The 60,948-nt window shown below is 37.9% G+C and overlaps 2 protein-coding genes and 1 pseudogene across 3 annotated transcripts; 1 reads left to right on the top strand and 2 right to left on the bottom strand.

The window, feature by feature from the left end:
* Positions 1–223: 223 nt before the first annotated feature.
* LOC104417364 lies at positions 224–5,343 on the bottom strand (annotated as a pseudogene).
* Positions 5,344–12,290: 6,947 nt separating this feature from the next.
* Positions 12,291–19,303, bottom strand: LOC108954445 (TMV resistance protein N-like). Its single transcript, XM_039300722.1, has 5 exons — positions 18,520–19,303; positions 16,662–17,987; positions 15,196–16,291; positions 13,705–14,005; positions 12,291–13,619 (listed from the first exon to the last, which is right to left on the bottom strand). The coding sequence occupies exons 1-4, from the start codon at positions 19,134–19,136 to the stop codon at positions 13,877–13,879; spliced, it is 3,168 nt and encodes a 1,055-aa protein (XP_039156656.1). The 5' UTR covers positions 19,137–19,303; the 3' UTR covers positions 12,291–13,619; positions 13,705–13,876.
* Positions 19,304–30,389: 11,086 nt separating this feature from the next.
* On the top strand, positions 30,390–36,427 carry LOC104417361 (TMV resistance protein N-like). 2 transcript variants are annotated; one of them, XM_010028656.3, is made up of 6 exons: positions 30,390–31,077; positions 31,970–32,026; positions 32,805–32,861; positions 34,089–34,142; positions 34,666–35,764; positions 35,915–36,427. In XM_010028656.3, the coding sequence occupies exons 1-6, from the start codon at positions 30,584–30,586 to the stop codon at positions 36,185–36,187; spliced, it is 2,034 nt and encodes a 677-aa protein (XP_010026958.2). In that variant the 5' UTR covers positions 30,390–30,583; the 3' UTR covers positions 36,188–36,427. The 2 variants fall into 2 exon arrangements, with proteins under 2 accessions (XP_010026958.2, XP_018715621.2); XM_018860076.2 differs by lacking the exon at positions 32,805–32,861.
* The last annotated feature ends 24,521 nt before the right edge of the window (positions 36,428–60,948 follow it).

The raw sequence follows: 60,948 nt of genomic DNA, 5'->3' as shown, positions 1-60,948 counted from the left end.
TAACTTGAGGGGACACTGGGGAAAAGAAGAAGGAAATTTCATTGAATTGACTTTTTGAAGAACCTAACCCAACATACATTCACAGCAGAAAGAAGCAAAAGAAAGATTGACAAAAGCAGTTGCAAAAAGAAAAGCAAAAGAAAAGGCTCTCTTCCAATCCAATGCAATGGCAATTATTCCTCAACTCTCGAGAGAATTTGGAGCTGTCTCGCCTCTTGAGATATGCCCTTTGTTCACCTCTAACTCACTCAACGGCAAGGGGAACCGACTCGGCCTGTCAAGACAAAGGAGCAGTGTGTGAATATTCGAACAAGGAGTCAAAATATGCGTGCAGATTGTCGCGCTCATGATCTGATGAGAAGCCGAGTCTCTTACCAATTTCTGATACTTGAGGACATAGAACATTTCCAGGTAGCGGTGGCTCTTGAGATGGTCGAGATTCGAGACGTGCTTCCAGAAGCCGTACACCGCCACCAAGTTGAGCAGCCTCTTGAAGTAGCCTCTCGGAGTAAATTTGCCATGTATATCTGCCAGAAGCAAAGCAACACATGTTACCCACTTGTTTCTTGAACAAGTTGAAATGTGCTCTTTTTCCCTATCAAAGATTGAACCTAACAAGAATCCCGGTCCTTACTTCTCCTCGATTCTCTGCATCGCCCCCTGTGAGATCTTGTCTCAGCGGCTTGGGTCCACCTTGCACTTCTTGAAGAAGTCCGCCAGGATCTCCGCTGCCTGATCCCCGTGATAAGGATCAATGTGGAATACAGACTTGCCGTGCACAGTGATCTCAGCAGGACTGCCTTTGCAAGTTGCAAAGGTCGGCAATCCACATGTCATGGCCTCCACCACTGTCAGTCCAAAAGCCTCGTAGAGAGCAGGCTGCACAAAGGCTCCCCTCATGTCGCAGATGTACCGGTAAAGCTCTCCGTTTCTCACCCGGTTCATCTGGGAGGAGATCCACCTGAACTAGCCATTCAAATTGTACGTCTCAATCAGCCCGTACATCTTTTTCATCTCGGCTTGCTCTTCCAAGTCCTTAGATTCCTTCCTCTGGTCACCACCGACCACAACCAAGTTGACCAGCTCTCAGGCGGGTGTTCTTTCCGTACCACTCGACCAGCCCAGTCAAGTTCTTGACACGGTCCAGTCTTGCCATGGTGAACAAGATTGGTTTGTTCCGGTCCTTCAATACGCATCTGTTTTGACATTAACCAACACATCCATGTCAGCTTTTGTTTGAACTTGAACATTATCATTCAAAACACAGGATGCTAATGTAGGTCCAAGTCCAGTATGGGAGGGGAAAAAAACTCCAAAAACTCACAGGTGTTCCTTGTTCTCCACATCACTGAATAGTTCTTCGATCTCAGCATGGAAAGATTTCAACCTCCGCTTCTCCTCCGTGTAGGAGAAATAAATGCTCGTATCAGCTCCTGGTGACAGGATGCTAATGTAGGTCCAAGTCCAGTATGGGAGGGGAAAAAAACTCCAAAAACTCACAGGTGTTCCTTGTTCTCCACATCACTGAACAGTTCGTCAATCTCAGCATGGAAAGATTTCAACCTCCGCTTCTCCTCCGTGTAGGAGAAATAAACGCTCATATCAGCTCCTTGTGACACGATGTTGAATTTGGGATCGAAAACATCAATGCCATGGACACCTCGGTACAGTCAAGGAAGTGTAAAAGTGGTGTGACTCATGTTGCGCAACCATATCCTTGCTGAAAACATATAATTATATGAGCAGTTTAGCACATTGCGGTAGATGGAGGAGCATTTTAGCATGAATCCACATCTGAAAGAAAGATCAGTTACCTTCCGGCAATCTCCTGGAAGGTGCTGGTGATTATAAAGTCGGTGTGGTTCATGGCTATGAGATCTGCTGTAAACCGGCAAGAGAAATGATATTTTTCCTCGAACTTTTTCCGTAGATGTCGATTCCGGGTATTTGGTCTTCTCAAGGGCATAAGCTATCGTGCCACTGCATAATAAATCAGAAGAAACTAATATTTAGCATTTAGTCTTTGATTAATCATAGTGCCACTATAGAGAGTAAAACTAGGAAGGGACAAACCTACGTAACGCCCAATTTATGGGCCAGCAAAGAAGCAACAATGTTACCATCATCATTGTTATTGCCAACGATCGATCGGGCTTGCCTTGTAGTTCTCCAGCAATTTCATTGGCAAAATCCTGATGAGAGAAGATAAGGTTAGTCTTCATATTACGAAAGATTGGAATGTGTGAATAAGTGCGAAAATAAATTTTTATAAAAATAGTGTAAAACTTTACTTTTAACCTGATTCTGTTTAACAGTAAAAGTAAATGAGACTCTAACAATTCAATAAATTTACAAACAAAGTAAATGAGTTTAGGGAAGAGAATAAGAATACGAGGCTTATAGTGGTTCGGCACTTTCCAAAGGATTTCTTCCAATCTACCGTTGGATAGATCTAGGTTTCCATAAGTAAAACCTTCTAAGTATGCTTCGCTATTCAACGGATCCAAATTACCCGAATTAATCTCAAGACAAATAATAGATTCCGAGATGCTATCTCCAGCCGTGAGATCTTTTTTAGTTGATAGAATCAAATCCTTAAAGAGATACTCAATTCTGAATAAGTCCGTTTAGAAACTGTCAATGAGGGTAGACTTTAAATCTTGAGTCCGGCGGTCCGGCGGTCTTTAGACTTTGACGAAAGAGTCTGCAAGTCTTCAGACTAGACTAATGGAAACTTTTGTCAGCTTCAAAACAAATAAGAAAGTTTTTTCCAACAAACAAGAAATCCTCGCAAAGTATAATCTTATGAGCTAATATACCTCGGTGTATGTTTCCAAGTAAGGCCACACTTCAAATCATGAAATCCACGTTCGCACCGTCCCTTTCTCCGTTCTAAAGGGAACTCGAAGAATGTGGGAGTATTCTGTTCCAAAAACCTTCGCAAGACGCTGGTTGCACGTGGTTCCTACTGCATCAGGAAGAAGACGAGTGACGAGTGACCTGCAGCCAAAAGGGGTAGGACACAAAACAAACATAACGAGTTAGTTGGATTGGCCAGCAAAAAACTATTCAAATATTAGTAAAAAAGCAAGAACCTACGATGAGGATCCGAGGAGTAATATCCAGCCCTTGTTGTTTGATACGGTGAAGCATCTCACTCTCCAATGCTTGGTCCAAGATGTACACAACCTACAAAATGTGAACAACGCATGATGATGGAATTGCATGTAGAAATACTGGCAAGAGATGCTAAATCAAGATACCTGGCCACTGGTATCGGGATATCCGAGGACATCGTCTTGGGCAAAGTAACCGAGAGGCAACATGATAACAACATTAAAGACCATGGGGATTCTTCCCAAGAAATTCTCGATCATTTCAAGCACACGCTCGGCGGTGTCGCCCCAGCCCCTCTCTAGCCCAATTTCCTGAAACTTGTGCTCGAACTGAGAGTAAGGTGTCTCGGGTTTGAGGGCAGAGAGGTACTCCTCTGCCTTCCTCAGGACATGTTCGAGCGAGAAGACATTTTGAATTCTTGTGTTGACCATTATGTTCTGCATCACAGATCAGCATAAATGAGTCTCAAGTAATTGTTTGTGAAAAAAAAAGGGATTCAGTCCATGCATCTAAAATATGAGCAGCTCTGAACTGTCCTTTCAACAGTCATGAAGTTATGTGAATGTCGCAATGTTTCCTTTGAGTTGTCATTTACACAATATTGTTAATACAATTGAGTGATACACACGGTGCATAAGAAGTAGATCCGAGAGAGTGAGATGAGTGTTATCTGCCGATGGGCTTACCTTTTCTGTGTAGCAATGAACTTGAAGGAACTCAAGCAGAGGGTGCAACCTCTCCTTGTCATGGAAGAGCTTTGCCGAAAGGTGGCGGTTGAGGAACTCCACTCCATTTCCAATGGACTTCGAAAGAGTTGGGTGGGGAAATTGGGCGGTGAATGGCTCAAAGTCCAATTCGAGCACAAAGTTTCCATTCAAACTACAGCAGGTAAAAGGCATTCATTTGCATATTATAGATCTCATGATGTAATGCTGTGATTGCCAACAATCCACAAATTCGAGTAACCTACAGTCCTTCCAACAAAAGCAAAGTAAGCTAGCATCCATGTGGTGCTAAAAGCCAAAAATGAAAAAAGAAAGACTTACTTTCCTTCGACAAGTTCTTCCTTGAAATGAAGGAACTCGGTCACTTGCAACTCCTCAACAACAAGGGCATGGATATTTACCCTAATGTACTCCCACACACCGGGCCTGGGACGCACAGCAAGGGCAATCCATGGAGGCAAGAATATTGCTTCCTAAAGAACAAAAGCATATCGATAGAACAATAAGAGAGATCAAACTGAAAAAGATATTTTTCATACACAATAATGCATACTAAAAGAGTTAATACCTGACGCGTCTCAGTACACAGCCCGTGTATTGCCCATGGAGATCAAATGGAAAATATATTTTTCATACACATTAATTAATCGGAATCTTTTGAATTGTCATTTTGAAACTACTGCGTATCAGAGTAGGAGATTTCCATACACGGTCATTTCAAATGACTGTTTCGTAAATGAGCTCTCCATCTATTTCACCAGAAACCACTTCAATTTATCCTCAACTCACGCTTTCTGGAGCAACTAAGACAATGTTCACATTTACCGGAAAATCGACACGAGGCAACTATAATAGCAAATCGAAAAAAAAAAAAAAAAAAAAGAACTACGGCCTCTCTTACCGTACGAAGAGTAACAACAAATGAAATTCCAGAACCGACCTTGCCGCCGACCATGTCAATAGCGAAATTGCAAACGGCGTCAAGTGTGCTCTCAATCTGCGCCTTCAGGATTGGGTCAGCACAAGCTCCGACTTCCTCAACCACTGGTGCCCGACCATACAGCCCTCGTCTGGCTTCGCCATTGCACCCTTCTCCAGCTCCTCCATCGCCTTGAACGCGGCTTGGAATTAGGGCTCCATCTCCTCCATGAACTCGTCCATGAAGTCGATCCAGCTCACGTCCAAGAAAAGCCCTAGCTCCCGGTGTTGGTACAACCGATTCACATACCTCCTCCACAGCAAGCAGGAATCCTTCTCCAGCCCACGCCTCTCCTTCTTCTTCGTGCCATCGACCCCGCCCAAGTCCGCTGAGATCTCCCTTGCGACCGAGCGGCCCAATTAGTGGCGGGGAGCCTGGTGCCGCTTGGGAACGAGACCAGGGTCGCCTCCCTCCTGCTAGAGGCCGATGGCTTTGCAACAGAGGCCAGCGAGACAGGGAAGACGAGCAAATGCTAGAGACGGAAGATGCCAAAGGCAGATGACCGGTGAGGCTTCTGGGCATGCGTAGGCGGAGCCGAAGCCAAAGACGGAGGCGAAAGAGATGGGATGCACAAAGAAGGATTCAAAAAAATATTAAGTGGTTTCAAACTACCACACTCACCTACCTGGCGTGCGTGTTCCATTCAAATTGCACCACGTGCCCATTACATGGAATTAAAACATTTGAATCCTAGCACTTGTTTCTCTCTCCCCGGCGGACCGAGTAAAGGACTGCCACAAGTAAAAATTAATGCATTGCCTTCTCTCTCTCCACTTTGTAGAGATGAGGTTCTCCTTCACGACCTCTCTCTTCTACAACAAAGGCCTCCATCTCCATCCTCTCTTCCTCTCCCTTCCTCCTTCTTCTTCGCCTTTCCGCCTCCTCATTGTCTTTCCGGCTCTAGCTCCAAAAACCACCGACCAGCCTCTCGAATGCTCCTTCGTCTTCTACTCTTAGTTCAATCCTAATTTTCGGCTCAATACGTCGCCAATGATTTTGAAGCGGAACTAGGCTGTGAGGAGGAGGCTAGATATTTCAATAGTAGCACTAAGTTTTGAGGTTCCGACGACGGCCGCAACGGATATTGAGGCGGAGGGCTAGAGAGACTATGGACAACATATGCGGGCGTGAAGATATGTGATGTGCTTAAACTTCTTGTTTGTCTACTTCATCATCAGTTGGGTTTATGGCTCCGTTTGGGAACAGCTTTCCCAAGGGCCTTTGAAGGGCTAAAGGCCTTTGAGCCAAATGTTGAGTGTTTGGGAACTTTTTTTCACTTGCCTTTGCCAAATGCAAAGCCTTCCCAAGGCTGAAAGCCCAAGGCAGGTTGGGGGCTGCCTTGGGCATTCTCGAAATGCTGGCCTTAAAGATAATGAATATTTTTCTTCCGAAATTGTCCTTGTTAATTTTTTGTTTTTCCGGCTTTACCCCGACTACTGTTCATCGTCTTCATCCTTCCCTTCTCTCTACTGAGAACACGGCCAGCATCTACGCGCAGTCGCTGGTGAAGGACAGGTGGTTCGGCGAAGGGCAAGTGGTCCGACTAGGGTCCCACGACCCTTCGATGAGGGTCACCGCGCGGAGGACGCCGGCAACCCAAATTGTGCGCAGATCTAGTCGCGCAAATCTGGGTCGAGGCGACCAAATCGTGAGCGCCGGCGACCTCTATGGCATGGTGGGTCGCACGACGGGCTCGGCGAGGGTCGCGGTGACCAGGATCTCGCGATCCGGGTCGCGGCCCTTCGCCGAACAGCCTAACCTTCACCGCGCTGCCTCCCCCTCGCCGGACCGCCTACCCTTCGCCAGCGGTAACCGGCGAAGCCTTGGTCGGCCAACTCTCCTTTTTTCCCTTTTTTTTAATAACAAAAGTATTTTGCAAATTTAATTTATCCAAACATTATTTTACTCAAAGATACTTCACAATGGACTTTCACAAGTACCATTTACCAAACACAATTTGCATTTTGAAAAATTCCTTTGACTCAAGTATCTTTATATTTTCTCAAAGACTTTCCCCAAAAGTCTTCCCAAACGCACCCTGTATTTGCAAGCAGTGATGCAAAACATTTCTATCATTCTTTCTTGTTTTTTAGTCGGAGCCCTTCCTTTAATTTTTATTTTTTTCTCGTTTTATGTTTGCTTTTCCTTTTCTCAATGTGAGGATTCTGCAGAAAAAATCTTCCTTCCCTGCTTAATGTTAAGAAGTATTATTAAGCAGGTGGAACCACGAAGCTTGATTTTGGGACACATACACAAAAATGTTGAAAAGAATTCAGAATTCGTTTTCACTTAGTCTTAATTTTGAGCGGTAGTGATACTGCTGCAACAAGAGCCACCAAAGTGATGCTTAAAGGGGATGATCACTAGTTCAAGCTAATACTTTGGCCTTCCACAAAGCTATTCCGGATTAAAATTTCCCCAATGATACATGATTAAAAAGAATAATGGAGTCATAATATTTTAAAAATCAAAAGTCTACAGATTAGGCTAATCACCAATAGAAGTGATGGTGAAGGCACTGTAAAAAACAGGAAGAGCGCACATTTAAGCAATGCATCATTGGAGATACCACAAATATTTTTCTTGAGAATATAGGCCAAATTTGTGGGCACGTGATTTCCTATCGTCAAGGATTTGGCCATATCAATACGAACAAAACAGGGAAGCATATAGTGATGAATCTTCTTCAAGTGATCAAGCGTGCATGGAAAGAGTTCAGTATTAGATATGGCAAAAGCAAACTAACAAGGCACCGGTTTACTCAACCAAGGAAAAGAGAAGAATTCATTCCAACTTTTGAAAGACAATCTCAGCAATTAAGCACAAAATAACAAAAAATAAAGAGGAGACGTGGCCAATATTCTATGTTCACTTTGCCTAGCCTTTTTCACCATTAGGCCTTGATGGTCACTGCTCTGTGCCACCACAACGTCAACACTCCTCCCAACCAAGCCAAGTCCGCTTCATTCCATTCGATGCCATCGACGCGGCCACCATTGCAACAACGAGTCTAAGCCACGCTAAACATAAGTTTCCACCAAAACTAGAGAAATCAGCCAGTCCGGCCAAGGAAAGGAATAAGCCGGAACATAGTAGAAGGCTAATGGCTTTGGCATACTTCTCTCTCTCCTCCGCCAAAGAAGAAAACAGGAGAGAGAGAGAGAGAGACAGAGAGAGACAGAGACAGAGAGAGACAGAGAGAGGCTCCTCCGCCACAATATCCTTTGTAGCCGTTGCCGAAACTCCAAAACTCAACGTTGAAATGGTTAGTATTAACACCTAAAGGGGGTGAATAGGTGTTTGAAAGAAATTTTCGCAAGACTTAGTAAATTGCTATTGGAAGATAATAAAATAAGGATGTAATTAGCTTTAAACAGTTATATAAAGCTACAAATTAAAATAAGGAGTTGTAGGGAAAGAGAATAGAAACACAATGTTTATAGTGGTTTGGCTTAGATCAAGTCTACGTCCACTCTCCTGGGTTGATAGCCCATTGGCTGGATTTCACTATGAAACAAAAGAGATTTTACAGTCTCACGTCCTTGACTTTACAGTGTAGAACCTCTACTACACTCCACCAAAGTCTCACAAGTGTTCGCTCTCTTTTGAGTATAAGTTAAGCTTAGCGATTGAAATAGCAAAGAATTGGGAAGTTTCAAACTTTGAAATTTTTCTTTCACGCACACTCTTGAACAACTTGAGAGTCTTCCTTATATACTCCTCTATGCCTCTATAACCATTGGCACTTTCCAAATGAGTTATCTAATCTACCCATTGGACAGAATCAATTAAGGAGATCTCGAGTCGTTTAAGGAATGTAATGATAGACCATCAATCATGCTCGCCCATACAATCAGGATCTTAGTTTCCATAAGTAGAACCTTCCAAGTATACTTCGCCTTCCAAGAGATCTGATTATCTAAATTGATTTCAATAAGAATAATTGATTATAAAGTGCAATATCCAGCCGTAAGATCTTCCACAAATTATACAAACCAAATCCTCGAAGATAAACTCGTATCTGAAATCTGTCAATGAGAGCAGACTTTAAGATTAAAGTCTAACGATCTTCAAACTTTAACAGTAGAGTTTGGATTTCTTTAGACTATAACACTTGCGTCTGTAAGCCTTCATATTAGACTTTCGGAAAGGTTTTGTTAGATCAAAATAATAAGGGAAAATGTCACAAATGGTCCCTATACTTTTATTTAATGTGCAATCTCGTCCATAAACTTTTAATTTGCTCAATTTGATCCCTGAACTATTGATAAATGTCCGATCTAGTCCCTGAGCTTTCAATTTGCTCAATTTGGTCCCTACACTATTGATAAATGTCCGATTTAGTCATTGGGTTACTTTTTTTTCCTTTTTTTTCTTTTTTATTTTTCTTTTTCTTTTTCTTTTTTCTTTTTTTTTCTTCTTCTCTCTTCCCTCCCTTGCCATGGCGGAGCCGGTGAAGGGAAGCCAGCATCCGGCGAGGGTTGCCCTCGCTCGACGCAATCGAGGGCGGCCCTCGCCGGCGTTAGCGAGGAGCCCTTGCAAATCTAGCGAGGGAGCACCTCGCCCAACGCTAGTGAGGGCCGCCCTCGCCGCATCTGGGCGAGGGCAACCTCGGCGGAAATGGAGCTGGAGCTGAGGGAAGAGAGAAGAAGAAAAATAATAATAAATGAAAAGAAAAAAAAAAGTAACCGAATGACTAAATCGGATATTTATCAATAGTTTAGGGACCAAATTAAGCAAATCAAAAGCTCAGGGGACTAGATCGAACATTTATCAATAGTTTAGGAACCAAATTGAGCAAATTGAAAATGGACGAGATTACACATTAAGTAAAAGTATAAGGACCATTTGTGACATTTTTCCAAACAATAAAGGAGTTTTCTCTAACAAATGCCACAACTAAAATATCCAACCTCCTCCTTGCAACCTAGTTCCACTTCAAAATCGTTGGCGACATATCCGAGCTGGAAATGTGGATTGGACTACGAGTAGAAGATGAAGGAGAGTTCGAGAGGCCGATTGATTGTTTAGGGAGTCGAAGACGGAAAGACGACGAGGAGGCGGAAAGGTGAAGAAGGAGGAAGGGAGAGGAAGAGAGGATGGAGATGGAGGCCTTTATTGCAAAAGAGAGAGGTCGTGAAGGAGGACCTACAAAGAGGAGAGAGAGAAGGTAATGCATTAATTTTACTTGTGCCAGTCTTTTACTCAGTCTGTAGGAGAGAGAAACAAGCACTAGGATTCAAAGTTTTTAATTCCACGTAATGAGCACGTGACGCAATTTGAATGGAACACGCACGTTGGGTAGGCGAGTGACGTGGTGATTACAAACCATTGAATATTTTCTCGAAACAGAGGAAGTCTCAGTTGTTCTTTGTTCTTTTATGAGGAGAGAGAATTCAGAAAATTCAATTGAGGAGAGAGAAATATTTTGAGCGGGAGTATTGCGCATTTATTGACCCCCGACCCGTCTTTTCTTCTACAGCGAAGCCGAGCCGAGCTAGCCAACAAGCAGCCTTTCCATTTTCCAGCGGGTCTTGCTAATGGAACACATGTCAATATCTCATTGGTAGATGCGCACCACATGACCAGATGACATGACGCGCTCATGCCACCAAATATTTTCTCATTTTCCATGGACCGACCGATCTATACTGTACTAAGGCTTGACTAAGGAGCAGGAAGCAGGTGCTGGCCCATCACTGACGACCTCCGCACATGGGCAATTGAATTTACAGCGATCATCTTTTGCTTTGAAGCAGATAATCGGGTGCCAACTGCCTTGTACGAAGGGTGAAGATGCACAGTACATCACCTTCCTGGCCCACCAAGTCGCCGAGGTCTTGGTCTCGATCTACAAAAGGGTAGGTGAAATGCAAATGAAATGACATCCTATGAAATGAACTTCTACTTTGATTTTACCAACAAAAAAAAATAAAACAGAAAACGAAAAACAGAGCATCATTAGGTTGCGGAAGTCGCTTTCATGATGCCTGTCAATCCGAACGACTTTTAGATTACTTAACGCATATTTGATTAGATAGTAATTTTTGTATGCGTGATTAACTAGTTATTTGTTGACTGACAGCTATAAGCGCATGCTTGGCAGTCAGACCACCTCCCCCTCGAAATTCAAGTACTTGTAAGGCTAGAATTCTAAATTCTTATTCCAAAATATTACTCATATGACGAGGTTGTTTCCAATTTCGGGGCATTTCCAAACTTTTCATTATACCTGTTATAGCCTTCCCTTTTTTAAAAATAGATTACTTTGAGAGTGATCTTCGCTAATATGTACACTTCTTCTGGGTCAAATTAGAGCGACAGAATTGCTAGCAAAAATTTATTGACATATAAAAATCAAATGAAGTAAAATAAAATAAATTATAAAAAGATAAAAATGATAGACCGCATTCCAATATAACTCAGTTAGGTTCAGTTATATTAATCCTAATTCTCAATCTGTTTTGCCAATAGAAATACTAGATAAAAATCTAACTTCTTTATGATAAATAATAAATCATATGCTCTCGAGCATAGCTGACTAGAAAATGAAAAATAAATAAACTATGCAAATCCTATTTAGTTCATATTGCATTTACCATACTTAACCGATAGAGTAAATTCAACAATGAAATAATTCAATTAAACTTACATTGACTGGATCCAAATACTACAATAAAACTAACAATGAAGAGTTTATATTTCACATCTTAGACTCGCTTACCTAAATCATTAAATAAAATTGATGAAAAAAATATTGCATTGATATTATTTAATGATCTTCAATAAAAAGTATCAAAACGACTGCTTCTTCGTGAATTACACCATGAAGAAATTGCAAGTGTTTTGAAGTCCATAAATTTTGCGGTAAGATTTGTGATATCCTTTGTGAAATTGAGATATTAATTTCTAAAAAATTACGAAGGCTAAACATCATGTGAGTTTTTAAATGTAATTGTGAGTTAAGATACAATGAGAGTGCTTGAGTAACTCAAGTATGATTGAAATCTCCATTGTATCGTTCAATCTATAGAGGAATAATTTGTTACTCTCTTCGAAGAATAAGTCCCACCAACCAAACCATATAAATCTAGTACGTGATTTATTTCCTTTCTATTTATTCTATCTTCCAATTGCTTGTTTTCCACAACACGAGAAACCTCGACATCAAAACACCAGCTACTAGATATCCCTTATATTACATGAATAATGCAGGTCTCTTTCAAAAAAATAAAGTCAAGTCTTCCTTTTCATGTAAAATAATTTATAGCTCATTCTCATTTTTCGATTATTCAAATATTTTCACACTTCCCCTCACGCTTAATTTAATCTTTCTGCCTAGCAATAAGCGTGTAAATTTAATTGGGAAGACAAACGTGGCCTGAAAAAATTCGAACTCAAGACTTCCAGCTATTATATCATGTGAAATTTTGTAAGATCATTATCAACTGCTATAAAAACTTAAGCTATTAAATAAAAATATGATTTATTATTTAAATATTCTGACAAAAGTTATTCAATACTGCTACTTCTAACAATCTTCCAAGCATCGGCAGCAGATAGGGCGCCATTTAAGGAAGCTGGGCAGACAACACTACCATCAACATCACCAATACAATCCTAAACTTCACCATGAGCAGAGACCAGAAATGATATTGCATCTTCCACTTCATCATGAAAAAAACCTAAATCATAAATCACCCATTTGAATAAAAATACACAAGAATTCCAGATTATTGGGCATTAAATCAAAATGCACTAGACTTAAAAGAAGAAAGATTATGTATGATTGGTATTCCCCTCCCAAATTCGAGCACCATCATGCATATAACTCTCAGAGCTTTTTCAACCTTCCAATACCACCTGGCAGATTTTCTATGCTATTGTTACCGAGATCCAGAACTTTCATCAAGCAATTCTGTGATCCTTGTCCGTGATAAGTCTAGCTAAGTCAACAATTCCAACTTCCCAATTAAGTTGGGATCTCTCTCAACCCATCACAACATCCCAATGATAAGCAATTCACAAGAAACCCGATGCTATCAAGAAATCTGGAAACTCAACACAACTTGACAAGACAAGGGTCGACAAATTCACTAAACAGCTTAAAGAGTTAATTTGCGATTATTGGCACTCCGTGTCTCTAGCTTCTCTAGAGAACTGATGAAGGAAGGAATTTCTTGTATTGCAGTTTCATCTAGAAGAAGTTCCTTCAATTGTTTTAGTTCACCAATTTGAGGTGGTAGCTGCTGAATACGCGAACATCCACTCAAGTCCAATTGAGTCAACAATTTCAAATTGCCAATCCAGCTGGGAATCTCTCTCAATTGTTGGCAGCTTCTCAATGACAAGCACCGCAAATTCTCAAGGAACTGAATGCTATGTGGAAGTGTTGCAAGCTCAACACAACCTGATAAGACAAGGGTTGACAAAGTCACCAAACTGCTTACCGAGTCCGGAAATCCAATTAATGATTTGCAGTCCCTGGCACTAAGCATCTCTAGCTTCTTTAGAGAACCGATGAAGGAAGGTATTTCTTGTATCGCAGTTTCATCTAGAAGAAGTTCCTTCAATTGTTCTAGTTTAGCCATTTGAAGCGGGAGCTTCTTAAGACCAGAACATCCACTCAAGTCCAGGGAAATGAGATTCTCCATGTCTCCAATACAATTATCAATTTGCTCCAATTTGCTACAATCTCTAAGGATCAAAATCTCCAATCTTTTGAAAGCTGAGAGGTAAGGAGTCCTTTTTAAGGAATGGCAACTTGTGAGGTTGAGAACTTTCAGCTTTTCCGCCTTCTGCAAGAAAGAATATATCATGGGGGTCAGCAATGAGTTATTCCCACTCAAAAGAAAAGAAAAAGAATATATTTTTATATCATACCATCATTGAATGCCATCCCTGCAGACATCTGAAATCGAGCTTCCGACAAATCGAGTATGACTAATTCCGTTTTGCATGAAAGTTGTGTGCTTCAAAATTTGAGGCACACTTCCCCCATTTGAGCCATCTTAAGCGAGAAAATGAATCACTATAATCTCCGCGAAGATTCACATCACTCGTGAAGAAACCTCAAGTTCGATAAGTTTCTAAATTGTTCATCCGCAAATGTGCAGCTCCCTTGATCATATATATAATTAGAGTCGCCTTCCTCCAGACAAATGGCTTCAATCCTTCCACATCCCTACGAGTACAAGGATCACAAATGTTGCATCTTACCAACTCAGTGAAATAATATCAATTATTTCTACTTAATTATACATTAAACTCGATACCAATTTTCAGTTTCAAACTCATGCCTAAAATTTTGCATAAAAGTCCATGCAATTTATTAATGCCACTATTAAACAATAGATAGAACCCTAACTGAAAGTTATCGAGATAAGTATGAGGTGGTTCTTCAATTTCACCGACACTTTCTAAAATCAATTTAAAATTTTCAATCCCCGATAATTGAAAACGGTGATTCGAATATAAATCAAATCTTCAAACGTAATTTTTTTCTTTACTTATTTTCTTGATTATTTTTCTTTGCAAACAATCTGTGTGCTCTCTGACTAGTCGTGGCAAAAAAAAAAAAAAAAAAAAAGAGCGCGCACATCTATAATATCACATGAAGGAAGAGGAATTTTACGTTTTAGGGATTTTTTCCTTTTCTCTTCCCTGAATATTCCTATCAAAGTCCTTAAGATGATACGTGAATGAGCATAAACAAGTGACTTACGAATACAACAAAACAACCGAAGTATAACTCACTAAATGAATGAGCATGACTGATTATTCTAAATCAGTTGCATTAACTAAATTTCAAAATTAATTAGGATGATTATTTTGATTCAGTTGATAAGATCATAGATGTCAGCCGACAACCATAAAAGATAAGACGCGCATCAGTTAAATTAGGCTCTACTTTAAAGCATACTTTTTAATTATGGCTTACCTGGGTCAGTTATTTTGTTTCTCTCAATATACAAACTGGAAAAGTCTGCATTTGAGTATTCGCTGGTTAATTTTGTACATTATTTTTATGATTGGGTTCACCGTTGATATTTTTGACTTTCAAAACAACAAAAGTGAACTATTAGGATTTGCCCAAATGGCCACCCTTCTCATATGAGAAGGGAGAGGAAGTAGGACAAAAGTTTGAAAGTAAGAATGAGAGTGAGAGTGAGAGTGAAAATAGGAATAGAGTACAACTGATCAACAAAAAAAAAAACCACAAAAACAGAAATTTGAAGAGAAACTGCAGCACTCCCTAAGAAAGAGCAACCTCCTTTCCTAATCACGTCAATAAAATAATACCAGCACAATAACTGACATCATTTAAAACAAAAGAACATAGACTACGGGAGCAAAAGAAAAATATAAAGTTACCTTCTTGCTCTCTAGCACTGCCAAGGCTTCCTCATAATCCCACAATCTACTACGTTGGTGAGGGTTGTGGTAGTTCTCTGAACGCACAATTTCTCTACCTAGATCTCTCATTTGGTCATACATTCTAAACTCATGATTATCTCCAACACTTATGAACAATAAAGATCTCAGTACTTCAATTCCACCCCTCGCAAAAAAGCCACAAGCATCCCACATGTAGCATGCAATTCTTGCGTCACTCCCAATTAAAAAACAAGCAATATCCAAGAACATTTGTCTTTGATCCTCCTCCAATGCTTCATAACTTATCATCAACTTTTTTGACACTGCCCTCTGAGGCATATTTTGCATCTTACGTATCGTTTCTTTCCATAGCATTGATGGTTTTCCGCACAAAAATGAACCTACAACCTTGAGAGCTAAGGGAAGCCCTCCCGTTATAGATACCACAATGTCAGTGAGAGCTGAAAACTTACTGGGAGGAGAGTCACTTCGAAACGCATGTCTAGAAAATAGGATCAAAGATTGCTTCTCATCCATTTCCTTATGCTCATACTTGATGTCCACACTAGCCCTAACAAGAACACTCTTATCTCTAGTGGTAACAAAGATCCTACTTCCTGGTGCAAACCAATTAGGATTTCCAGCCAAAGCTGCTAACTGATCAGTGGTGTCTAAATCATCTAGAATAATGAGGACTTTCTTATCTTTAAGCTCGGATGAGATGATGCGGATTCCATGATCCTTGTTATGCAATCGAATATCTCTTTGCAATATATCATGGATTAATTGATTTTGCAAGTAACTAATACCATTGCGATTGCATGATTCCCTAATGTCTAAAATGAAGCTACAATGGTCAAATTGATTCAATAGCTTGTTGTAGATCACTTTAACAAGAGCTGTCTTACCAATGCCCCCCATTCCATAAATTCCCACAAATAGGGTAGCACCAGAACTCCTATTTATTAATTTCAAAACCTCCTCCACATGACTATCAATTCCGACCAAATTCTTAGAAACATCCAACTCCACCGTTTTCTTCAACTCATTCAAAACTTTTTGCACGATTGATTTTACCGATTCTCCTAGAGGCCTGTCAAACAAAATGAGTTCAATGATATGATCTTTTTTCTAACGATAGCACAAACAATGGAATTTGGGGATAAGTTGGAAAACCTATAAATCTTTTTCCCACCTCCTTTCATTATCTTATCTATATGATAAAAGTGGGTAAAGCAATCACGCGGTTGCTCCACATGATGCACCGATAACATCTTTCAAGGTTACTCTAAAAGTATTTAGTTAGAAAAAGATTTGAGGCTAATGAAGCTTTAAGTTTTGCACATGTAGTATAGTAAAGGAGTTTCATCATTAAAACGAATGAATCAAATCCGTAAAAAATTATGATTTGCTGGCGTTGACATCGTCAAAGTAAATAAAGTGCTGGTTAAAGAACGAAGTACCTGTTAGCAAATTGCCATCCTTGTAAGGAACTGACTTCTGTCAGCACTTGCTGCCATTCCTTTGTAAACTTTTGATCGAAACGCCTCCCGAAATAATGAAATGCGTCTCCAAATCGACCCTTTTGATCCCGCACATCTACAGGTTCCACTTTGTAGAATATAGGTAACACTATGTGCCCTAAGCGTCTCTTGCACTTCATCATTTGAACAAGTTCATCAAGGCACCATTTGCTAGAAGCATAATTCACAGAGATAATCGGAATCAAAATATTGCTGTTCCTAATGGCTTGCATAAGATCTTCGCTCAATCTCTCGCCCACGCGGAGCTCATCGTCATCCGTGAAGACACGGATTCCAACATCAACAAGGCTACGGTAGAGGTAGTCGGTGAAGTCTCTTCGAGTATCTACACCTCTAAAATTCAAGAACACTTCGTAATCGTTTTTGCTTGGCGAGATGGAAGGACTAGGCATGGCAGGATTCGCGGAAGACACATCTTCCATGTTTCTTTGACCCTCCCTCACTCCTTCATAAATTATCCTCAACCTTTCTTGCACTGCCATATGAGATATATTTTGCATCTTTTGTATTGTTTCTCTCCATATCCGTGATGGTTTTTCACACAAAAATGAACCTATATCCTTGACAGCCAAGGGAATCCCTTCTGTTGTAGATACAACAAGACGAGATAGAGCTAAAAATTCACTTGGAGGATAGTCTCTTCGAAATGCATGTCTAGAAAAAAGGATAAGAGATTGCTTTTCATGCAATTGCTTATGCTCATACTTGATGTCCACTCTGGCCTTATCAAGAACACTCTCATCTCTAGTGGTAACAAAGATCCTACTTCCTGAGCCAAACCAGTTAGGATTTCCAGCCAAAGCCTTTAACTGATCGGTGGTATCCACATCATCAAAAATAATGAGGACTTTCTCATCTTTAAACCTAGACAAGAAGCACTCAATTCCTTCGTCATAATTACAAAATTGATTTTTTTCTTTTTGCATATCAAAGATTAATTGATTTTGCAAGTAATTAATACCATCACATTCACACGATTCCCTGATATTTGCAATGAAGCTACGATGCACAAATAGATCAGACAACTTGTTGTATATGACTTTAGCAAGAGTAGTCTTACCAATGCCCTCAATTCCATAAATTCCCACACGCAAGGTAGCACTAGCATTCTTGTTTACCAATTGCATAACCTCCTCCACAGGATTGTCAATTCCGACCAAATAATCATCACCAACCAACTCCTTCACTTTCTTCAACTCTTTCAAAACTTTTTCTACAACCAATTTTACCAATTCTCCTTCTCTCCTGTCAAATGAAAATGAGTTCAATGACATAAGTATTATCTAACGATAGCACAAACAATAGAACTTGGGGATAATTTGGAAAACTTTTAATTTTTTTTCCCCACTTCCATCCTTATTTTATCTGCTAAGATGAAAGGGGGTAAAGCAATCCGTGATTGATCCACAAGATGCACCCATAACTTCTTTTCAAGATTACTCTAACTTATTTTATTAGAAAAAGATCGAGGCTAATGAAGCTTTACAAGCAGTCTCTTTTTCTCCTTCTTCTTTTATTCATTTATTTTTGGTTCTTTTAGAGGCAACAATTGTCGTAATTATCCAAATCTTATTCGTTAAAATAAACACAGTAATGCTGGCTTTATGTAGGTAGAAATAAGCAAAAATATAAGTTAGATATTCCTTGCACAAAGGAAGGCAAACTATTACAGCCATAAACTTTTGTCATTAAAACGAATGAATCGGATCTATAAAAAAAAATTATTGGTGTTGATATCATCAAAGTAAACAAGGTGTTGGTTAAAGAATGAAGTTACCCATCCGCAACTTTCTCTGATTCCCATCCCTTCAAGCAAGAGACTTCTGCAAGCGCTTTCTTCCATTTGGCCACAACCTTTGGGTCAAAACGCCTCCGCTCGTAATTACGAAATGCCTCTTCAAAACGACCTTGTTGATATCGCACCTCCGCGACTTTCGCTTTGTAGAATATGGGACACACTCTGTGTCCCCGTTGTTTTAGGCACTCCATCATGCAAACCAGTTCTTGAAGGCACCATTTGTCAGAAGCATAATTCTCAGAAATAATCGGGATCAAAATATTGCTGTTACTAATGGCTTGCATAAGCTCTTCGCTCAATCTCTCGCCCAAGCGGGGCTCATTGTCGTCCATGAAGACACGGATTCCAACATCGTTAAGGCTGCAGTAGAGGTAGTCGGTGAAGCCTCTTCGAGTGTCTACATCTCTAAAGCTCAAGAACACGTCGAAATCGTTCCCGCTGGGCTGGATCGGAGGACTAGGCGTACCAGGATGCTGATCATCCGCGTCTCTTTGCGCACTTGCTCTCCTCTTACTCAGAAGCTTGTGCGCCAGCACACCGAGAAGGATCGGTGCGACAACCGCCACGAAAGGGTTGCTAAGAACGAGACGATGCATCTCTTCTTCGCCCTGACTGACTCCGCCCGTATTTTTTCCTCGAAAGTCCGACTCTCAAGTGTGAAGGATATCGAAATGATTCGGGAAAATACGAAATGCCTTTTTCTTTGCCCGAGCAAAGGAGCTTGTCCTTCTCTTTTTTTTATGGGGCGGCAGTGGGTTTGGAATAAAGGTCCAAGCCGAGGAGAGAATATTAGGTGATCAGCTTTATACTAATCCATTTAACGGTTAACACGTGTCATTTTTGGCTCACCCGAGACCCTTTCATTCCTCCTCTCTCTTCAATTAATCGTCACTCTCTCTCCTCTCTCTTCTGCCAGACACTATGCATTCTCTCTTCGATTAATATTTTTACTCGTTTTTTTTCCTTCTTTTTCTTTTTTACTTTTTCTTTCTTCTTTTCTTCCTCCTCTCACTGCGCCGGAGACGACGACCTCAGCTCAGACTCTTGCAAGGGTCTCTGACGGGTGGACCCAAAAATGACACGTGTTAACCGTTAAATGGATTAATATGAAATTGATGTGTCGGCCACCTAATATTTTCTACGGAGGTTATGTATGCATACATTCGTGAGAGAAGCCTTTTGCTCGTGCGGGTAGAAACGGGCAAAAGCCCTCGCCGGAGCGGGAGCTATCCTTTCAGCACGCGACTGACATCGATGCATTGATTCAAAAGAGATTCGAAATAGCAACCAGCTGTACGGTCGAAATAGTACCCAGACAACCCCCCATGAGGTCTGATATATTATTCTCCGACACATCGACAGCAGTAAATGAGATTAGATCCAGGATTAATTCCAGGAAAAATACATTCCTAAAACCTATATATTTGGAAGAACACTTTTGATCCTTTTTCTTTATTTGATTATGATTCTAATCACACTATTCTTGCGTGATAATTTAAGTCTTTTTATCAAATTTCTATTTAAAATTTGTTGAAAATTGTTGAATTAGTATCAGCTATTGCCACGTGGCTCCTACATGTATAAGCCTCTTAGTATAAATCACCATTTTAGTCCTCGTACTTTTCGGATTACTCAAATTTAGTGTATGTTTAGCACATTTTCTTCACCTATGAAAATAGGCCCGGCAATTTTTACAATGTGGTTGACAAAGCACCTTACAAATTGCAACTTCTCCCCAATTATAATAGCTTTTGAAAGTTGTCCCACCCAACTTTTAGGTATTGTAATTTATAACAAATATAACCAAACACACAAGTCACAACACTCCATAGCGTGACCACGATTTAGTTCAAGTATATCAAATGGGCTCTTAGTCCATGTGCTTTGTTTTCGCAACAAATTTGTCCATGTACCATTCATGACGAGATCTTAAGTACGATTTTTCACTTTTCCAATTGAACTAAAATTTAAATGACACGGATTATCAACTTGATTCATCACAATATATTAATGTGTAAGTGTTTATAATTGTTATCGGTTATTTTATGACCTATAAGTGAAGGAACTTTTTCTCGAGGCATTTAATATTTAAGAGTTGATATTTGACACTCAATGCTAATAGCCTTCCCGCTATATCAATGACCCCTTACAATCAATGTGATGCGAACTTTTTAGGATTACTAGACTTGAAAGAATACTAGTGATCTTATCAAAATATTTTGCCTATTAAATAGTGATTTAAAGTTGCAGTTAGAAGATTTAAAAGTATCTCTGTTTTTCCACAAAAAAAAAAAAGGTCCTTAACATGTGTATACGATTTGAACTAGAAATGAAGATGCAATTGTTGCATACGGTGTAAAATTAATCTTAATAGGAATGCCAATCTGATTGGGTAAATTTCTAAATGTAGAAATCACCAATTAATAGTTAGTCTTGATTTGATATTTTCATATGATTTTCAATGAAAATAAGACAAAATTAATTGAGTTTTCATAAATAATAATAGTAATAATAAAAATAATTTAGGGACTAGATGTGATACTAAAACCACATAACAGAGCCCTCAAATGTATCATTTTTAAAAGTATCGCACTAAAAAGTATAATTCATTTTTAGCCATCAAAAGTTCAAATTTATCTGGAACAAATATAATTTTACATTAACTTATATATATCGAATAACTAATCAGAATAACTTTCTAACTACAAAAAACCGTCATGTGAGCTCATAGATGAGTGATAATAATCTATTTTCAATAATTAATATTATGCCATCGATTTTCTTGGACTCCAAGTTTGACGTGCATTTATCCTCAACCAATTTAGTTGTTTTGCTAATTGAAAATTTTCAAATAAAACTTCTCCTCTTTTATGATTTAACTAGTCAAGCTACTAAAGGTACCAATTAAATATAATATGAGGAAAATATATACTATAAAATTTCTTTAATTGGTGACGAATAAGTATTGTTAAGGCACTCATTAATAGAATTTGCTTTTTTATGGATATATTTATGTCTTTTTTTTTTTTTTGTAAAGGTAATAAATATATAAATAAAGCTAAGGCAATATACAAAAGATTGGCACCAAAAACCTACACTCATTCCTAAGAAGGAGACAAAGTGTGGGGGAGTCAATGTAAGAGGCCACATAGGCAAACAAGAAAGCCACAAGGGCACAGCAACAAACAAACAAGCGGGAAAGAGTTAACAACAAGGCTGACCAACCCTCAGCCCCCCAAGGAAGTGGTTAAGAACGGAGAGCCAAGATAGGAGCAACTTGCGCAAAGGAGCAACTAAGGAGCACTAGTCAGATGAGAGAACACTGCAAGGTCGAACCCCCAACAACGCTGAAGCCTCTTATTCCTCGGGGTAGGAGGAACATTTTTTAATATTATAACTTTATCCCTCATAACATTAATAAGGTGGTTTTTTAGAGTCGAGACCACTAAGGATTTGTCCCGAAATATAATCGCATTCATCTTTTTCAAATAATGTAACACATAGCTCCAAACGAGAATCGCACAATGCAATGGATACAAGTAAATGAATACAAGTAACGGATCAAGAGGAGTGGCTCCTCGAATCTTACCATGTGGTCCCAAAAAAGATAAAATAGAAAGAGAATCCTATGGACATAACGACATTCTTTTTTTTTGGTCGAAGACATAACGACATTCGATGCACCGGGGACGTGCAACATAAATTGTCTTTTCAGAGCCGACAGGTCTTCTTTCTACTTTATTCCTTTCCCAGGGGTTTGCATATTTATATTTGTTATATAAATATGTAATAATGTTTAACGAGGACGCAAGAAGCGCTTGCGGGCCCACCACAGGTGACCTTTGGGGATGGGTAAATGAATTTACTCTATCTCCATTTGCTTTTAAGGCATGTTTGTTAATTTTCTTTGTTTTTATTTATGAACAAAATTTATTTTTTTGTTAAAGAAAACAAAAAGAATAAAACATATTTGTTTGCGTTTTTATTCCAAATCTTTTTTTATTCTCGGGAACATATTTGCAACAAAAACAATATAAAAAAAATGTGTTTCTTATTTTGGAACAATTTTTAAGAATAAATTTTTCTCTCCTCTCTTTTTTTCTTCTTTTCTTTTTTTTTTTACTGGTCGTCGGCCTCGACCATGGCCGGTGACGCGTCAAGGCGGCGACCTCGCCGGAGCGTCGTCGGCCTCGGCGAGGCCGAGCGTTCCGGCCCTAGCAAGGCCAAGCCTTGCCGACATGGGGCCAGCCGGGCGAGCTTGGGCTCGCGGATCTGGCGCCCGAGCTCACCCGGCCAAGGCAAGGCCGTCGGCCCTCATCGGTCGCCGCCATGGCCAAGGTCGACCGACCAAAAGAAGAAAAAAATAAAATAAAAATTAAAAATATTAAAAAATTAAAAGAAACAAAAAAAAACCAAAATTTATCAAACGTGTTTCCGTTCATTTTTATTCTCAGAACAAGTTTACCAAACTCATTTTTTTATTCAAAAACTGTTCCCCTAACATAAACAATTTTTTCTATTTACGTTCCCCTTTGGAATAAATTTTAAATAGAAATATTACCAAACGCGTCATCTACCAACTTCCTTGCACTAAGGGTGAATACGGACGAATGCATCACCTAGTTGGTTTGTCCACCCGCTTGTCAAGCTTTGTTCTGGATGAAGGTGAGGGTGAGGTGAAATGCAAATGAAATGTACTCAAAACCCAATGAAACTCTACATTGACTTTACCAAAAGCAAAAAAAAAAATAGAGTGCAATTAAATTCTTTGTCTATTGCCGGGCAAAATTGCCCATCAATCCCAACTAGTTGGACTAATTACCAATCTTTTCATAACAGATGGGTCGGATCAAGTCGGATAATGTCCGATCCAAATATATATATATATTTATATTCGATGCAAACTTAGGACCTGTTTGTTAACTTGCAAAATAGTGAAAAATTTATATTCTTTTGTTTCCGGGAGTAGATTTTGAACATAAATGCGTTTGGTAAAAATTTTGTTCTCAAGAACAATTTTTTATTTTTTATTCCGGAAGTAGATTTGAAACAAAATCGAAGTAAAAAAAAAAATTGTTTCCGTAAACAATTCTAAAATCAAGCATCTATTTTCTCTCTTTTATTTTCTTTTTTCTTGTTCTTCTTTCCTCTTTCTTCTTCTTTAACTATTGTTGCCTCTGCCATTGTTGTCCACCGCCATCCGCCGATCGTTGGTGATCGGTCCGGCGAGGTCCAGCGAGCTCATTGGAGGCTTGCCCAGCCACCGACGAGGCTCGGCCTTGCTCTAGCCACCTGCGAGGCCTGCTTGGCCTCATTGGTGGCCAAGCGAGCCTCGCCGGAACCTCTCCCAGCCACCAACGAGGCTCGGCCCAATCATAGTTGAGCAAGGCTCGGTAGGTGATGCTCCGGTGAGGTCCCAGGCCTTTGTCTAGCCGATCGTTGGTCATCCCAAGGCCGGCAACGGCCGCCTTGAAGAAGAAAAATGGGAGAAAGAAAGGGAATAAAATAATAAAATAATAAAATTATTTTAAAAATTAAAAAAATAATTGGAACTATAAATTTTAAGGACGGTATCAAACACAATTCTATTTAAGGAATTGAAATTTTGGACAGAATACAAAACGACTTAAAATGTTTAGAAATTATTCATAGGAAGAATAAAAATGAATTATTTTTTATCAGAGATTATTCTCAGGAACAGAAGCGTTATCAACCACGCTCTTAATGATTTATACTCAAATTGCATCTCACCAAACTTTGCCCAAGCCAAAATCCATTCTTATTAACTTTTCTCCATAAATTGTTCCCTTTGAAAAATGAGCTGCTCCATGAGCCGACTCATTGAGTTTACTGAGGGAGTTCGGGGGTCAAGTTATGACACGGGCGTGAAGATGGTAGTGAAAATTTGGGTGTCCTCAAAAGTGCAATTGTCGCGAGCTAGAGATTGAGGAAAACCTAATGATGGCAGAAGTAGAGCAACCAAAGGGAGAAGGTCACGAGTCACGAAATCGAAGAGAAAGAAGAGATTGGCCAAGGACCAAAGCGTGCTTATTAAATGGGTTGAAAATGGTTCATAACGGACCCACTAAAACTCATGTTGGGCGAAATTTATAAAGTTTCTTTAATAAGTGTTGAATAAATATCCTTGAGGCGCTTTTTCATAAATTTATCTATACCTTGGCCCACCACAAATGACTTTTGCAGATGGGCAAGTGAATTTACACTGATCACCTTTTGCTTTTAAGCACAAAATCATCTACCGACATCCTTGCTTAGCGGCGAAGATGGACAATTCATCACGTGGCTGGTTCACCAACTCGCGTCCTTTCTGGATTTACGTGACAGTAGGTGAAGTGCAAATGAAATGTAATCAAATGAAATGAAATTCAGCGTCCTTTCTGGATTTACGTGACAGTAGGTGAAGTGCAAATGAAATGTAATCAAATGAAATGAAATTCAGCGTCCTTTCTGGATTTACGTGACAGTAGGTGAAGTGCAAATGAAATGTAATAAAATGAAATGAAATTCAACTTTGATTTTACCCAAAGGCTAAAGATGAAAAACAGAGCGCCCTTAGATTGCCAAAATCGCTTTTTATGTTGCCGGATGAAATCGCCTGTCGATCTGATTCACGTACCTTTTGATTAAATAGCATTCCGACGCTGGTGTTTATGGAGTGACAGCTGTAAATACATGCTGGGCATGTGGGCCCCTCGAAATTCAAATAATTGTGAAGCTAGAATTATAAATTCTTACTCCAAAAAACAAAATAATACTCCCTCAAGTGAATTGGGTCGGGTTGAAAAATGATTCAAATCCAAATAGAACTATTTAACACGTTTTGGCTCGTTTACATATAACACAAATCCAACTATCCATGCTCAATATGGCTCATATTTAATTCGATTCATATTATTATAACACTTCTATACTCGATCCAAAAAAAAAAAAATTATACCATATTGAAGTAAGAGTGCGGAATAAATGAATACAATGAGAGAGAATAAAGGAAAAGTCATAGAGATGGGTATAGTCTAAAAAAGTTGTAAACCCATTTATAACACGTTTAATATTCATATTGTGTTTAAATTTATGATATGTTTATTGAATATAACTAACTCATGTAATAACTCGGCTCATTATATATGAATTAAGAGATGAATTTATGATCCAATTTAATATGTCTATTTTGTGATATAGGGACCTACTGGCTCTAATAACATAAGGGATATACATATATAGAAACGTACGCACCGAGGGTGTTTCTAAGACAAGGGTATTTCCTAACTTTTCATAATGCCGATGATCTCTTTTTGCAAAATAGATTACTTTCGGCGATCTTCCTACATTTGCAAACTGCTTCCTGGTTCAAATTAGAAAGATAGGAGTGCTTAGAGAAATGAATTAAAATATCATAGGATGTGGTATAAACAAGAATTATCAACCTGTTGAAAATGAAAACACTAGATAAAAGTCTACCTTCTTTAAAAATAAAAAATAAATTATATGCTTCTTAGCATCATCAACTAGAAAAGGATAATGATAAATTATACAATTACTTTTCAGTTAATATCGTGTTTACTTTACTCAAATGCTAGAGTAATATGAACATTAAAATATCATATTAAACTCACATTCACTTAATCCAATTTTGTAAGGTATCGTGATTTTATAATAAATATTACCAAAAATACAAGTCATGGCACTTCCCAGCACAAGCACGGTACGGTCCAGCCCTGTTTTCTAAAAAGATGGGGAAGGTAGACTACATTTCCATTTTAATTAAAATTTAAATGACGTGGATTACCACATTTATATATGTGTGCAAGTGTTTATGATTGTTATTGGTTGTTTTATTAGCAATAATTGAAGGAACTTTTTCTAAAGGCACTTAGGCTTTGTTTAGTAATCGGCCAAACAAAGTGAAAATTTATATTATTTTATTCTCGAGTAAATTTGGAACATAAATTCATTTGGTAAAATTTATGTTTCCAATAACAAATTTTATTTTTTTTTTGTTACTGAAAGTAGATTTGGAATAAAATTGAAAAGTAGAAAAAATAATTGATTATTTATTTCTAAGAATAATTCTAGAATCAAACCAACCTACATTTTTTTCTCTTTTCTCTTATTTTTCTTGTTCTTCTTCCTCTCTATTCTTCTTCAACTACCTGCTACCCTACCATTGCCGCCGTGTCAGCCGCCCACCGCCGCGGGTGGTCGGCGAGCCTTGCTCGAGCCTCCTCCGGCCACCGGCGAGCCTCGCCTAGCTGAGTGAGGCTCGACCTCGCCCAATCAAGGTTCGGCTGACGAGGCATGGCCTCACTAAGGGCCGATGACACTCCGGCGAGGTTGCTAACCCTCGTTTGGCCGGTCGGCGATCATCCCAAGGCCGGCAACATCTTGAAGAAGAAGAAGAGAAAGAATAGAAAAGAAAAGAAAAATAAAATAAAATAATTAAAAAATTATAAAAAATGATTTGAATTAGAAATTTTCAGAATGGTATTAAACGTAATTCTATTTCGGGAATAAAAGTTTTGGATAGTTGCCAAACGCTTTAAAATGCTTAGAAATTATTTCTAAAAATATAATAAAAAAGAATAATTTCTGATTATAAATTGTTCCTAGGAACATAAGTGTTACTAAACACGCCCTTAATATTTTAGAGTTGGGTTTGACACTCGATATTAGTAGCCTTCCCACTATACCAACAACCCCTTACAATCAACGTGATGCAAACTTATTAAGACAGTTAGAATTGAAAGCATTCCGATTAAATTTTCGAAATATTTTGCTTGTTAAATGGTGAGTTAAAGCGGTAGTCAGAAGATTTAAAAGTATCATTGTTTTTCCAAAGAATAGTCCTGAATATGTGTATACGGATTTGACTTGAAAATGAAGATGCAATTGTTGCATACGATGTAAAATTATTCTAAATGGAAATGTCAATCTAATCAGGCAAATTTCTAAATGTAGAAATCACCGATTAATAATTAGCCTTAATTTGATATTTTCATATGATTTTCAATGAAAATAAGACAAAAGTAATTGAGTTTTCATTAAAAAAAAGTCGTGGCACTAAAACCATGTAACAAAGCCCTAAAATTTACCCTTCTTATTAGCATGGGATGAAAAAGTATAATTCATTTTAGAGGCTGGTATATTTAGCCATCACAACTATAGGGACCGAATATAGTTTTAGCTTAACTTTATATGTATCGAAGAATTGACTAGATTAACTTTCTAACTACAAGACAATATGACATGAGCTCAAAGATGAATGATAATCATCTATTTACTAAATAATTGATACAATAGTAATGTAAAATATCGGATCACCATTATATTATATGATAAATTTTTCTGGACTCCAAGTTTGACTTGAATTTATTCTCAACCATTTTCGTTCTTTTTTCTGATTAAAAATTTTCAAATGAAACTTTCTCTTGAATTCATGATTTCTTTGGTCGAGCTACAAAAATATTGATTAAATATAATATGAGAAGAAATATAATATAAAATTTCTTTAATTAGAGTCGAAGAAGTAGTGCTGAGGCACACGCTAATAATGTTTGCCTTTTTATGGATATATTTATGTCTTGGCCATGCTAGTAAATAAATAGGAACGGATCAAGCGCACTGGCTCTTCGAATCTTACTATATGGTCCCAAGAAAGAAAATAAGAAAAAGAATCCTATGGGCATGACGTTAGATGCATCAGGACATGCAACCTACATTAACTTTTCAGAGCCGAGACGAGCCGTCTTGTCTCCACTTTATTCCTTTCCCAGGGATTTGTATATTGGAAAATATATATAAAATTTGTACTGATTTTGACTAAGATGGAGGAAGCACATCCTGGCCCCACCAAATATGACCTTTGCAGATGGGCAAGTGGATTTACATAGATGACCTTTTGCTTAATTGCTTTGAAGCCGAACACCATCAGCCAACTTCCTTGCACAAAAGGGTGAATATGGACAAATGCATCACCTTCCTGGTCCACCACCCAGTCGCCAACATCTTTCATGGAATTAACTTCGTTACTTTTGGGCAAGATTTATGGATCTACTTGAGAGAGGGTGAAATGCAATCAAAACCAAATGAAATTCTACTTTGATTTTAACCAAAAAGAAGAGCGTCATCGGGTGGCGAAAAACGCTTTTATATTGCCGGGTATAAATTGCTGATCGATCTGAACAGCTTGGACTCCTTAATGTATCATTAATTAAATGATTCATATTACGAAAAATTTATACTTATGATAAATTTATTTTACCTCAAATTTTATATTTATGATAAATTTATTCGAAACTAATTTTTAACCACAAAAATTCTAAATTGGGTACGCTTGATAAATTTACCTTAAATTAAATTTTTGACCACCAAAACCCTAAAATGATATACTTATAATAAATTTACTCTCTATTAGATTCTATCAATTTTACCATTAAATCTGCTAAAGTGGATAACACATGGTAATGTGGTATAAAGTATAAATACTACGAAAAACTTTAAATTAACATACCTATGACAAATCTGATGGTACACACGTGACAAATTTTGGAATTGATTTCCATATGAACTTGCCATATCACTATGCCACGTCAATATGTGTCACCCACGTCATATGAACTTGCCATATCACTATGCCACGTCAACATGTGTCACCCACGTTAGCAAAATGAGCGATAAAATATGATGGAAGTTAATAAAAAGTAAATTTGTTACAAATACATCGGTTTGAATTTTTTGTTATCATGAATTTAGTTTAAAGTAAATTTGTCATGGGTCTATCAATTTAAAATTTTTTATATTAAAAAATTATTATGAATAAATTTGTTATAAGTGTACCAATCTAAAACTTTTCGTGATTTTAATCTTGATTAAAACAATATTGTGCGTTTATTGACTGACAACTGTAACCACTACCAATCCTTTTATAATACCGATTGTAACCCTCTTTTTTGTGAAAAGAAGCAACCTCAAGTGATCTTTTAAGTCCAAACTAGAAAGATTGAATTGCCTAAAAAAATGAACGAAAATACAAAAAGGATATATAATTGAGTCTTAAATTTTCACTTGCTTTAATCAAGTCACATGCCTTTATTGCAAAATGTAATTGTATCTTAAACATTTCAAAAAGTATAATTAAGTCCATTTAATAGCAATTCTTATAACTGCTCACATATTAGTGCGACATTGTTACATTGTAATTTTCACAAAATTTTTAAGATTTTATTACATCTTTCAATAAATATTTAGAACTTAATTGAACCATTGGAAGGTTTGAAATTTTATTTTATTTTATACATAAAATTTAGGATTTTTGATTTACTTTTCTTTATACCGAATAAGATTGTCGTAGACATGGAAAAAATATTACACGGATACTTTTCCAAGTCAGAGTAAATAGAATTTGAGCTCTCCTTTCAAAGGTAGAGTGCTACTGTGCTATATTGGTAATCTGCTTTTGCGTTGGTTTGATTATTCCCAATACGACGTTAATATGTAACGAGTTACCAGATCTCTGTTTCTTTTTCAAGTCCACGAGGGGTGAATTATAAGTAACATAAAATTTATATCCATCTTTTATGCCTTGGACAGATTTAGGGAGTAATCACTTAAACTTAAGAGTACGTCTTTAAGTTATGTCTTTAAAAATATTTAGAAGAACGCGCCTCTAAAATTATTAATTGAGGTGGACTAGTCAAGGTACATAAAAACTGATCTGACACATAAAGAACTTCTAGACACTAATTAGCTACTAAAAGAAAATTAATTCAATGTCTAGATGGCACATTATAATAATTTTTGGGAAGGGGGTGCCTCCCCTACTAGCCCTCCCCCTTAGTTGTCCCGGAATTAAATCTTTGTTCTTGTTCAAAAAAAAAAAGAAAAAGTGATTTCGTATCTTCTTACTGCAGAGATCGGGAGCCAGTAACCGATTTAGAATCCATCAACAAGATCAAATGGTGAACAGACCACCTCAAACACAGTCGAGAATTACTCATTCTTTTACCTCCTAGTTTTAGTGCTTCCAATGGCCTCTCCTTCACAACCCGATTGGATTTATGAGGTCTTTTTGAGTTTCAGAGGCCCAGAGTCTCGTCATGCGATCATCAGCCATATCTATAGAGATCTAGACAGGAGAGGAATATACACATTCAAGGACGACGAGAAACTCAAGCAAGGAGAGCCGGTATCGCAGGCGCTCATCGAGGCGATTGAGAAATCACGCATTGCGGTCATCATTTTCACCCCAGATTTCGCCTCTTCGGCGTGGTGTCTGAAAGAGGTAGCCGAGATCATGGAGTGCAAGAAAACAAAAAACCTCATTGTTCTACCAGTGTTTTACTGTGTGGATCCGAATGAAGTGAGAAACCCAAGAAACGAATACAAAGTAGCTTTCGATAAACACGATGAAAAGCCCATAAAGGATCCGGAGGATGCGAAGAAATGGAAGGAAGAGGTGGAGAAATGGAAGAAAGCTCTTGAAGACGCTGGAAGTTTGTATGGGAGCGAATTTAATGTCTGGTAAGCTGACTGCTGGGTACCCTTCAATTCATATAGTGTTTGCTGCCAAAGATCATCTCCATTCGTTTTGTTACTTAGGAAAAAGAGTTATGCTGTTTCAATCTTTTGAAGCTAAAAGGATGAAACATGGAGAATTTTTGGGTCGTCTTACTCCATCTGCAGAAGAATATTTAATTTTGAGAGCATAGCACATGATGCACTAAGCAGAGTTCACAACATAGGTGATTGATTGGTTACATCATATTACTGTTGTCAGGTGATGCTTCCCTCATGTAAAATACTTTCTCATGTGAAGAACAAGCAGATGAATGTCCTGGAGAGTGTAGATATCTTTTTTTTTTTTTTTTTTGGGCCCGGAATTTTCAAAACTTTGACCACATAAAACTTGGTCGAAAACGGGATTAAACGGTATAACTGGATAGTAATTGGCAGGCCGCTAGCGCACTTCATGGGCTCCCACGATATTGGTGCCGGGCCTGCTGGCCACGCATGCACCAACAATTAAGCCATGGGATGCACAGTGTCGTACCGGGCCAAGCACGCATTAGAGCTGAGTAGCTGGCATAGAGGCCTAGCTCTAGCCAGCGCGTGAAGGTCTGCACAGTGCAGCCTCTGCGTAGCCCTGCGCTCACTAGGATTGGATAATGGCGGGCCGGCATTGTGCAGCCCAATTTCGGTCCTTCCCAACCGCTTTTCTCCACGCATTTTTTCTGGTCCTTTTGCATACTCTTTCCAACACCTCTGCATGATGAGGGGCATAATTCCAATCGCTCTCCTTTCGATGCATCTATTCTCTTCACTCATTTTTATACAGTAGGTAGATTTCCCGCTCTTTTCATTTAGAATTTCTCTCGATAAGAATTGATACTAAGTCTTGGTATTATTTTTTCAGGGCCGTTGCGGAGTCCCCCCAGGAGACCCCCATCCATTCAAAAAGCGGGGAGTCCAGGTTTTAACAAAAGTTATCTTTTAGATAAATTAGCGTCATTATGCTGTTTAAGTAAAAATAGTATATTTTATGCATATGCGTAATACTCCTTTGATAAAACTAGGGATTTCTGTCAGAAGTATTGCTAAAATAACGACACCTTTATTTACCATCAATAACGGTAATGATGCCACAATGACCACAAATTCCCATGCGCGTGGATTTGGTAGCCCAAGCTGTGGAAATCAGAGATATTGAAAACCATAACTAAGAGATATTGAAAAGCAGATCCACGGTATATAAAATGCTTTATTACGGGATGAAAAACACCGTGGAATATTGAATTTGGGAAGTATTTTTAATAGTTCTTACAAATGGCACAAATTAAATATCTCCACTTATAAAATGATCCAAAGACACATGAACTTTTACTTTAGAGATATGTTAACTTTTGATATGTGCAAACTGATGAATTCACTCGAAATCATTGATTTATACCACTAATTTCTATTTTAGGCCAAAAAAAAAAAACTCGGTTCACTTAGCTCCACTCTTTCATTTTTGTTTACTCATTTTTCTCTCTCTCTCTCTCATTGGAGCAAACGATTTTTTCATTGAAAATTTTTAAGAAATCAATATCATTTTGCCTCCGTTATAAAGATTTCGTACCAACTTGTATGTATGAGAATTTTAATGTTGAGTCTTATTGTCCCTTCAAGTGTTTTTTTGTTTTTTTTGAGATCCTTTGAAAAGTTGCGATATCCACCTTCTAATTACTTGTGTCTTTTTATTTTTTCAGGGTCGGTGCGGAGTCCCTCCAAGAGACCCCCATCCATTTAGAAAGCAGGGAGTTCAGGTTTTTTTCAAAAGTTATCTTTTAGATAAATTAGCGTCATTATGCTGTTTAAGTAAAAATAGTATATTTTATGCATAGGCGTAATAATCCTTTGACAAAACTAGGGATTTCTGTAAGAAGTATTGCTAATATGATGACACCTTTATTTATCATCAATAACGGTAATGGTGCCACAATGACCACAAATTCCCATGCGTGTGGATTTGGTAGCCTAGGCTGTGGAAATAAAAGATATTAAAAACCATAACTAAAATTTATTGAAAAGCAAATCCACGGTATATAAAATACTTTATTATGGAATGATAAACATCGTGGAATATTGAATTTGGAAAGTATCTTTTATCGTTCTTAGAAGGGCACAAAAATGTTTTCACTTGTAGTACTTCCAGCCAAATCCAAAATAAATGTATATAATAAAATAAGCACAACATAAAAATATCTCCACTTCTAAAATGATCCAAAGACACATGAACTTTTACTTTAGAGATATGTTAACTTTTGGTATGTGCAAACTGGTGAATTCGCTCAAAATCATTGATTTGGACTACTAATTTTTATTTTAGGCCCAAAAATAACTCAATTCACTAAGCTCGACTCTTTCATTTTTGGTTACTCATTTTTTTCTCTCTCTCATTGGAACAAACGATTTTTTCATTGAAAATTTTAAGAAATCAATATCATTCTGCCTCCGTTATAACGTTTTCGTACCAGCTTGTATGTATGATAATTTTAATGTTGAGTCTTCTTGTCCCTTCAAGTAAAGTTTTTTTTTTTTTTGAGATCCTTGGGAAGTTAAGATATCCACCTTCTGATTACTTGTGTCTTTTTTTTTTCGTGCCTCTCACGATTCAGTCCTTTTTTGGGGGGCTAACCATGTTCTCCTTTGCATTTGATTTTTGCCTCTTTAAAAGTCCCATCATGTGAAAATGTTTAGCAACAACACAGAGCGTTAAATTTAAAATTCGCATTCCCTGCAAAACTGGATGCACCGGTTAACCTGTTTTGAGGGAAAAACTAAAGGTGGAGAGTGCCTCGACGCAATTGTTAGGGCGATGGAGCTGTTCTCTTCTCATTTCCCTTATTGTAATTATAGCTCTTATTTTGTTGGTTCAAAAAATATATATAATAGGGTGCCATTCTACTAATATATCTTGAAAATTACAAAAAAGGTAATTGTTCTACTCAAGTAAAATTTGGAAACTACTAACTACTGGTATTATTTTTCAGGGTCAAGAAGAATTTCAGGAAGGGGACCTCCATCCAGACAGGAGGCCAGTTCAAGTAGGTTTTCTAAAAGTCATCTTTTAGATAAATTATTGTCATTATGCTGTTTAAGTCAAACTATGATATTTCTCATAGTATTCCTCAAACAAAACTAGGGATTTCGGTAAACATAGCTATTACTTTGTTGGTTCAAAAAATAGAATAGTTTGTCATTATACTAATATATTAAAAGTACAAAAAAGGTCTTTATTCTACTCAATTCGAATCTAGGAAATATCATATTGTCTCAGTACTGTTATTTTGTTCTGTATATAAATACCCCTGCAAATATAAGCCAATCCCTAAGTCGCAATGTTGAGGGAATCAACGTAGGCGAATCAACGTTGAAGACCCGATAGCCGCTGAAGCCCATGCATGTCGTGTGAAGTTTCAGGATGAAGTTCCAAACTGAGAACTGAAAAGTTGAGAAAATTAATTAGGTTGTGAATTTAAAAAGAAAAAGAAAAAGAAAAAAAAGAACATACTTCAATTGTTAGGATTGCTATAATAAGCGTTTCAACTTCTTCTCCCTTTCTGTTAGAAATGAAGCAGAGCTCGTGGAAAGCATTGTAAGGGAGATCTGGATACAGCTAAACCCAACACCCTTGCATGTTGCTAAGTTTCCAGTTGGCTTAGTTTCCCAAGTGGACAAGCTGATATCAAAGTTGAAGAAGGAGTCTGAGGAAGAGGTTCTCATAATTGGTTTTTGCTCGATGGGTGGTATGGGCAAAACAACTTTAGCTAGAGCCTTTTATAACTCTATTTTTAAAGACTTCGAAGGGTCTGCTTATGTAGATGACATCAGAGGAACTCTGCCACAAACGGAAAAGATGGTTCTTTTGCAAAAAAACCTGCTATCCCAGATGTTAACGATGCGAAAGGAAGAAATATTATTGAACAGTGATGCTGAAGGAAGCCGTTTAATAAAAGATAGACTTTGTCGCAAAAGAGTTTTCCTTATTCTTGATGGTGTGGATGACATGGGCCAAATAAATAGTTTAGCTGACAGGCGCGATTGGTTTGGTAAGGGAAGTAGGATCATCATCACGACAACAGATGAAAATTTGCTCAACGCAATTGGAGCTGATATCCATAAAGTTAAGCGTCTAGGCGATCCTGAGGCTCGTGAATTATTTAGGAAGCATGCTTCTGGAAGTAGAAACAGAATAATAAAGGGAGATCTTGTAGATAGAGCTCTGCAACATACTCGATGCGTTCCTTTAGCTCTAGAGGTGTTGGGTCGTGCCTTCGCAAGTAGTGAAGAAAATGAATGGAAAAGTAAACTGGATGATTTCGCTGAAAGCTCTGACCAATCCATCAATAAAGTGCTCAGAATAAGCTATGATGCATTGGATTATAAGAAGCAGCAGATTTTTCTCCATATCGCTTGCTTCTTCAATGGGTGGAGTAGAAGATACGTTGAAGGTGTTCTTAAGAATTGTGAGCTTCTAGTAGAAACAGAAGTAAACGATCTCATTCGAAGATCCTTGATAATGGATGAGAATGGGACCCTAAGAGTGCATGACTTGATTGAGTTGATGGGTAAAAATATTGTTGTCGGTGAATGTCATGGTGATGTTGCCAAACGTAGCAGATTATGGCGCTTGATGGATATCCGCAACGTCCTATCAAGAGATGTGGTAAGAGTATATGATATGAACATCGAGATTTTTGTTTTTTGTTTTTTTTTTTTTTTTTCCTCCTCGCCCAATCCAAAAATTGAGCTTGGATTCGAGTGAGATCTCATTTACCAGTCATAAACAGTACCATTGTTTTTTGAATGTGTGCAGGGGACATATGCAGTAGAAGCCATTGTATTGGCACCACTAGAGCCGGAAAAGATAGAAATTTGTTCCGACGCTTTTCAAAAATTGGAAAATTTGAGATTCCTCATAATGATTAACGTCCAGACTGATTTTCGGGATCCCATCTATCTCCCTAGAGAGCTAAGATGGTTTGAATGGCCAGAGTGTCCCGCCTCCTGTCTAAAACTTACCTATCCGGACAACCTGGCAGTACTTGCTGTGCGCAGACGCCTTTTTAAAGAACCGAGGGAACCATGATTTAAAGTCCGCATGGTTTTTGGCTGCATTCCGAGGAACTTGGATTAGAAAAGAGAATCCCAATTCCTAAGGCCAAGAGTTAGAGATTTATATTTGAAATTTTGTGTATCTCATTTGGTTCGTATATCTTGTGAGAGTGCACCATTTTTCATTGATTATGCATGTCATCGATTTTCATTGTGTAAAGTCTCTAAATAAGCTCATATAACCTTTATTATTGAATAAATAGAAATTACACAATTTCACTTTTTTCTTTATATTTATCTCTATGAAGATGAAGCTCGTTCAATGGATTCCCTATGTGTCGTGATTTTGTCTAGGAGAAGAGAAGGGAATTTGAGCTTTGCTGTTTCTTCATGGAGCCGAATTGGATCAATGCTAGCCCTTATGGAGCAGTAATTTTTATATCGTATGGGGAGGATTTGAAGCAAGCCAGAGAGATTCTCTTAAGAAAACAGAATAGGCTCTAGTACAAGAAATGCGGGAAGAGAAAAATTAAATAATGTGAAGTATTAAGATTAGTGCATTAAAAGTTCTAAAACTTTCATAAAAGTGTAATCGAATATTAAAATTTTCAAAAAGTACATTTAAAACATATTATGAAAGTGCAATATGTTAGGGAAATCCTTTATGATGTTTTAAAGATAACAAAATAAATCAAAGGTTACTAACATGTTTAATGGTTAAGTAATAGACTATGTAGATGATAGAACATGTAAATGATATGGTCGAAGTCTATATTTGAAAGAACCATAAGACAGACTATATGCTGAAACTGAACTTATTCAGACTGTGTCAAGACCTTAAGGCTAAATATGTTCAGAAGTAGAATATGTTCAGACTTACGTCTAGTTTGTAAAGTCTATTTCAGACGGAAGACACTCAGACTCTACTTCAGATGGAACACACTTAGACTTTACTTCTGATAGAACACTTGCAGAATTTACATTCAGAACGAGACACAAGTCTAGAACGTGACAAGGTCTACAACGAGACACAAGTTCAGAACGTAGCATATTTAGAACGAAACAACTTGATAGAATGTAACACAAACCCCAAACATATAACAGCTAGTGATTTGGTTTAGATTCTACATCAAGATTGATTTGATTGACTCAATCTAATTGATTGACAATTGGATATTGAAGATAAGAATTTTCTATACGAAGAAGCTCTACTATGGAAACCAAGATTCTGTTTGTATGGGCGATCAGAATTAACTTGGGATTCTACTTTTATTACTCAACGGTTATCAAATCTTCTAGATATAGATCTGTCCAATGGGTAGATTGGAAAACGATCCTCTAGATATTGTCCAACGGTTAGTTTGGAAGTGGAGAATTATTTAAGGAGACCAAGGACCGATTAGCAAGTAAGAGACGAATTATAGAATTTATAATTTCAAAGTTCGAGCGACCTTCGATCATACACTTGTCTTTCGTGAGCTTAAACGTTTGTGATTGTATGAGAAATACCAAAAGAATGACTCAGTGTGATAGTGTGATCTACCACTAAGTGTTTGCACTTAAAGTTGTAATCTCTTGTTGATTGCATAGTGGAATCTAGCCAGAAGGCTTTTAGCGTGGGATAGTGGACGTAGGCTTGATCTAAGCCGAAATACTATAAATTTCGTGTGCAATATTCTCTTTCCTTAACTCTTCTTATTTAAGTTTGTTACATACTTCAAGGTTATTTTAGAAGTCTGTTCCATTGTGATCTTTATTCAGACTTTGCTTGCAACTTATCATATTTTGATCTTTATTCTGAACATTTACCAGAAGTCTAGTGGCTTATCAGATTTTGATCTTTATTCAGACTTTGCTTGCAACTTATTTTATTCCGCATTTATTTGTCAAGATTTTTTTAAACACCTATTCACCCCCTCTATGTGTTCGTACTAGCACTTTCAATTGGTATCAGAACCAAGTGCTTGTTTTATTAAAGTGTTTTTACTTTTGAGCTAAAGATCTTCTATGGCTAGTATCTTGACAACATGACTTATGGAAGGGCAAAGCAACACTAAGCCACCCTATTTTGATGGAAATGAATACAACGTTTGGAAAAACAAAATGAAGGCATTCCTAAGATCTAGAGATCTCTTACAATGGGATGTTGTGGAAAAAGGAATCAATCCCATTGCCGTGTCTACATTAAATAAGAATGGCAAAGACAAAGAAACCGAACCCCCCACTCTTATATCTCGGACAGAGATGTCCAAAAGTGAAGCTCTTGATGTAAAAGCCATTTATTCTTTATATTGCGTATTGTCTCCTGTTGAATATAATAAATTTTCTTCATGTGAAACAGTTAAGGAAGTCTAGAATAGACTTCAAGTCACTTATGAAGGGACTGATCGTGTAAAAACGATAAAAGTAAACTTGTTGCTCGACAAATATGAATCCTTCATGTGGCACCCCCAAAACGGTCCCTGATCCGTTAGGGTTGCCACAGTCCACTTATCTTTCCTTTTACCCTAATAACATGCCATTCTGATACCATAAAATTGTAACGGTTTTTATAAGTCCTAGGGGTTTATATCATTTAAATCAGTCCTAACGCAGTTCATATAGCGGAAACATAATCGATATCTCCCTACCCCATGCTCAACAGGATAATGCAATGCAATGCAGACAAACTACACATTTCATATATAAGTTAGAGTCGAACCACTTTTATTTACATAACTTTGATGGACATCACGAGTCGGTACATCAAAAGGCCAAGGCTTCACAAAGCTCGGCTATAACCAAAAGTACCCAACCCCATAGCAGTCATGTACATCGATCCATCATCTAGTGTTGGCTATCCAAAAAGAAACTTCATCCTCCCTCCATCGCACTCAGTCACACCCAACCTGGTTCGTCAGTCGGCGGCGGCGGCAGTATCCCCAGCATAACCCCGTCGCAGCGAACATGCATGGACAAGAACTCTTGAATGACAGGGCCGGTGGGTGATCCAACGTCGTACAAAACTAGAACCCGCACAAGAACAAAAGCTAACCCTCGCATCTCGGGGTGATGATGCTCCGAACACTCAACCTTGACGTCGGTCGGTATGCTATAGAAAGTACCGGGGGTGACTGGTGACAGAGACATAACTCCTAGTCTGAAATGTTAGTCCTCAAAAGAGGTGAGTACAACCATTCAGCAGTAAAAGATCCATCAAACTACACAATGCGACAAGCAGGACAACCGAGATTTCATGTGAAATGCACATATAATCCATGTAATCATGCATATATTTCCATGAGATCCATTAAATGCCTTAATAACCACATTATCAATGCCACATAGTGCCAACTCAAATTCATAGACAATTCATGCACCATGCCATATGCACACACATGTGCATGATTCATTCCCATTTTGATATTCAAAAGGATCTCATTTTTCTCCAGGGACCAATATTTGCATCCCTCTTGACTCTCACATCCAACCTGGCATCGCGAGACCTCCGGCACACACCTCCGGGCATCCCGCACCCCAACTGGCATCACGAGGCTTCCAGCACACACTTCCGGGCATCTCGAAACTCCCGAGGCATCGTCAACTCAAGGGTCCGATGGTATCATCAACATCACAATGTATATTCACATATATGTCTCACTTTCAAAATAGCATTTGATGCAATAATGTCAAAGGTTTCAATCAACTTTTGATGTCATACGATATGCTAAATGTCACCGCATATGCTGTATAATTAACAACCAAGATATCACCTCTCATAGAGCAATTCATTTGTTCTTGAAAATAAAAGAATTTTCGGATTAAATAGAATGCACTCCTTTAATTAAAATTCTGGAAAAATTAGTAAACAATATTAATAAATTTTGAAAATTTAACACGTTATAAAATAGATATAGAGAAGAAGGTTTCATGAAGAACACCATGTTAAAAGAACTTCGTACGAGTTGCTATGATCCATGCATCACAGCCTTAAAATTTCAAACATCACCATTGCACAGTTTTATTCACAATTTCGGTATAAACCTTAAATCAATTCAGAAAATTATGAAATTTTGATATGATATATACAAGACCTAGAGGAAATTTTTTTTTGTAGAACTCAAAGTCAGATTCATGATAGATCAAAAGTTATAATCACCATAACTCTCCCTAACCCTTGGTAACGATTTCCAGATTTAACAATTTCAGAGAAAAATCGTTTTGCCGACCAATACTTGTCCGTTTCTTCTCAAATTGTAGTATGTTACTCCTCAAGATGTCAACTACAACTTTTATCGAGGACACGAAGTCAAATTTCGACTAGATAATTACAGAAAATTCACGGAGTCGCCAAAGGTCAAGCTGTTTTTCCATGAAACAGTTTACTAGCTTGAAGAACTACTCCTATACTTTCCAAATTCCAACATCCAGCATCATAACTCAAGCATCTCCTAAATCTATTACACTTCACACACAACCACAGCAAGCAAAGTGTAGATTAATGGACTCTCACTTGCCTTAAGTTCAACGCAAACACAGCAAGCAAATGGTGATTTGAGGGCTTCGGGCGTGGCTCGATCGACGGCAAAGCTAGGCGATGTCGACGGCGGCAGTAGACGCACGCACGGCGGGGCTGGTCTCCTTCTTCCCCTCCTCTCTTGCTTGCTCACCTACTTGAACTCTCTCGGTCTCACTCTCTCTTTCTTGATCACTCTCTCCCTCGGTTGCTTCCTCGTCCATTCCACCCCTCTCTCTCTCTCTCTCTCTCTCTCTCTCTCTCTCTCTCTCTCTCTCTCTTCTTTCTTTTACTCTCATGATTAGCTAGTAATCATGAGGTTTTGCATGGAGATCACCGGTGAAGCAATGGGGGCAGCGACACTTACTTAATCTCTCTTGCCACTTGTCAATCTTCATGCAAGGATGCTTGGCCTCATTCGGCCTGGCCTTGGTTGACCGAATGATGGGGGAATGTGGGCTGCTTTGGGCTATTTTGGGCCTTAGGTATCCAGCCCACACTTGCTCCTAATAATCCACCTTAATCCCCACTTATATATACATAATTACAAATACTCACATGGCCATATAATATTGCAACATTAATCCATGGTAATCCGACTTATAGAGTACACGGCCAATAATAGAAAATTCATCATCAATTTATCCTTTAGCACAACGTAGATCATACATGGACACAGGATAGATTTTCAACAAAGTAATAATCCATTCAATGCTCGACCTTGTTTTATTGTAATCCATTAGTCTAATGACTATAATATAGTCCGATGGCGCTTCCATTACCTATTCATGGGTCATAGTGCATCTAGATCGTTATGAAATTTTAGGATGCCACACTTCAAGATAAAGCCAGAAGAGTTAATTAAAGATATGTTCAGTAGTTTTATAGAAATTGTAAACGGTTTGGCGTATCAAGGTCATCCAATTTCTTCCCCAATGAAGGTCAATGAACTTTTGCGAGGTCTCTCAAAAGATTGGAGCCATGTTAAGATCTCAATCTGAGAGACTCAAAGGATTATGCCACTCTCCGTTGATGAATTGATTGGTAACAAATCAATAATGAAGATCTTGAAGGTAAGAAGTCCATCGCTTTAAAATTTAACACCGATTTTGATGATACAGACTCATAAAATGACATGGACGACGAATAACTTGCTTTTATGATCAAGAAATTCAAAAAGCTAAGTAGAAAACGAAGGAAATTTAATGGAAGAAGACAATACAAGAAAAATGGGCAGGAAAGAATAATGAAAGAAGATGATGAGCAAGGAAATATATGCTTGATGGCACATACAGACTCAGACTCAAATTCAGAATCAGAATCAGACTCAGAATCAGAGTCTGACTCAAACATAAACTCAGAATTCGACAAGGAAATCGAGGTAAGTTATTCAAAAATTCCTACTAAAGTTCTTAAGTATATAAATGAGCTTTGCTTAAATCTCAAATTTTATCTTAAAAAGATCTCTGAATTAAAAAAAGAGAATTCATGGGTTAGGCAATAGGATCTTTCTCGAAAAGAAAAGTTTGAAATTTTGCAAAAATATTTTCTTCAAACAAAAGAAAATCGAGATTTACTTGTCAAAGAAAATGATTCTTTAAAGAAAGAATTTTCAAATATTTCAACAAAATTTTTAAAGGGTTAAAAAACTTTAGAGCATATTCTTTCCATACAAGTACCTTACTATAACAAGTCGGGACTTGGCTTCAATAAGGAAAGTGATTCTCTAATATATTTTTCTAAAGTCAAGGAGAGACTTAGACAAAGATTTCCTAGACTTGCGTTCAAGAAGCATTTTCAAAGGATTTTTACAAAATTCGTTGGTCGAAATGCCCTTAACTGTTCAAATTGTGGAGACTCAGAACACTTTGAGAAAAAAATGTCTTAAAATTTGGAGACCTATTAAGAAAGATTGGGTAAAAACAACATATTCTACTAACTCTCAAGGACTCAAGAAAATATGGGTACCAAAGAAAAGATGACCTGTTTTTGCAGGAAATAAAGGAAAAGAAGAAAGGGAATTTGGTAAGGAATGTATTTTTCTCAATTTGATTTGGGCACATAATTCTCATTATAATTGATATTCGATATATTCTCTTTGTGCCTTGATTGATTTAGATTTTATAATGATCATATTCTTTGATTTGTTTTATTGAAGGAAGAATCGTGTGATTTGATTCGTGAGTTGAGATTTGATTTAATACGTGTGATTATTTTTGATATCTTGCTTAGAGATAATTGAGTTTATTTGGTTTGATATTATGCTCTCAGATTGTCATATTTTGCAAAGTAAAAATCTATATTACATGATATTAATCATGCAAGATATTCTTTCTTAGATACTCAAGGATTTTATTTTCTCTAATTTTATTGTTCTTTGACTAAGTGAGAATTTTTTCAAGATATTATTGTGCATAGTGTTATTTCCTTAAATAATATGTTACAATGAGTTAAGAAAGTATATTTGATTATCTATGAAGATTTTTATATTTTGCTCTAACAAAATGGACAGATCCAAATTCATGGATACCAAAAAGGAAATGAGTTCATTGCAAGAAATTCTATAAGAGAAGAATGATTGCGAATCTACGCAAATCATGGTGCAATCAGAAAACTATCTCATGCGTTTGCAAGTTTGATCCACAAAATCAGAGGAAGGAGGCTAAACAATTCTCTTCATTGTGCAAAGTTTTTGCAAATTATTGAGGAAATCCCTTATGTGTCGTACGGAAGGGGGAGAATGTGAATTGAAAAGGAAAGAAAAAGAATCATGATCACCTCAAAAAGGAAACAATTGAGGGGGAGTGTTGATTGATTATGGAAAATTCTTTTTGAATTGATTATGATCTTGATTATTATGGAATGAAGGAAAAGGTAAATGTGTTAGAACTTACCAAGTTCTAAGAAATCTGGTTAGTGCATCTTTTATTACATTTTGTCTTTAATAAATTTCTTATTGATATTATCATGACAAAATGGGTAAGTGAATTTTATAATGCATATGTGATTTTTATTAAATATTTGCTGATATATATGATCGAAGTGAGTTATATTACATATCTTTAATATTAGTTTACTTTATAAAAGGTGAATTTTTGGAAATTGTATTTCATGCAAGATATATTTGTTATCATTTTATATTCTCTACGTGATACTATTTCATTGTTGTCACCTTTTCGATTATGACAAAAAGGTGGAGAGAATGTAAATATGCATATGTGTTGATTGGTTGATATTATAATATTGAGCTGTGATTATTTTTCTATATATTGTTATGCTCAATCCATTTGTTTTCTTTTGATTCAAATCACATTTTTTGAAAATCTAAAATTTGATGATTGATTTATCAATATTTTAGAAAGTGTGATTACACATTTGTATATTCAGAGATTATTTTGTCATCATAAAAAAATGGGAGATTGTTAGGGAAATTCTCTATGATGTTTAGAAGATGACAAAATAAATCAAAAGCTACTAACGTATTTAATGGTTGAGTAATAGACTATGCAGATGATAGAACATGTAAAGGATATTGTTGACGTCTATACTTGAAAGAACCAGAAGATAGACTCTATGCTGAAGCTGAACTTATTCAGATTGTGTTTAGACGTTAAGGCTAAATATGTTCAGAAGCAGAATATGTTCAGACTTACGTCCAGTTTGTAAAGTCTATTTCAGACGGAAGACACTCAGACTCTACTTCAGATGGAATACACATAGACTTTACTTCTAAATACTTTACATCCAGAACGAGACACAAGTCCAAAATGTGACAAGATCCAAAATGAGACACAAGTTCAGAATGTAGCAGATTTAGAACGAAGCATGTTCAAAATGAAATAACTTGACAAAATGTAACACAAGCCCTAAACATATAATAGCTAGTGATTTGGTTTGGATTCTACATCAATATTGATTTAATTGACTCAATCTAATTGATTGACAATTGGATATTGAAGACAAGAACTTTCTATATGAAAAAGCTCTACTTATGGAAACCAAGATTCTATTTGTATGGGCGATCAAAATCAACTTGGGATTCTACTTTTGTCACTCAACGGCTACTAAATTTTCTAGATACAGATTTGTCTAATGAGTAGATTGGAAGACGATCCTCTAGATACTGTCCATGTCACATCTCAGATTTTCAATTCTGTTTTCCATTGAATAAATCGAGCATTTCATTGATGCGCCTATAGGGCTGTTCTCAGAACTGATCATTCTTGAGATAACTAGACTATCTAGGGAAGCCATTAAAGAATTTTAATACGATAGACTAGAGAATTCGACCAGAAATCGGTTATTCGATTGTGCCCATCTTTAGAGGCCATTACGGCACAGTTAAAAATCGATCAGGGATCAAATATAGGTTGGTTTGACTGAGATGTGTGGCTAATCGTGGGCGACTCCACTAATTTGGAAAATTCTTGTTCGCCGGCACTAGACTGATTTTTTTTATTATTTTGGTATCCTGTGTCCATATTTGAATCATCGAAATTTTCATGACAATCAAGAGTTATCAATGCATCGAGTGGGTTCATTGTGGCTCGAAGAAAATCAACCACGGGTCATTTGCACTAAAAATTTCTGAAACCTACCCGGTAGCCTAGGTTACGCAAAAAATGCGCTAGAGTGAAATTAATAGTGAATTTGAGTCCGATTTTAGAAATTGAAGGTTCTGTCATGTCATGAGTAATTCTAGGAGTGTTGACTTAGTCTCAGAAGATTTTTCTGCAAACCGAGACTTTTGGGAAAAAGTCGTCCTAGGGCCGTTTCTATCTAGAAAAAGTCAGGGACTATTTTTTATTGCGAAATGGGGAAGCAAGTGGGATTAATTGTTGAGGAAAAATACCAATTTGATCGGAGGTGTCGATTGAATTTATTGAGGCAGAATTGTGTTGAATCAAGTAAGGATAAATGCCAAATTGGAGGAAATTCTAAGCAAATTCGTATGCCTCATCCATGACCTTTAGACTGCTTCAATTGAGCTTCTAGAAGGACTACGGTGGCTAATTTTGGGCCAAGGGATGCAGCCGTGGTTGGGAGTGCTCAAGGGGGACAAATGAAGAGAAAATGTGACCAAGATGGCCCACCAAAGCCAAGACTTGTCTCCCTTCCCTCTCTTTCCTCTCTCTCCCGTTGCAGCTTCCTTTCCTCCATCCCCTCTTGTTGTTTTCGAAACCAACAGTCAAGAAGAAGACCAGCAAGCCGAGCCGTCCACCCTACATGCCATCGCAGTCGCACATTGTCGCCCGTGCCACCGTGCCAGTCCATCACTGCTCCGCCTCCACCGTGCAACCCCGATGTCCCCTGCTGCTTTTAGCCTTCTGTCCTTGTCGCACCCCGATCCTTTGAGCACGTGCCCATTCCTTCTTGGTCGATTAAATAGCGATATCTCAGGACGCATCGCCGACCCATTCATTTAAATGAGCATGGGAAGCATATATATAATCCCTAGACAACAATAAAATGTGATTGAAAAGCAGGGCCAACTTTTTCATAATATACATTTTTATAAACACCTGGGTCTATACATAAAGGTTTACAAAAAGGAATCGGCTCCCTACAAAAGAGAATTGTCTACAACTAGCTAGTCAAACATGGTCATCGATTCTTCGGACTTCACCTCACGAACTCCGGGCTCCTGGTCCTTTACCAACACCATCTATGGACCTGAAAATGGTTATTCAATAACCAGTGAGACAATGTCTTAGCAAGTTCTACTTCCTAAGACCCGCTTAGGAAGAAAATATGCCTTAAGGGTTGCCTAAGCACAATTACACAATTTGAACAAGCAACTGTCGACTCGTATATATACTTCCCTGGTATGCCATACCCTACACGTTATAATTTAGCATGATACACGCAATGTACATGGATATTAAATGATGCATTTCATCAATCACACGTGAGTCGCGTTACAAGCGATCTTACCTGGCCATTGCCATACCCTGCATGTCATTGATTCATGCATGCGTGCCATAAACGATGTGCTTAACTCATGTCTTTCAATTAATTTCGGTCACATAGGCACAATACTTGACACGCAGAAATATGGCCAAATAGGCTCGGTATTACGCCACACAAGCACGTTCTACACCACACAAACTTGATATTACGCCACACATGCATGATTGATTATTGCCATACAAGCACGTTCTATGCCACACATGCATGATTAATTATCTCCACACAGGCATGTTCTACGCCACACATGCATGATTAATTATTGCCACATATGCATGATTGATTATCGGCCACATAGGCATGGGCTATCCACATAGGAGCATTGTCCACACGATTATCAAGCATAAGTTCTAGGCAAATTACAAACCAACCATACATCATCAATTATGCACAAACCAGCAAGTATTACACCAACAACACCACAACCATGACATAACCATTCGCACCTTATCACACATAATCCTCCAGGCATAACACATAGTAACCACATCATCAAATGTGCCATTTCCAGCAAGTAAAGCAGCAAGAACCGTCACAACTCATAATCGGCTATAACCGGCGGAATAAGCCCACTTGCACGTCTCCAAGTTTAAATTTAGAAATCTAATAAAACGAGTTCAGAAAATTTTCAAATTTGAATATGTTGTAATAGACATATACAAAAATATTTTTATAAAGGCACCTAAACCTAGATCCTTCTAGATTCGGCCCAGTAAATCCCTCAATCTAGTATAAAACTGTGTCCGTTTTTCAGAAAATCTATTTTCCAAAATAAGTTTGGTTCGAGGTCTAAAATATGCCCATTTGATCTAAAATTTGAGTATGTTAAACTAGAAGATATGAAAAATAATTTTTGTGAAGAAACCATATTGAAATTCGAACCCTAAAAGTTGATTAAAAACCCTAGAATCCTCAAAGGTCACTAGTTACAGCACAGTCCAAGATTCTGTTTGCAAATGATGGAGCTGATATCTCCATCTTTTAAATCTCTAAAAATAATGATTAAAATATATGTTGTATTTGAGTATGTCTAAAACATTTTCAAGAAGACATCAATCTCAAATTCGTAACTCATTTCAATATACAAAAATGGCAAACGGTGAGGGTCTAGAAACCGAAACTACATTAACTCCACTTTGGATTCGACTAATCCATCATCTATTGCACAAATCTCACTAATTAAGTTACAACAATCCATTATAGGCTAATCTAACCATCCTAGCTTATCACTAATCTATACTTAAGCTAATCTAAACAATCCTTAAGCATAATTAATTGACTAATAACGAATTAGTGAGTAAAACTCACTTGTTTATCAAACCACTCAGTTCAAACCAGCGGGGATGCAACGAGGGCTGACTTTCTCCAAAGTGGGCCTAGGTTCTAAGGCTCAGAACCATCTTAAAACAGGGCCAACACCTTGCTAGAAACGCACAAAATTTTTGTTTCGTTCTTGCTGAAATAAAAAGCCACAAGCTCAGTTTAGGGCAGGGATTGATTGAGGAAGAGTGCAAGGGCCAAACCGGCCTTGGCGGAGGCTTACTGGCAGAGGAATGGTGAAGCATGAGCTTTGGTTGAGCTCCACACACTACTGCATAGAAGGTGGGATGGCGTGAGGTGCAGATGGGGGTCGAGTCGTGCGGGTTGGTGCGGGTGGTGGCGCGTGTGCAAACGGCAATGGGAGGTGGACGACAAGGCGTGCGGCGGCTCCTGCTGTCTCCGGTAGTCCTCCTTGACTACTAGTGGGGTTTGAATAAGGTGAGAGGAGGGAGATGGAGAGAGTTTTGGCCAGTCAAGGGGGAGAGGGAGAGGATAAGAGAGAAGAGATAAGGTTGGGGGCCACCTTGGCCAAAATTTCCACAAGTTTGTCCCCTCAAACTTGTCTACCAAGCTTGGCTGGCTTTCCCAACAATTTTCCAACACAAAATCCTTCCAGAAGACCCTTGAATTGGTTCAAATGTTGTGGGTTGAGGGGTGTTACGAATTTTCAAGCAAATAGCTTTAATTGGACACTTACTAGTCCTAAAAACAACTTAACTTGACCTCGATAAATTCAATTGACATCTCAAAGTTCAAATTGATATTTTTCCTCACCTATGTATCCATCATGCTTCCCAAATTTGCGATCAAAACAATCCCCGGCCTTTTTCTGAATAAAAATGGCCCTATGACAACTTTTTCCCAAAAAGTCGCGAGTTGCAGAAAAATCTTCTAAGACTAAGTCGATGTTCCTAGTATTTATTGTGACATGACAGAATCTTTAATTTCTGAAATTGGACTCGAATTCACGGTTAATTTCCATTCGGTGCGTTTTTGGCGTGACCTAGACTATCGGGTAGCCTTTAGGAATTTTTTAGTGCAAATGACCCGTGGTTGATTTTCTTCAAGCTACAATGTACCTTTTTGACATATTGGCAACTTTCAGTAGTCTTGAAAATCTCAAGGTTTCAATTACGGGCATAGGGTACCCAAAACGACAAAAAATCGGTCTAGTGTCGATTGACGAGAATTTGAAAATCGGGTGGAATCACCCACACTTTGATCACACATCTCAGTCGAATCGACCTATTTCTGATCTCTGATCGATTTTGACTATGCCGTAATGACTCTTGCAAACTAGCATGGTCGAGCAATTGATTTATGGTAGAATTCTCAACTCCATTGCATTAAAATCTCTTAATGACTTCCCTAGATAGTCTAGTTATCTCACGAGTGATCGGCTATGAGAATAACATTATAGGCACGTCGATGGAATACCCGATTTATTGAATTGAAAGTAGAGTTGAAAATTTAGGATGTCACAGTCCCGTCGTCCAGGGTGTTGCCAGGGCTGCGTAGAGGTTGCTAGAGCTTCCTCCGACCACCGTGAGTCCCCGCCTAAGCTCGGTTTGGTCCTTTCAACCTTTATCGGTCCATTCCTGCCTTAAAGCGAGCTTGTTGCCTTATTTTATAGCAAGGAACAGAAGCTTCATAAGTGGGTTTTCCAATAAGGGTTTGGCCCGTTTTGAGGTCGATCTCGATCTCGAAAGTAGGCCCGCTTTGGAGAGAAGTGAGCCTCGTTACGTCCTCGACGATTTGAGCCGATCGGATCGCTGAACAAGTGAGTTTAACTCACTAATCCTCGCTTAGTAGGTTAATCATGCTTAGGGATTGATTAGTTTAAGCTAATATGGATTAGGTGGTTAGATTAGATTAGATTAGATTAGATTAGATTAGATTAGATTAGTGAATTTAATTAATTGCCGATGCATATTAGATGATTAGTTAGTGTAATTAGCAAGTAAACACGTTCTAGTATTTATTTAACGAATCTCAAAAATTTTCCGGGTCCGTTTTGACGTCCAATTAGGCATTACAGGCCTAAGTTGGATTTATTGGCATTTATCTAATATTTTCCGTAATTAATTAATTAATTAATTAATTATTTATTTATTTTCTGGAAATTAGATTGAGATAGCCGGTGACCGAAATTTTATGATGATTGCTATAGTGTGGTTTATTTATTTATTTGAGCTCTAAATTGTGCTGAATTAATTTTTAATTGTGATTTTAGGATTTTATTCCTAAATTAATTAATTTTGGTAATTGTTTGGAAAATAACCGAGCATCAGTTTACAACGCAAAAAAATGATTTAGTGGACTATATAAAATGGTGGAAATTGTGGAAGTGAAATTATTGTATTTTAGCTAAGGTCGACTGTGTACTCACACACGACTATTTTTATTGGGTTTGATAAAAATGATGAATTGGTTATATGGTGAAAGTTGTGACATCTCAAAAATTCACCGACCTTATTAGTATAATTGGATTGTTAAGGGCTTGGATTATTTTAAATCGGGCTAGAAAGCAAGCCCGATGGGCTGTGAGGATTGTGTGGGCTTAAGAAGTTAGTGGGCCTCATGAGTTCTCGAGGTGGGCTTGATCAGCCGAAGGATAGGTTATGGACTTAGGCTTAGCTTGGAGCGGGCCAAGAATCGAATTCGTTAGAATGGTAAATTAAGTTTAGTGGGCCATGATTGTTGTAGGATAAGCTTGATGAGCTAGAGACAGGTATTTGGGCCCAAGTGTTTTCGTTTCTTATTAAGTTTATAAATTATTGTTATAAGGATTTAGTAAAGGAATTTTAATGCTAAGGATTTAGTAAAGGAATTTTAATGCTAATGTCGATTACTAACTTTAGCATTTCCTGCGATAAATTCTTCGTAGATTAATGCCGAGTTGTTAATGTGTCATGTGATTTCATAAATTTGTATAATTACAAGGACGTTGAAATTTAGTGGATTCGGAATGAAATTAAGTGAATGACATTAGAAATTAATAAACCGACTAATGACACGGATTAAAAGTTAATCATTATCGAACATCGGATGTCGATCATGAGGAACAGATCAGCATGAAGGCCACGACACCTCTCTCTCTCTCTCTCTCTCTCTCTCTGTTCACACTCGGTTTTCTTTTCCCCAAAATTGTAGCCGCAGAAGGAAACATAATCATTAAGTTTGCTAATGATTAAGCTACTCTCCTAGGGATTAGACCTATAACCTCATTTCCCTCAAAGTTCACGTCATTCTCTTTCTCTCTAAAAATCAGAACCGAAACCCTCTCTTCTTCTTCTTCTTCTTCTTCTCTCTCTCTCTCTCTCTCTCTCTCTCTCTCGGAAGAAGTGAACTAGTAGCAGCTTCGGCGACTTTGCTTCTTCTTGTGGGAGTTTAGGTGCAGATTCTTGAAGGACTTTGAGTCACCAACGAAGCCAAGCAACAATAAGGAAAAGATAAGTCTCTAAACTAGAAGTTATCCGCTGTTTTGTCAAGGGAACCCGCGGAACTAGCCGAATGGTGGAGGATTAGGTGTGATGGTTCTGTTTTGAGTTGAAACGAGCTAGATGAACTCTAGATTGAAGCTGCGAGTCCTTGCATGTCATGTTAAAGCCTTGCATGTTCCCAAAATTGAGAGTGAGTAAACTGAGTTGGTTGAGTAAGTTGGAAAGGTGGCTGTCGTGTGAGGAAAAGTGCTGCATGTTGCTGTAAATGAGTCAATATGCGAGTATTTGCCTTGGATTGAGCTGTGGACGGTTGTAGGTAAGTGAAGACCTGTTGTGGCTACCCTTAGATGCTGTGGAGAAGGGTCAGAATACTAAAAGAGGAATTTGTCGAGAAATTAAATGGTTTAGTTGAGCTGAAAATGAAGAAAACGGTGCAAAGCTTTCTGTTCTAGAGAAACAGAGATAGAAAAACCTTTTGTTAAGTGTCGCCTTGAATTTTAATGATGTAATTAAGGAAAAGAACAAGTTACTTAAGAGTATACTAATTAAGTTAGGTTCCTATCTCTAGTTATATTGAGATTCATGTGAAAATGTATTGGCGAGAGTAATTCTCCTTGAAACAGTAAGCTGTTCTGCTGATGACAGCAAAAACTTCGATAGTTCTACGAATTTTCTGTAATTTTCTAGAAAGAATTGGACCTTAAACCCTTCATGAAAGTTGTACACATCTTGAGGAATAACATGGAAAAATTTGAGAACAAACAGACAAGGTTCGGGTAGTGAAACGATCTTTCTTCTGTAGGTACTAAATTTGGAAGATGCTGCAGAATTTTAGAAAGAAGGCAGCAAATTAATGCTCTTAATAAATTGAGATATAGACTTAGGTTTTTTTTTTATGGAAAATGTTAATCTATGCCTTTTCTATAACATACTAAAATTTCGTAACATTCCGATAATAATAGATGTACTTTCTTTGTCTATGTTTGAAACTGCCCACAATTGTTCATATACTGCCTTGATCCGAGAATGTGCATTAGTTGTTATGCCTTTTGTACTTGACTTTCATGACATGTATGGAGTCTAATGATCTCATGACAGTAGTTAGTTTGAGCATGATCATGTCTCTTCCATCATTTGAAGTGAAGTCATTGTATAGTTACCAAGAGTGACACGTGCATGAAATGAATGCGATGCATTGCGTTTGATTATGAGGCAAAACTATTAGGCATGGAATGGGACGTGCCAAAACGATTTTATTTTATAATCAGGACTTGCGTGGATGTTTGGCGCACAAGAGTGATGTGTTTTGAATATTGATTATGCTTGAGTGAATTGTGTGCTCTTGAGGTCTTGTGCATACTGTGATGACATTAATCAAAGGTGTGAAGTGTGGAATGTGTGCTTGAAATGAGTAAGAGATTTCCATCGGTACTGAGATGCCGGTGATGCCCCGAGGAGTGGGATGCCCATGCTGTGTGTTCTTGAATGCCTCGGTTGTCAGATACTGGGATGCCTCGGAGTGAGATGCCCCATGCTGTGTGTTCTTGGGATGCCTTGGTTGTGTGATACCGAGATGCCTCGGAGTGAGATGCCCATGATAGAAATATTGTGGAAGTTCGAATGTGGGATTCCGGAAGTAACTCGATCGGGCCGATGGCATTCTGGTGGGTAAGCTGATCGAGAGTGGACTTGATATTCACACTATAATATAAATTCCACTTGGCGTGTGAGTTCATCCACTGTTGTTGCCTTACATCTTGGCACAGATTTAGAGCATGAGGTATACATATGCATTTGACATTTTAGTATGGTGTGATCATTCATGTGATGTCCCAGTATTCAATTAACCATACCTGTGACAATCCTGTCTTAATATCTTAAGCTATTTGGTTATGCTTCTCTTGTCTTCTTGGCAGCTGTGGATTGTCTAGGTTAGAGTTTTATCATTTCTTTACTGGGCATTGCTCATTTTTTATTTTTTCAGATTGTTAGTATGGACGTGCCACCGATAGCTCGTTAGGGGGTAATTGCATGTGTCGATGTTTCTTTCCATGATGTGTATGATCCTGATATCGAGTTGACCTATATGAAGTACGAGGCTACACTATGGATGGATGACGTTAGAGTAGATATGATTCCAATGAGGTTTGTAGCGTGGTTCATAAACCACAAAGGACAGTTGTTTAGCCCCCTCCATTTTGGTGCTGAAGGACCTGGAGCTGGGACGGATGGTGCTTAGGTGCCTAGATCGTGTAGAATCTGGAGAAGACGTCTTTTGTTTTTTGACAAAGGTTGGCTAGAGTGGGATAGTGGAGTTAGGAACCCCCTCACCCTTTTCCCTGGTTGTTTACTTACGCCTTTGTTTTTGAACTTGTCAGTATGTTGTATATAGGCGAAAAACTTGTAAGTAATCTAGGTTGATTTTTGTAAGCCTGAATGATCTTAACAGGAAAGAAATGAAGCTTCTCATGATCTTTATCTATGATCCTGGTTGGATTGTCTAATGTTAGTTGACAGGACTATTGCAAGATAACCTTGTTATATAAAGTTTAGATCTTAAAATATCCATGTTGTACATGCTAACCTTTAAAGGTGGACGCTGTAGTCTGACAATTGAGATTAATAAGTCCTGTAAGATGATAATCCATGTAATTTTCGCTTGCGCTTAGTATGTGACGCTCCTGGGATGTCAGAAAAGTGGTATACTATATTGGCATGGGGGCCCTAATTTATTAGCTTTGGGTGAGCATATAAATAGTATACCATATTATCAGCTTTGGGTGAGCACATATTATCAGCTTTGGGTGAGCATATATAGTATATTATGTTGGTCTGGAGGTCCTAATCTATCAACTTTGGGAGAGCATATATACAATATACTATATTATCAGCTTGGAGCGAGCTATACTATCTATTTTCAGCTTTGGGTGAGCAGTCCTAAATTAATAGGACTTTATAGATAGTATTGAATGTATTGACTAGAGGAAGGTCATGGTGACATGTGATATAGCTAGTAATAGCACCTAGAGGGGGGGTGAATAGGTGTTATAATAATTTCTCGAGAGATGAAAGCAATACTAGACAAGAAAGGAAGCTCTCCTTTCGTTAACAAAACGAACTATGAACAAAGTAAAATAGAGAGTAGGGAAGAGAAAATAGAACACAAGGTTTATAGTGGTTCGGTTTATTTCAAGCCTACGTCCACTCTTCTGCACTAATAGCCTACTGGCTGGATTTCACTATGAACAAAAGAGATGTTACAGCACTACTTTCCCTTGATTCCACAGTGTAGATATTCTATCACACTTTCTCAAGGTATCTTAAAGTATAGACTCTCTTTTGCGTACAAGATTTCGCTCAACAAATGAATTGACTAAGAATCAAAGAGCTTCAGACTTTGGAATTCTTCTATCGTACACCTCTCGAACAACTGGAACGTCTTCCTCTTATACTCCTTTATGCCATCATACCCGTTGACACTTACCAAAGGAATTCTTCCAATCCTCCCGTTGGACATAATCAATTAGGAAGATTTATTCAAGCTATTAAAGGAACATGTCGATAGCCCATCAATCCTGCTCGCCCATACAATCAGGATCTTGGTTTTCATAAGTAGAACCTTCCAAGAATACTTCGCCAATCATCGGATCTTTAATCGTTTTGAATTTGAATAAAGAAATTCGTTATATCACATCAAGCCAAGAGATTTTCTCCAGTCGATAAGGCCAAATCCTTAATGAAGTAGATCTGGATAGACTTTCTTCAATGGATTAGAAACTGTCAATGAGAATAGACTTTGAGTCTTGAGTGCGGTAGATCAGGAGGTCTTAGGACTTTAATAAAAGAGTCTGTAAAACTTCAGACTAGGCGAAAGAAATGTTTTGTCAGCTTCAAAATATTCCAGAAAGATTTCTCCAACAATCTCCCCCTTTTTGATGGTGACAAAACTTTCATGCAGATTTGAATAACTTTGACCTGCAAAACATTACTCAAGCAAATATGGATATCTCATAAAGATTAATAGCTTATGATAACACTAGAATTTGCAACCACAGAAAATAGGTTAGTCTTTCATAAGAGTAAAGCCACTCATAAGATATCAATATTACTTAATATAAATAGCAATCAAAATCCAAATCCACGTTCAGTCAATCCTCTTCCAGACATAGACACACAAGTCACACATCAAAACAAGCTAAAAATTCAACAATTTAAGTTCAAAGATTTCAAATCTCGCATCTCTCCCCCTTTTTGTCATCATAAAAAAAAGGTTGAGATGAGAATAGAATGGAGTCAAGTTTGCTTGGGAATGCGAACAAGCTGGAAATCTCCCATGGACTGGATGATGCCTTCCAGCTTTTTCAATTCTTCCTTTAGATGATCCACCTCTTCACCTTTGGCATTGGGTTGAATCTGAAGAGCAAGAGCTTGGATCTAATTAGACAATGAAACGGAAGAAGCTTGTCTGGCATTCTTCAAGTTCTAAACTTCGCTTTCCAAAGCATATATCTGACCCCGCAATTCCAAAAGAACATCAATGATTCTGCGAAAATCTGTTGAGTTATCGGTCTGCGTCGGCTTCGGCACGATCTGAAGGAGTAAAGGCAGACGATGGTATATCAGCATAATCACACAGATTTGGCAATGAAGCACCTTGTCCCTCCTTAGGAAATTGAGAGGCATGAATGTCTTTTGGATCTGCTGGAGAGCGACTGACTCCTTCACTGGTAATAGGATATGAGGACCTTATTCTATTCTCACCATCTCCCCCTGTTTCCATGGCTTCAGGTGGGGAAGAGAGTTCCTTATGCTCTCCTTCCTGTTGATTGTCTCTGTCTTCTTCTTCTTCAAACCCTTCCTTCTCCGCTTCTCTTTCTTTAACTTCTCTCTCCTCTTCTTCCTTCTTCTCTACTTCTTGCTCCTCTGTTTCTGCTTCTTCTTCTGCTTTCTCCTGTTCGTCTCTCTCCTTTGCTTCTTTCTCCTATCGTTCCATTGATTCTGGAACAGAACGACTTAGCTTCTTCAATCCTATAGTAGAAATTGTGAGGTCATCCTCATCATCTTCATCAATAATGAGAGCTTTTCTCTTCTTAGATGGAGCAATCATGGGTTCCTTCCCTTTTCTTTTCGGCTTTGAAGAGACTTGATGAGATTTGACAGGGGTTTTCTCCTTAAATTTCTCCAACGCCTTGTCAAGTTCTTTCAGACACATTTTGGACACCATTTTCAGTCCTACCACCATTTTGTCACACGGTCGAACACAGAGAATTTGTGGAGGTTGAATATTCAAATGTCTAAATATCTTTGACACAAGACCTAGATAAGGAAGTTGTCCATTGTCCTTCACCACTGCTCTATACATGTGAAACAGAATAGTGTGAGGAAAAGAAAACTTTTTCCCAGCATTGATGGCGTACATCAGCTTTGCCTCTGAGTTAGAAACATCAGTCTTGGAAGTTGATTTGGGTCTGAGGCAATTGATAACAATCTTGTGAAGAAGAATGTTGAATGCATGCATCATTGAGTAGGAAATCCTTCCCTCTGTCATTTTGTCTTTAACAAGTTCCAATGTGGCACGGGCTATAGAGACACTGATGGGTTGATATCTTCCTCTCTCAACCCCAATAACATCTGCCAACATATCCACATCCACTACAAAGTCCTGATCTCGGACACTGAAGGCGATTCTATTTGCATCCAAGAAACTAAGATTTGAATAGAAATATGCAGTTAATTGAGCATAGGCTTCTGTGGTGTCAAAACAAAATTGTTCAAGTTGAAGAAAACTGAAATTTTCCCTCAAATCTACACTCCTAGGGTTTATCACCCCACATTTCAACAATTTGGAGTATAGATCCTTCTGTTCCTTCAATCTAAACAATTATGTTCTTTTTCCTCGAATTTTCGCTGCAACACCCATTCTCAGTTGAAATTCTTTGTACAATCTGTCATCATCATTTCCATCTATTGGATTAAATCCCCCAACACGCGGATCACTTGGGATATTTGCAAGGGTTTTTTTCCACCATCCCCTTAGGAGCAATTTCCAAACTCTCCATTTTTCGCAAAAAGATATACTCATTTCCATATCCTTTGTCCTCAAGAAACTCATCGATGTAGTTCAATGGAGTACCAATGCTCTTTAAAGCACGGTAAAGCTTATAAATAAAAGAGGGCTTTTGAACTCTTACGGAGATCTGCGTCTTCGACGATTTCTTCCTCTTGTTGATGAACAGCATTACGTGGACTAGATGGTGGAGAATGACGCTGCTGAGAATGTTGTGGGCTTTGCTTCTAACTTGGTGACTCCTCTTCCTCAGTGAGATCAAAGTGAGTAGGCCCCTTACTCATTCGCCATGGTCCCCTACTTGCAATCCTTGAAGACTTTCTTGAAGACGACATCTTTCTCAGTTTTTAAGAGATTCCTTGCTTGACTTTCCAAAGAAAGATGACAACTTTTCGAAGATTAAACAAGGGAGAAAGACGGGAATGGAAGATCGATGCCTTTTAGGGTTTTGGAGTTAAGTGAAGAGGAACCATTGGCGTATATAGCTTTAGTCGAAACGGGGGAATGCCAAACGTCGTAAAGGAAGGTTAAAAGATACATTTTTAAAACATAATAGCCTTTTTCAAAAATAGATAACTTCCATTAACTCTTTTGAAAAGGAAAAATTGCACTTTTTACGGAAATTGAAGATAGCATAAATCAATTATGAATGGATAAATGATCGTACCTTTACGAGATTTAAAATAAAATGACTTACGAGTCAAGAACCATGATTGTACGAGAGGCGAGAGTCTTTAGACTTTAACTTCTTCAAGCTTCAAGATGTTGAGACTGGAACGGATGATTTCAAATGGATTTTTCTCCAAAGGCTTCGTAAATATATCCGCCAGTTGGTTCTTTGAGTTAACAAACTGAATCGAAACTTCTCCATTTTGAACATGATCTCTAATAAAATGATGTTGAATCTCTATATGCTTTGCTCTTGAGTGAAGAATTGGATTTTTTGTAAGATTGATTGCACTGGTGTTATCACAGTTAATCTCTGTGCATGAATCTTTAATTCCAAAGTCTCTTAGCTGTTGTTTTATCCACAGAATTTGTGAACAACAACTTCCAAGGGCTACATACTCTGCTTCTGCTGTAGAAACAGCTACTATATTTTGCTTCCTTGAAAACCAAGACACTGTCCTGCTTCCAAGTAACTGACAGGTACCCGAGGTGCTCTTTCTATCAACTCTGCATCCTGCTAGATCTACATTTGAATATCTAAGAAGAGTAAAGTCTCCATTTTTAGGATACTAAAGGCCGATGCTTGAAGTTGAAGCAACATATTTGATAATACGTTTTGCAGCACTTAGATGAGATTCTTTAGGATCTGCTTGAAATCTGGCACAAATGCAAACACTAAACAAAATGTCGAGGTCTAGAAAGCGGTAAGATAGAGAAGTGAACCGATGATACTCTGTATAACTTCTGGTCAACTTTCTTTCCTCCTTCATCTTTGTCTATCTTCAAGGAACTTGACATTGGTATATCGGTCTTTTTGCAATTTTCCAGTCCAAACTTTTTTGACAAGATCGTTAGCATATTTTTCTTGATGAATAAAAGTCCATTCCTTCAATTGTTTCACTTGAAGTCCAAGAAAGTAGTTTAGTTTACTCATCATGCTCATTTCAAATTCATCCTGCATAGACTTAGAAAATTTCTTGCACAAACTTTCATTAGATGATCCAAAAATGATATCATCAACATATATTTGTACAAGCAGAAAACTTTTGCTTTCTCTTTTGATAAATAGGGTAGTGTCTACTTTACCTTTTTCAAATCCATTTTGAATTAAAAACTTACTTAGCCTGTCGTACCAAGCTCGGGGTGCTTGCTTTAATCCATACAAGGCCTTTTTTAGTTTGAATACTGAGTCTGGCTTCCTTGGGTCTTTAAACCCAGGTGGTTGTTCCACATAAACTTCCTCATGGATAAATCCATTCAGGAAAGCATTTTTGACATCCATTTGGAATAACCTAAAATTCTTATAACAAGCAAAAGCAAGTAATAATCGAATTGCTTCTAACCTTGCTACCGGTGCGTTAGTTTCGTCATAGTCTATCCATTCTTCTTGCGTATATCCCTTGGCCACGAGTCTTGCTTTGTTTCTTACGACTTTACCTTTTCCATTCATCTTGTTCTGAAAACCCATTTAGCTCCAATAATAGATTTACCTTTTGGTTTAGGAGTTAATTCCCAGACATCATTTATGCTGAATTATCTGAGTTCTTCTTGCATAGCTTCAATCCAGCTTTCATAAGATAAAGCTTCTTCTATGCTTTTTTGGTTCTATTTTAGAAATAAGAGCCACAGCACTAGACTCTTCGCGCCTTTTGGATCTTGTGCGAATTCCTTCATTAATGTCGCCAATAATGAGGTCTTTGGGATGACTGGACTTATGCTTCCAATTACTGGTTGATTTGTCAGGTTGATGATCACTTCATTTATTTGAATCTTCAATAACCATTTGTTCTGGTCTTTCGAGTCCGAGTTGCTTCTCGAGATTTAGACTTTGTAAAGTCCGGAGCAAGTTCAGATTCTTCAAGATGAGTCTGAGCAGATTCATTTTGCATAGAATCCTAGAATTTGACATTCATTGATTCCTCCACAGATTGACTTTTCTTGTTATAGACTCGTAGCTTTGCTTGAGGTAGAATATCCAAGGAAGATTCCTTCATCTCGATTTTTCTTCAAACTTACCAACTCTATCATTTGCATTTTTCAATATAAAGCATTTGCATCCAAACACATGAAAATATGAAACAATAGGTTTCTTTCCTTTGAATATCTCATAGGGGGATTTTTCCAGAATAGGCCTTAGAAAAACTCTATTTATAATGTAACATGCTGTTGAATCTACTTTAGCCCAAAAACATGAAGAGATGTTACTTTCAATTAAAAGAGTTCTAGCCATTTCTTGAAGCGATATGTTCTTTCTTTCCACAACTCCATTTTGCTCTGGAGTATATAGAGAGGAGAACACATACTGGAAACCAGATTCATCACAGAATTTTGTAAAATCATGATTTTCAAATTCACCTCCATGATCTGTTCTTATACTTGAGATTACACACCATTTTTCATTTTGAACCTTTTTGCAAACTTTTCAAAGTAAAGAAAGTTTCTGACTTACTTGTCGGGAAATATACCCAAGTAAATCGTGAGTAATCATCCACAATTACTAGGCAATATTTCTTACCTCCAATACTCGGAGTTCTGGTAGGTCCGAAAAGGTCCATATGCAGAAGTTGCAGTACACGATTAGTGGAAACTTGATTTATTGGTTTAAAGGAATTTCTTACCCGCTTTCCCAATACGCATGGTGTACATAGATCATACTTTTGGTATGATAATTTAGGTAGACCACGAACAAGCTTCTTTGCTGAAATTTTGGCTATCGCTTCATATTGATGTGCCCAAGCTTTCGTGCCATAAGCTTGCTTCATCTTGAATTGAGATTAGACATTACGATTCATCTGGTTTCACATCCAAGAGGTAGATATTTCCATGTCTTCGGC

Source organism: Eucalyptus grandis, chromosome 8 (assembly GCF_016545825.1).
Source record: "Eucalyptus grandis isolate ANBG69807.140 chromosome 8, ASM1654582v1, whole genome shotgun sequence".
Lineage (NCBI taxonomy): Eukaryota > Viridiplantae > Streptophyta > Magnoliopsida > Myrtales > Myrtaceae > Eucalyptus > Eucalyptus grandis.
Note: the sequence above shows the minus strand (reverse complement) of the source record. Positions and strands in the feature narration are given on the sequence as shown.

Excerpts from the sequence above, each read along its gene's own strand:
- LOC108954445 (XM_039300722.1), bottom strand. The coding sequence starts at position 19,136 with ATGCATCGTCTCGTTCTTAGCAACCCTTTCGTGGCGGTTGTCGCACCG. Across the intron at positions 17,988-18,519 it reads TCAGAGAAAGTTGCGGATGG|GAGAGAAGGAGAATTGGTAA; the intron begins GTAACTTCATTC and ends TTCATTTGACAG. Across the intron at positions 16,292-16,661 it reads GGATGGCAATTTGCTAACAG|GCCTCTAGGAGAATCGGTAA; the intron begins GTACTTCGTTCT and ends TTTGTTTGACAG.
- LOC104417361 (XM_010028656.3), top strand. The coding sequence starts at position 30,584 with ATGGCCTCTCCTTCACAACCCGATTGGATTTATGAGGTCTTTTTGAGT. Across the intron at positions 34,143-34,665 it reads CAGACAGGAGGCCAGTTCAA|AAATGAAGCAGAGCTCGTGG; the intron begins GTAGGTTTTCTA and ends CCTTTCTGTTAG. Across the intron at positions 35,765-35,914 it reads ACGTCCTATCAAGAGATGTG|GGGACATATGCAGTAGAAGC; the intron begins GTAAGAGTATAT and ends GAATGTGTGCAG.